We start from the raw sequence: 72,089 nt of genomic DNA on the forward strand, positions 1-72,089 counted from the left end.
ACATTAAATAATGTTACAGAATAGGTCGTTGAAATTGCTAATATTAACATACAGGAGAACAGAAAATAAGCAAAACTTACCCTGGACATCTTTGCTCTCCGGCGGAGTTGCAGCGGCTGAACTTTTCCGAAACTTGTTGAACACGTGATATTCTTGATAGTTAACACCATGTGTCAACAAATGTTTAAACATGTTTGAGGTGTTGCCACCCTTACATGCTATAACAGCGCTGCAAAAATTGCACTTCACACTATTAGCGTCCTTTTTCTCAAAATGAAGCCACGCTTTCGACCGCTTCACTCGCTCTGGTCTCTCCGTCATTGTTTAGGAAAATTTCGCTGCTGTGTTGATGACGAGCATGATTGGTGTGCGGCATATCACGTGACGTGATGTCGACGTAAATTCCAGCCGAGCCTCCGACTGAAGGACCGATAAGGGGATCGTTAAACAAAATGACTGTTAATATCGGTGGATCAAATGATTTCTTATCGGTTCTTGACAGGAACCGGTTCTCGATATCCATCCCTAATCAGGACTGCCACAGTCAGCAAACAAAACAATGCATTTTTTCAGCTCTCGATCAAATCTTTCTAGCTGAGCCAGAGCTGTTAACCACATTCCCAGAGCTAAGAGACATTAAAATGATGTTTAAGCAGGGTAAGGCCCCTTCCTGCATTGAGGATCCCATGGACTTTTTGTTCGAGTCCGAGCTCACCGCCACCTGTTGTGAGGAGCCGCGCGTCATTATGCTTTCAGACACCACCCTCGCTCCACCCTAGTACGACATAACACCAAAGCCGGCCGCTTATCTCATGTCTCCTGTTCCAGAGATGTCACCTCCAAAGCCTGCTCCACGGAGAAATCCAGTGGTGTCCAGAATGTTGCATCCAGATCCCACGGAGCCGCTCGACCCGGTCACTAGCTCCAAAGTGCTTCCGGCACTCGTCACTCCAGTGCTGGTGCCACGAAGATTGCGCATACCATAGCCTGAACCTCAAGTTCCAGCATCAGAGATCACCTCGGCTCTAGCTTTGCCCGAACACTCTTTTGCGATCACTCCTTCAAGATCAGCTGATCACCCACCACTGAGATCGCAAATAGCGCCATCGGGAGAAGTCATGCCATCATGGAGCCCAGAGGAGCCTGTTCCTCATGAGCAAGTCAAGCCACCCACTTCTCCTGTGTGCCCGGCCTCGGTCACAGCATGCACCCCGCCTCCTGATGTCAGTTTCGTCTCAGCTCTCACTGCACCGACAGACATTGGAATCATCACGCTGCGCACCTCGTCAGCAGCGGTGGAATTCGCCACGGCGCGCGCTGCGTCGTCTCATCCATCGATCGATGCTCCCACAGTCGGTCCAGCTTCGCTGCCACCCACAGCCTGCTCAGACTCTGCTTCCGCATATACCGTGGCCACCTCGCTGGTGACATCATGTCCATCTACTGCCTCACCCTCACTTACTGTCATTGTGGCTTCACCGTGCTCCGCCTCCGCTTCACCCTCGCTGGCTGCTGCAGGAATCTCTCCGCACCCGGTGTCTCCACCAGCGGCGACTCCAGAGGGGGGAGCCCATCCACACACAGACAGTGCCGCCATTCCTGATCTTCACCAGCCTGCTCCAATCGCAGACCTGACCACAGCCTCTGTGAACTGCGACCGCGGGACGGTCAGTGACTTTTCTTTTTCCATCTGGTGTATAATTTTGTGTTTACTTGCCTGTGACTGTCAAAAGTCTGTTAAAGATGCCTCATCTGAACCTGAACCAGTTTTCTTATGCATCTTTTGAAAATAAGTTAAAAGCACTACTTCCGAGCTTGAGATGGTTTCCTTGTGAACCTTTTACAAAATTGCTAAGATTTCCATGTCACACACTGAAACTTGCTTCACGCAAGCTTCTCTTGCAGTTGCTGGTTGCCATGTGTGCACTTCTGAGCTGCAGATTTATTTCTGTGTTTGGTTCCTCCCCAGAGAAACTTCATCATTTTGGGATACGCAACTCCACTCATGCAGGTGCTGTGTCCATTTATGGGTTCCCAAATTATTTTTTCAGTCTGGATCATATTATGGATTTATCTGGAAGGATCAGTTATAGTGTGAATTGTTTGAAAGAAAAGATCTACAAAATTGACCTGTTCTGGTGGATTTTCATTGTTTTGGCTGTGTTGCAAGTGGGGACAGGATATTTTGGGTCCTTGGATTTTGCACCTGTGTGCTTCATATGAGCTTGGTTTTTCAGCTTACTGTACAGCATTGTGGAAGTTGATAGAGTCCCATCTGCATAGATTTGTTTTCTGGCACTTGTATTTATTTGAACAGATGGCTGAAATGATCTGGAGTTTTGAGACGGTTTATGGTTTACTTCAGAAATTGTCTTCTTTGAGATTTTTGATTAAACACCTCAGTGCATCTTGTTAACTTGCTTTTTGTGCTCTCTCTAGCGCCACCATTACTTCGATAAGATGACATTTCAGAGCTATGGTTAACTGGTTTTCGTACTCCTATGAGGGGGTTGTGATCTGGGATGGGGGTTTGGAAACAAATGGGGGAATTTCAGGTCATTTGGTTTCCGGGATATTTTGGATTTTGTCATTAGTACTGTTTCTTTGGTTTTCTAGCATGGTGGTCTCTTCCTTTACATGTCTGGTTCTTTCCCTTTGGGGTTCCTGGTGTTTTGCCCCTATGTTGGCTCCCGTTTATGCCCCCAACTCTGGTTCTGGGCCTGCTGGCCCCGTTACCCGTCAATCTGACACTAGGTTGCGTCTAGAGGGGTCTTCTGGTCACCCTCCGGACCCTGTCTTAGGTCGGTCCCCTGAATCAGTAGCGTGTTTTGAGAGGCCTCATGGCCGCCCCTCGGACCCGGTGTTACTCCAGCCTCCTGACTTATGGAGGTGCCAGGCTACGAGGGTAGGCTGAAAAGTTCTAAGGCTCCCCATGAAGGAGTAATGCATTAACTGCATTATAGTGAGCCTTAGAACTTTTCAGCCTACCCTTGTATACATGGTGTCCAGCCACCTCCTGGGGTGTGTTGTCCGGTTTGTCAGCCTAGGGTTCCCTTCCCCGCTTTTGGTCATATGGTCACCCTTGGAATCTCCGGGTTTTGAGGCCTTTTTGTGTTTACCTGGTCTCTTTTTGCCCCCCGTCCTGGGTTCCCCGCCGCCCTCCCAGTGTCGGGTTGTTTTTGTGCGGTCGACCGGGGACGCCTGCGTGGGGGAGGGGTACTGTCATGCCCAGCCCAGTTCCAGGCTTTGATCTTTATTTTCCCTCTTTATTTTGTTCTGCTCCTTCTGCCCCAGCCTTGTTTTATTAATTGTTACCTTCATCATGTGTTCTATTTTTGCTTTGTTACTTTCTTTCTTTGTTACTTTTATACTTCAGTCATGTTTCATTTCCGTTCTGGTTTTGTTCAATCAGTCTGTTTTTATGGTTCTTCATTTAGTTATCATCTGCATATTTTTGCTAACCTGTTATAGGTGGTTCTCTAGTGTCAGGTTTTGTTTTCACAGTCTCTGTTTTATTTGTAAATTTGTTTAGCCACTTTGGTTTCTTAGTCAGTTCCAGTTTAGTTTTGTCTTGGTGATATTTTCTTTTTGTTTTCATGTTCATGTCTGGTTTGTCATTGTATTATATTCTGCCCTTGATTTCCATTTTAGCTCTGTTCTGTTTTTTGCCATTTGTTTCCACTCCACACCCCTGTACCTTCCATCATGTCTTTGTCCCTCACTCATATTTGATTGTGTTCACTGAACCTGTATCGTTACTTTCACTCGCGCTCTTTGCACCTGCATTCCTGTCTTCATCTCTCACAGCCAGTTGATCAAGTTCTCTCTGCACCTGCCATGTGTCCCTGTCTCTCACTTTAACTCTGTCTGCTTTGTGTTTTCATTTAGTCACACTCTTGACACCTGTTCACAAATCTTTGTCTTTTCTTCATTCCACCTTGTGTTGTCCTCCCTCACTGTCTTGCACAGTGTTTGATTTTTGTCTATTAGCCACGCCCCCTTTCTGGAATCTTCCCTCCACACCTGCACCTCGTTACCTAATTAATCTGCACATGCACATGGTTCACAGCACCTGTTACTTAAGCCCTTACAGTCTCACAGCACACCGCCAGATTGTTGTCTTCGTACACTTTCCAGCGCCCATTCACAGTCCTGATTTTTGTCTTGCCGTGTTCTGAACCTTGCTCTGTATTCTTCGACCATGCCTCTTGCTTCATCCCGGATGTCGGTGTTTGCTGGTGCCTCTGACCCCTGCTTGTTTATGACTGCGTCTCAGCCTGATCCCGTTTGTACATCTGCCACACTGACTGACCCCATGTGTACCGAACCTGTGCTAGAAATAAAGACCACATTTTCTCTTATACCTAAGTCAAGTCTGGGAGTCTGTATTGCGGGTCCAGCCGCTCCTGGTGATGGGCTCCCGCCTGTCCTGACACCAAATGCCAATCATTTAAATCAAAACATCTGCCCAACATTTGTTTTTGTAATGCTGATGTCTTACAAATGTAATATTTAATGGGCTAAAGTTTGTCCAGCATAACTATGAGATGTGGACTCCCCAAACTAAGTGGAAATACTTGGTTAAAAGACAAACACATTTGAAGTCCTTCATGCAGACTTTGTTTTGCAATCAAATTTATAACAAAATTACACACAAAAGATAGGTAACAGTAAATGTAAATATCAATGAATCATAGAGAATAGAATCAAAGAGAATAGATTAAAGCATTAGTCCAGTAACCAAAAAGAATTAAAGTGAAAATTCTTTTTGCTTAAGGGGGGTGTAATTAAAATTCTGACCACTTTACTCAGGCTTTCTTTATGACATCATCAGGATTGGCGGGGGTGGACTTAGAATTCTGACTGCTTTATACTTTTTGTACTCAGGCTTTCTTGATGACATCCTCAGGATGTTGGGGGGGGGGGGTGTCTATTTATCTTTTATGGCCCCGGTTGCCCAGTAATTCCATGATTAAAGGTCTATAGATCTATAACCTGAGCAACCAGGGCAGCTTGACCCGGTTGCCCAGTAATTCCAAAAGATAAATTGATAAAGAGAATAGATTAAAGCATTAATTTTTTTGTTACGTTCAACTTTTTAAAAAATGGTACCAGTTTGTTCCCCATGTCATGAGGATTCAGAATATATATAATTTTTAGGGCTACATATTATAGTTTGGGAGTTTATCCCGGACAGACAGACAGAATGAGCCCTTTATGTATATAGATTTGTGACTGTTAACACCTTACTGGTGATTTTTCCTAGTGAAAACCAAAAATAAGAATTTGATTTATTAGTTGGTGTACTGTCCAGCACATGATAACACACGTTACCCATTAATAACATTGTGGTGTCCTAAAGGAAGGAACTAGCAGGGGCCCCAGGCCAATGAAAGGCTGCATCCGCCCCTGTCGTGGAGACGGCGTTGATGAGAGTGAGAGCAGGTGTAAGCCACTGTGCTTTATTTGTAATGAAGTTGTGTTATTTTCCACAACATAGCCTTTATCTTCTGAGTACTCACAGACTTCTGGATACGCAACAAATATTGAATTGAATTACTGGTGAAATACAATCACATTTTCTTAAGATGGCAGGAAACCACCAAAGAGAAATTATGTAATTTTGACACCTTAAACAAATACTTATAAAGATGTATGTAGTCAAATTGTACTGATTTTAGTGACAGAAATGGGCTTTTTAGCAGCTTTTGTTTATTTTAATTTAATTTTACTTATCTGGATCCAAGAGTATTTTTTTTTTGTAACTGACAGTCACGCGTATAAGGTGATTTATTACCTTATTTATTACCATGTCTCCATATCTCTTGGTCCTCAACCTTTGACATCAAGAGACATCTGTGAAGAGTTTATGGAGTCATGAGGTCACTGGACAGAGGTGCTTGGTGATACCATTGCAGGAGAAAAATGTCCAAGTCTTTAGTGTCCTGGTGCTTCCTGTCTTACTGTATTTTTCTGAGACTTGGGTGATATCCAGGAGCCTAAGATGCCGACTGAATGTTGGTGGAACTAGGTCTCTACAGAGGTATCACTGGAATGACTTTGTGTCCACTGACCTGCTTACACAGGAAGATTTAGATCACTTACATTATGCAGGAATGTCAGGTATGATGGCATTTTGTCCATGTGGTGCATTTTCTCTGTGCCTGATCCAGCACACTGGTGCTTTAAGACATGCTTTGTCCCCTGTTTACAATGGGATACTCAGATCAAAGCAGTTTCAGTCTTATGTTCATGGTAATGAATCTTTCACGCCATCAGGAGAGGCGTCACTCCCATCGTTAGGAGGGACAGCTACCCTGTCATTAGGAGAGTGCTAACTAGAGCACAATAGGTGCTAATTAAAGCAATTGTTTAGTCACTAGCCAATAGCAGTCTGCCTCTCGGTAGGAGCCGTCTGGTTAGGTTTAAAACTCCAGCTTTTGTGGCTTCTGTTTGTTCTTCTCAACAAGGGTCAGACAGAAGTCAGAGTACCAGAGCAAGAATTTTAGCTGAGAAAGCTTCTGCGATTTGAAGCGAAACGTCCTCGTGTCAAGCAACCCAGTCCAGTCGAACGAAGATTCAAGCTTCTCTACTATAAACATAAAGCTGTATGTGCATGTTCACAGTGGCTCTTTATATTTACATTTTCTCTTTAACTCACTTCTCATGTGCCAAATTGTTCAGCAAATTATACTTGTCAGTGTTTGTGGGGCTGCATGATGTCTGCGCTCATGACTCATTATGTCTGTGGGCACCGGGGATTCCCAGCAGTGGATGGAAGGAAAAAAAAGGAAGACAATCCCACTCTTCACTCTGCCGCCCCCGGGGATATTCTGTCTTGACAGTGGGCCAGAAGGGTTACTTGTTATGGCTAACAGGCTTGGGGCTGCAGTGACGTGGAACTCGCTGAGCCAAATGTTTAAAATGGGCTGTAGTCACACAAAGGGTCAAAGGTCAATGACTCACATATCAGACGGTGAAGCAAACTTTTCCATGACAATGAAAAGCAAGCAAACAAACAAACAAACAAGCAAACAAAAATTCACAGACATAACAAAAATGCAAACATTTCAAATCTGAAAAGAACAGAATAGAATAGAATCGGAGGCAGAATGATGCATCAGACTGAAGTAGGTCTGGAAAAGAGCAGTCACACAGTGAAGTTACTACTCTGTATGAGCACAGTATTGTGCTGTTGCATGGCAACAGTTTCCACAGAAATCTTTGCTCAGAAACACTCCTCTTTGGTCTTCATACACAACTGCAACAGCAAAGAAATGAGCTGACAGCAAGAATACAAATAGTCTCAAAAACGTTTTCAGGGGATAGAGATTTTTTTCTTCTTCTTTACTTACAGGGTAGCTGGCGTTGAAAATGTACCATTACATGTTCACATATCTGACAGATGCTGCAATAAAACATCACTCAGAGATAATTTATGATTCTCATGCACAGTACAGTGCATGTAAGCATGAATGTTTCATTTGTTGATGATTAGAAAACATTAAATATGACCTGGATGACAAACATTTTTATACTTATGAGAGCAGAAAAAGTGTGTATTTATGCCCAACTGTCATTGCTGTAACAGCAACAGACACATTATGTCAATGCACCAGATTTAGCCAGAAGTGTGATTTGTGAGACAAAGTCCATAGGCAGGTTGATATAAATGTAGAATATATACCACACCCTAAAGAAATATTAAACATAAGAAACTTGAAATATTTGTAGGTTTTGGAAAAATCCTAGGTGTGTATCATGTAACATGCAGTGAATAAATGAACAGATAGAAAATGTGTCCATGCCCTCCAGTTGGTTAATACAACTTGAAAACAACAATGCACACATGTGCACTGAGCATCACCTGCTGGTAATTTGTACCATGACATTCATTTGGTTTACTGTGGGCTTGATTACTTTGGTGGATGTATGAAGAGATATTGAAAGAAGCATGAATTTTGTGTTCTGATACTGTATTTTGGAAATGAAAACAACAAGCTGTGTTGGTGAAATATCCGGGGAAGACCCAGGACTAGGTGGAGAGATTATATCTCCACACTGGCCTAGGAACGCCTCGGTATCCCCCAGTTGGAGGAGGTCAATGTGGCCTGGAAAGGGAAGTCTGGGGTCTCCTGCTGGAGTTGTTGCCCTGGCAACCCGATTCCGGATAAGCAGTTGAAGATGAGTGATGAGTGAGTATTCACAGTGCTTCATTTTTTTCCAAATTCATAACAGCCTTATCCCTATAACGCCAAGTGTATCATATTTGATACAGGATTTTCTGAGATGTCTGCTTCATCAGTGTGATATTTTCTCCCCAAAAAACCCATAGTATATACAGTGAGATACTTGTAGTGCACAGACAAACCACCAGATGTCAGTATCTTATGCATCAGAGGGCTTTCAGATGAGACATTCATAATGGTTGCCTGAAACAAGTGATCCACAGTAATTTCGCTAAGAAAATGCAGCATTTTATAGGTTTGAAATGTTATGTTTGCTCTGGATTTAAAATGGATGTTTTTATGCTAGAACGCCCAGTGTAGCAAATATGATACAAATAAAAACTCATATATGCAAAAAGGTTTTTTTTGTTTTTTTTTTTTTTTTTTTGGTGGGTTTGTTAAAAGGTCCAATAAAGACTCTTGTTTCAAAAAAATTAGAATTTTCTGACAATTATTTCACAAATGTTAAACAGCCCTATTCCAAAATGAAAACCTGCTCCAGAGCGCTCTTGACCTCAGACTGGGGTGACAGTTCATCTTTCAGGCTTCAGGACAACTCTGTGAATATCCTTGAGTGGTCCAGCCAGAGCCCAGACTTGAATCCGACTGACCATCTCTGGAGAGATCTGAAAATGGCTGTGCATCGACGCTCCCCATCTGCATCCCCATCTGTGCTGCAAAGAGGAATGTGCAAAACTGCCCAAAGATAGGTGCACCAAGCTTGTGGCATCATATTCAAGAAGCGTCTAAGCTGTAATTGCTGCCGAAGGTACATCAACAAAGTATTGAGCAAAGGGTGTGAATACTTATGTACATGTGATTTCTTAGGTTTTTTTTAATTTTTTAATTTTTTTTATTTGCAAAAATTTCCAGACGTTTTTTTCATGTTGTCATTATGGGGTGTTGTGAGTAGAATTTTGAGGGAAAAATGAATTTACTCCATTTTGAAATAATTTGTAACATAAAATGTGGAAATGTGTGAAGCACTGAATACTTTCCCGATGCACTGTATGAAGACCAAATACTAATACTTTTTTGCGAATGATTGGTTGGGACAGGTTTGTGAAAAAGAGCCAGTTGATACTTTGGCACTGGTCTCTGGATCTCTGCACTGCTTCTCCAATCAAATCCATTTATTTCCATTTATTTTATTTGCATATCGCCAAATCACAAAGCTGCCACAAGGCACTTCACATGAGTACGGACAAACCTTACCAACTCTCCCGGAGCAAACACACAGGTGACAGTGGTGATAATGAGGAAGAAACCTCAAGCAGACCAGGCCCAGAGGGGTGACCCACTGCTTAGGTCACTCTAACAGTTACAAGGATTTTACAGATTGTTAAGAGTTTCTTAATAACCAGAAGAAATGGAAAACAGAAAAAAACAGAAAAACACCAAAAACAGAGTCCTTAATTGAAACTAAAATAAAGTCCATCTTGGGTCTCTAATTTATAGTTGTTCATGTCCAGCACTGGTAGGCTTCAGAGGTATGACCTCCAGTCATTGCTGCAACAGGCAGGGCATCCTGAGGTCAGTCTGGCACCCTGGGATGCAGAGCCAACATCCATCATTGGTGTCACCAGTGCCCCAGACAGAGAGAAAAAAAAGCAGAATCAGTTGGCTGGAAATAACTGCACCTAATCACAGCCACAGAAGAGTTATATCTTTCAGAGCTGTCTTAGTGGCTTCCTCCACTAATCTGCTTCTTGCACAGTCACCCTGTGGTTGAGAACTGTCTACTCCATACAGATTTGCCATAAAGTGCCATACTGTTATGTGTTTCTTAATGACTGATGTGAATGAAGGGGTGGCACAGTGGGTTAGTGGTTAGCACTGTCGCCCTACAGTAAGATACAGTAAGATATCCAGGGGGAGTAAGATATCCCCCTAGGATATCTTACTCCTCACCCCGATATCTTGCAAAAATGTGCATGCGTACATGGCATTTATAATCATTAATATCTTGAATTTTTTTCTTTGTTTCCAGCTGTCATAATAAAAATAATTATCACTTGAATCAGATTATCCTGAAATCAATTATATGCTATAAAATTATATCAAAATATTTTGTACCATACATATTTTTATCTATATAGTAATAACATTTTATGATTACATTAGTAGTAAATTGATTTTTGCAGGGTAGAGAAGAATCTGTTCCAGGGACGTTGTTCTTTTGAATAGATTTGATTTTCACTTATTGTGGGGTCACTTGCCATGTATTTCAACAGCAGTTGGGACTCTAAGGTTTGGCTCATTCTTCATATTACTAAAACTTGAAACCACTTTGTTGTAATATTTAGTGGATAAAATTATTTGAACACATCTTTATTAATTCTTTCCCCTATCAAGCTGCTCGTCCACATTCTAAGAAATAATTTGAATTTAATTGATAAAGTTAAGGTAACTTTTTCCAGATAACATTGTAAATTAAGTGCAAAACAATATTGTAGTTGAAATTAATTAAATCAAATGAAACATTATTACTTAGATCCCTAAAATTAACAATTGCAAGTATATTGAAAATAATAGTATTAATTACATTTAAAACCCCTGTGTTAGTGAGTATCACACTGTTTCAAAAAATTATATTTGTCAATTTCATGCTACATTTATATTATTCTGTTGATTCCTATCTGCCACTCTTCAAATTTATGACCTAGTTTGTACAAAAGAGATTTGAGAAAGGTGTCAGACATTATAGGCCCCTCATTTTCATTGTTTCTTAAACATATGTTTCTTTGCATACTATTGTGTCTGTGTGTATGTGTTTGTGTGTGCATGCGCACACGCTACTGTGTGTTCTATACATATACTCTGGATATTTTATGCAAAACTAAATTGGAGTATTTTCCATCACGTCACATATTTCCATATACAACCCCTGGCAAAATTATGGAATCACCGGCCTCGGAGGATGTTCATTCAGTTGTTTAATTTTGTAGAAAAAAAGCTGATCACAGACATGACACAAAACTAAAATCGTTTCAAATGGCAACTTTCTGGCTTTAAGAAACACTATAAGAAATCAGGAAAAAAATTGTGGCAGTCAGTAACGGTTACTTTTTTAGACCAAGCAGAGGGAAAAAAATATGGACTCACTCAATTCTGAGGAAAAAATTATGGAATCATGAAAAACAAAAGAACGCTCCAACACATCACTAGTATTTTGTTGCACCACCTCTGGCTTTTATAACAGCTTGCAGTCTCTGAGGCATGGACTTAATGAGTGACAAACAGTACTCTTCATCAATCTGGCTCCAACTTTCTCTGATTGCTGTTGCCAGATCAGCTTTGCAGGTTGGAGCCTTGTCATGGATCATTTTCTTCAACTTCCACCAAAGATTTTCAATTGGATTAAGATCCGGACTATTTGCAGGCCATGACATTTACCCTATGTGTCTTTTTGCAAAGAATGTTTTCACAGTTTTCGCTCTATGGCAAGATGCATTATCATCTTGAAAAATGATTTCATCATCCCCAAACATCCTTTCAATTGATGGGATAAGAAAAGTGTCCAAAATATCAATGTAAACTTGTGCATTTATTGATGATGTAATGACAGCCATCTCCCCAGTGCCTTTACCTTTCATGCAGCCCCATATCATTAATGACTGTGGAAATTTACATGTTCTCTTCAGGCAGTCATCTTTATAAATCTCATTGGAACGGCACCAAACAAAAGTTCCAGCATCATCACCTTGCCCAATGCAGATTCGAGATTCATCACTGAATATGACTTTCATCCAGTCATCCACAGTCCACAACTGCTTTTCCTTAGCCCATTGTAACCTTTTTTGTTGTTGTTGTTGTTTAGGTGTTAATGATGGCTTTCGTTTAGCTTTTCTGTATGTAAATCCCATTTCCTTTAGGCGGTTTCTTACAGTTTGGTCACAGACATTGACTCCAGTTTCCTCCCATTCGTTCCTCATTTGTTTTGTTGTGCATTTTCGATTTTTGAGACATATTGCTTTAAGTTTTCTTTCTTGACACTTTGATGTCTTCCTTGGTCTACCAGTATGTTTGCCTTTAACAATCTTCCCATGTTGTTTGTATTTGGTCCAGAGTTTAGACACAGCTGACTGTGAATAACCAACATCTTTTGCAACATTGCGTGATGATTTACCCTCTTTTAAGAGTTTGATAATCCTCGCCTTTGTTTCAGTTGACATCTCTCATGTTGGAGCCATGATTCATGTCAGTCCACTTGGTGCAACAGCTCTCCAAGGTGTGATCACTCCTTTTTAGATGCAGACTAACGAGCAGATCTGATTTGATGCAGGTGTTAGTTTTGGAGATGAAAATTTACAGGGTGATTCCATAATTTTTTCCTCAGAATTGAGTGATTCCATATTTTTTCCCTCTGCTTGGTCTAAAAAAGTAACCGTTACTGACTGCCACAATTTTTTTTCCTGATTTCTTATAGTGTTTCTTAAAGCCAGAAAGTTGCCATTTGAAATGACTTTAGTTTTGTGTCATGTCTGTGATCTGCTTTTTTTCTACAAAATTAAACAACTGAATGAACATCCTCCAAGGCCGGTGATTCCATAATTATTGTCAGGGGTTGTATTTGTTGAGTATATTTGGAAGGTGGATTTAAAGATACTTCAGAATAGGATATTACTATTGTAGATAGCTATAGATACATACAGAAAGAATACCAATATTGTTCACTGTCAGTTAAACTGCTTCATCTGTGACCATAAAACATCCATGAAATATAGAGTTTAAAGGTTACTCTATTCTGATTGCCCTTATCAAGTTTTGGGTTAATCAGTGCTGCCCTGTAGGATTTTTTTTAACTTTTATTTTACCAGGATAAAACTCACTGAGATTAGAATGTCTTTTTCAAGAGTGTCCTGGCCAAGAGGCAGGGCAGAGTTACATACACAGTTACATTTACATAGAAAACAGACACTTGAACGAGATAATACAATCAGGTAAAACATCTACAGGTCAGAGATTTTGTTTCAAGAGCCATCAAGAATGATTTAAAAGTGTTAAATGGCACTAGCTCTTTCAGTCTAAACTCATTTTGGAATTCATTCCAAGAGTGGAAATATTGGAATGTTGCCTGTCAGGGGTATCTTCCTCCCTGCGGGGGGAAGCTATCCGGGGGGGAAGTTATACTGTTACACCGGGTTCACTTCCAACCTGATCATGCACCCCCTGCTTTTGTGTGCATTCTCTCCATGTGCTCCTCCTTCCTCCCACTTCCAAAGACGTGCAGGTTAGGTGAATTGATGACTCTAACGTAGCCATGAATGAGAGTGTGAATGTGGTGTCTGTTCATATGTGTTTGCCCTGTGATAGACTGGTGGCCTGTCCAGAGTGCATCCTGCTTCTTGCACAATGACTGCTGGAACAGGCTCCAACCAAAAAAACAACAAAAAAAACAACAACAACAACAAAAATGCATGCAGTTAAAGACACACAGTGTGATTTAGAAATGTTCATGTATCCATCCCCTGACTTGGGAAAAGAAACCCTGGTGTGAGGGTATGACTTACTGTGAATTCATCAAAGGGTGTCAATAACCATGTTCAACCTACATTTTACATCTACTTTTTTCACTTCATAAAAGCATTTTCTTTTGTTGTTTATGTGTTGTGTGGGCCGCTGAAGAGGAGGTACAGCTGGCCCACCACCACAAGATGGCGCCCTGCTTGACGTGCGGGCTTCAAGCACGAGAGGGCGTCGGAGCGACCGGGAGTGACAGCTGTCACTCATCATCCGTACCAGCTGTCACTCATCCACTACTCATCACCACCACCATAAAGGCCGGACTGCAACTCCACCTCCCCGCCGAGAAATCAGCTACCATTCAGGTAACTTCTCTGCTGACTTAAAACTGAATAATAGTCTGAACTCTTTTGCAGCCGTTTTCCTGTGGTGCCTTATCTGCGGTAATGGCGTTTGGTGTGGACTGCGACGGCTTCGCCTCACACCCCAAACCAGATAAGTGGTTTCACAGGAGCTGCACGAGTGTGTGATTGGAGGTGGAGGTTTTCCCTCCTAACTGTATACAGACTGTGGGATTACTGAGTGTGCGAACTCACACTCATCAGTACTGTCTCTGTTCTCTGCCAGCAGTACCGGGTCTGACTGCTGAAGACAGCGGCCACCTGGGGCGCAGGGCTTGGCAGCTCCAGTGTTCTTCAGCTCCGTTGGTGGTGGAAGCTGTGTGGGATCCGGCTCTTCTCTCGCCAGGCGTCTTCTATCGTCGAGCCTGCCCACAAGTCACCTGGTGTATAATTGACAGTCCACCATATTGTTATTGTCTGTACGTCGTTGTGCGATTCACAACATTAAATTGTTACTTTTGGCTTATCCATTGTCCGTTCATTAACGCCCCCTGTTGTGGGTCCGTGTCACGACACTTTCACAACATTATGTTCAATAATTTTGGATAAAAAATCAACATACAAAATTTGTTTGTTTGCATGAATTTCTGGTCATATTACATTTTTTTTTACTTAAAATATAGGTGCATATTTAATTCATTGTAGAGATATTCTACTAAGAAAGGTAGAAAATGAAAATTTGTAAAATGGAAATGTGTCCCAGACAAATAGCACAGTGACCTAGAAGTTGGGACAGTTGCTTGTGTTAATTGTAATGTCTTGGGATACAAATTAATAAATGTGTTAGTTACTATATTTTGGGCAGAAATTTTTCTGTCCCAGATTGAATCTGTTATCACATGATGACAAAAGACTTATGCCATTACATGGAGCACCCTGAGTGGTAACATAGCTGTTGTATTGTCTCTGCTGCCCCCACTTTTTGGTCAGATACAGTACAGATCTTCATTCTCTAAGTTTCACACTGGATGCACAATCCTGACACAAGTTCAGTTTTACTGGGAGAAAAAACTTCCTCAGTGGCTGCCCATCCAAGAAATAACCAGGACCCACGCTGCTTACACAGAGTAGCCATTCGGCTGCTCCCTTGTTTGCTCGGGTTGCCATAACAAATCTGAGGTGGAACTGGCACAAATTTCATGCCAGATGCCCTTCCTGACAACTCCACATTATTTGGAGGAACGCAGCAGGGGTGGGGTTTGAACTGGGAACCTTCTACACTGAAACCAATTGCACTAACCACTTGACCACCACCCTGCACACAGAGTAGTCATTGCTGATCAATAATGTATCAGTATCTCATGACTGTGTATTAGCAAATACAAAAAATTCTAATGAGTTCATCTACAACCCCAATTCCAATGAAGTTGGGACGTTGTGTGAAATGTAAATAAAAACAGAATGATTTGCAAATCCTCTTCAACCTATATTCAGTTGAATACACCACAAAGACAAGATATGTAATGTTCAAACTGATCAACTTTATTGTTTTTGTGCAAATAGTTGCTCATTTTGAAATGGATGCCTGCAACAGATTTCAAAAAAGCTGGGACATTCAATTCTATAATTGTTCAAATGTCTCCTTTGAGGACAGAACCTGGTCTGTGGCCTTGAAGAACTCTGCGTGTGAGACTATAGCATGTACTGTTACTTCACACTCATTATCTCATGTGTCACAGCTACTTGCTGGTGTGTGAAAGAGCCACTACTAGTTTGAATGAAAACTCAGCGTGGCAAGTGGTAGCATGAGTTCCTTGTGCCTTTCTAACTACATTACTCAGACATCCTCTAAATCGACTGCGATTGAATCGAGGATCCTCTGGTTAGCCCACTGTTTAACCACTAGACCATCACCTCCCACCGCCCCATCTTAGGTCACCTTCTGATCTCAGTTACATGATGGCCAAGATGGCAGCCATAACAGAATTAACTCAGATGTGGAAGTGACTGATTGCTGACTTTTTTTATTATTATATATGTATATAGTGTTCATTGAAATAAGTGATATAGAAAATGAATGACAGATGAGATCAGACAGGAGTCTCCATGGACTATGATGTTTGCAGATGACATTGTGATCTGTAGTGAGAGTAGAGAGCAGGGTGAGTCTGGCCTGGAAATGAGGAGATATGCTCTGGAGAGAAATGGAATGAAAGTCAGTAAGACCAAGACTGTGTACATGTGTGTGAATGAGATGGAGCCCAGTGGAATTGTGCAGTTACAATGAGTAGAAGTGGTGAAAGAGTTTAAATACTTGGGATCAACCGTCCAAAGTAATGAAGAGTGTGGTAGAGAGATGAAGAAGAGAGTGCAGGCAGGGTGGGTGGAGAAAGGTGGCAGGAGTGATTTGTGACCGAAGAATATCTGCAAGAGTGTATGGGAAAGTCTACAAGACAGTAGTGAGACCAGCTATGTTGTACAGCTTAGAAACTGTGGCATTAACAAGAAGACAGGAGGCAGGGCTGGAGGTGGCAAAGCTGAAGATGTTGCGATTCTCTTGGGGAGTGACAAGAATGTACAAGATTAGGAAAGAACATATCAGAGGGACAGTGCAGGTGGGACAGTTTGGAGACAAAGTCAGAGAGATGAGACTGAGATTGTTTGGACATGTGCATATATTGTACATATAAATGGTTGAGCAGGCTTGCTGTTTATGATTAGTGGCAGGTTTCTTCATCTTTAGAAGTAAAGTCTTTAAGAAATCTGTGTTCAGTTTGAAGTAAATCTGTCAAGAATCCATGTGTAACTTTGTGTTTTTTTTTTTTTGTTTTTTTTTGTGAACACCTTTTCTCAGCCATTTTCTCAATCCCTGTAGCTTGAAAAAGCTTAATGGTACTTTGTCAGGATGGTGGGGTCAAACATTGCTTAAATACATCAGTAACAGGCCGCCTCTCCATTAAGAATAGTCTTCACATTAACTACAGCAAAATGCTACCCCCTGCTGGTGTGGAGTATGATGTGCGACCATCCTCTCTTAAAGGTGATAGAGGTTGAATGGGGCATTAATCCTTGTTCTGTGATGTGATATGTAGCCCAAAAAAAATTGGTTGGGTCTGTAATGGCTCAGAACCTTCCTAAAAGGCTCTCTGAAACAGCTATGTTACTATGCTGGGTTTAGAATGCCTCGTTTGCCTTTAATGGCGTCGTTTTGGAGCTTATTTGGCAACCTCATTATGAAATGCAAGTAGGTGGTGCTGATCGGTTGCCGTTGTTTGATTGGCTGCCCTTGCTCTCACTGAAAAGAAAGCATTATTTATTTATTTTCATTGCTTTTATATTTTCTGTTGTGTTTCTATTCAGGTTTTTTTTTTTGGCCTCTTTCTCTAAAATTGTATATAATAATCATAAGATTATTAATATATAAACAAAAATAAATTTAAGAAATATTACAATTTGAAAACAAATGCACCTGAACGTGATGACAGTTGCAATGCTAACTTTTAACATTGAAAATGCCATAGACATGCTAACGTGTTAGCATCACTCCCGTTTTTAAGTTATAAAATACATCTATCAAATGTTTCAGAAGAACATAACAGGTCGGTTTAACATAGAAAAGGTAAATAATACTCACAGACGTATGCTCTTTAGGGTTTTAGCAGGAGAAAATTAAGCAAAAGAAAGAAAGAATAATCGAAGCATTGCTTCAATCTGCGAAGCACTGCTTCGATTGGTTCAAGGTTCAAAGCAAAGCTGCGCTGCAGAAAAGTTGTTTACGGACCCGCTGCAGGGTCTGTAATCAATACAGAAACGATCATTTTCCTGACAAACACCCCCCAAAACAACGCCCACTCTGAAGGACCGATAACATAATTGTTATAAATCGAGTCATTTCTTAACGATACCCAAAAGGAACCGGTTCTCGATACACATCCCTAGCTGCTAAGGGGTTAGCTCATTCCCTTTAGGAACAAACCAGAGCTAACGTGCCATTCTAATGTGCAATTCTTACAACAGGAATATGGCGCAACACAAATGTAAAACAAAAGAAAATGTGATACTCACAGGCTGTACTGATTGCTGGGGTTGATTTTGTCGCAGAATCGGAACTGACCCTCTACTGAGTATTAAATGCCGACTGAAGCCAGCTCGAAATCGTGCAAGGTTTGTGAAACAGTCCTCCGTGAAATGCGCAGAGCAAAGAAATAGTCGGCGGTTGTATGTACTGGGGATGCGGTTAAAAATGAATAAAAGCCAGTGATCGAGTACATTGCTTTCTGTGGGAAGATTGTAGTCCGCTAAAACAGCCTGGGAAAGCACACCTGTAGCTCGCCATTGCTCCTCTTCGAGTGTTACGAATGGGTGGGTACAACCTTATGAATAATTAATTTCAAAGGGGCGTGTGTGAAAGGGGGTGGGTGTGGGTGTGTGTGTGTGTGGGGGGCTATTGTTGAAAAAGTGACGTAAGTTTTCTCTCAAAAACGGATTGGCCTGTTTTCTAAGGGCAATTCAAAAAAGGAGAAATACTTGAAACAGAGGTTCTCAAACTTGCTGGCACTTCGTGTGTATTCCCCACAGCGGGGAGACTCTGAACTAACACCAAAAACATGAAAAAGATGATTTTGATTCTCTATCCCCTTTAAAACAGCATTAGAAATGAGCTACTATGATTTAGCTGGAGCTGGAGTGGATGTTCTTTAATGATATCTGCAATGTCATTTTGTCTAGTCAAAGTTTTAATTCAAGATTGCAGCATTCAGTGTAAAAGGTATGCCAAATCAACATGCAGATCCATCTTGGGATCTGCTGTGGCGACCTCGAATGAAACAAGGGACAAGCCGAAGGGAGCAGTGATGGGAAATCCAGCTCTTTTCAAAGATTCCACTCCCTTAGAAGAGTCGGCTCTTATGACTTCCAAATGGCTTTTCATCTAGTATCACTCTGAGCCCACATCAGCTTAATAATTCAGTAATTATAAATGGTTTGTGTGTTGGTAAGTTTTTATTCAGAGTATTCACAAAAGCCTTATTTTTATGTTTTTTTTTAATGACAAAAATACATTCACCATTCTTAAACATTTTAAATCAACCTTTAAATGAACACAGAACTACAGCAAACAAATCTAATAAATAAAGGCCACAGTCTTAACATCATGTCACATTAGTCTCCAGTATTACTGAAATGCAGCCAGATGCTGCTTCTTTTCAGTTTTCACTCATTTCTTCACCTTGTCCCAATGTGCTTTCATTTAAATCCAGTGTCACCGACTGAACGGTTGCCCCTAAAAATCAGTCCGCCGTGCCTTCGTCAGCAGCGTCATCAGCGATTCATTGATTATCACCTTGTTTCTGCTTAAAACTGCACTCCAGTCATCATCTGTCTCAGTGACAGATATTTGAAGCTTTTGTACAACAATCATTTCCACATAAATTCAGCATTATGGACTATATGCATGCATTAGTTCCGTGTTCTACGCCTGATGCCACAGGAACTTCTGGTGCGGGGGAGACTATAACGGAGTGCACTGTATCACTTTGTGCTAAGATATTTTTGAAACATTAATTTTAGTCATTCAAACCTTGTATATAACCTGATGTCATCATCGGAGGCAGCAAACAGCTCCAAGCCAAACTTGCAGCTGATGGCCATCTCCTCCATTTGTCTCTGTAGAGCAGCGACTTCTGACCAGAGTGCTTCGCTCCCGTCAAGCGTCAGATCCACTACAGCTGGCTCTGCAGAAGAGCAATAGTCGTGGTCAGGCAAAGTTACCTCCATCGCTGGTTCCTCCAGGGGATCAGCAAGAGGGTTTGGTCACTCTCTTCGCTCCAAAACACCAGGGCGAAGGGCAGGAATAGAATAGTTGTTCCACTCAAAAACAGCAGGGATGACTCCTTTTTTAACAAATGGCGCACCTGTGTGCTTCACGACTGGATCACATCAGCAGGCAGAAAATGCTGAGAACAGACTCTGGTGTTACTCGTTACTACAAAATGATCCCTCCGAATATTTATGACCCATTTCCTTTACTGCTCAGCATCTTTCGGGAAAGAGAAAAAACTCAAAACAGAGTTACACCACGCAGGAACTGTACATTTGGCTAGACAGCAGTGATAGCTCAATGTGCTATCCTCTCTCCTCTGGAAGGAAAACTTGGTCTTCTTTGATGTGACAGCTACACACAACCACAAAAATATGAGCAATGACAAAAAATACTAGAAACATTGTAAATTGATTAAAGTTTTTGGATATCAAACATAATCAAACACTGGCATCCTCCATAACCAGATTTGAACGGAAATACGTCACACCACTCCATGCATATAGTCCATTTCATAATAAAAGACGGGGACCTGATCAGAGCGCAGCAGCAGCACGTCGGGGTCTGATGTGCTGCTGCACCTACATCATTTCAGAGCGCCAGTAAAAACAGTCAGATAGTTCAAAAACAATTGTGAGGATGTAGTCCGTAGCTGATGCCATGCACTGACTTCTCCGTGTACGACTTCTGCTTTTCTCAGGCCAGCGGAAATTCACAACACAAATTTGTGGAGCTCTTCATCCGACAGCGGTTCGACTTTAGCTGGATACATCCCAGCAAATATTGCAGATGCCTTCAGACGGCTTACGGTGTACTGAATTTGTTTTTTTTCTTTTGTGTTAGATGAATCAGCAGCATCAACAAGCTGCTAAGTGCTGTCCCTGCTCGTGTGTGGTGGTCGCATCATGCAATGGTACAAGTCATGTGGAACCAAATTTGCACACTAAATGGACTACAGTGTCAAATGAGATGAATGATCAATATCACGTGACATACAAACCACCAGTCAAATGACAAGGATATATTCAGGCGTTATAAAGCCAGTCCCTTCATGAAGCACACATCACTTGTAGGGAGCCGACTTCTTACAATGAGTCAAGACAATGTTTTGATACTTGTAATGATAATTCTGGAGAGTCAAAGTAAAATAATAAATACCATATATCCAGTTTCAGATAGAAGAGACTTGTTTTTAAAAAGGCAAATAACTGCCTTAAATCAGACAAAAAACAAAGAAGGTTTAAAAAAGTTGCTAAACTTGAGTTAATAACCAAAGCCAGAACAGTACTACACAAACACAAAACTGCTACGGTTCCAAGTTCTAACTTTTATTATCTCCAACAACCGTATGAAAGAATGTAGACTCAACTTCATTACAAACTGTATTTACATCAACTAAATGTCACGTTCATGTCATCTGTAATTCCAACAAGCACAGAAAGTTAATTTGCATTTTCATCATGTCATCTACTGAATCTTGTGATTTATATTCTTTTCACCTTTACCCAGTCACAGCAGTACTAAGGGCCCGGTCCCACTGGGGAGAGGATTAATTGCGCATGAATTGAGTATACAAAGTACGGGCGTTCGTTGTCGTCCGCAACAAAAATGACAAATGTCCCAGTATGAATTACAGATATATTAATAATATATAGTGAATATATGATGAACAATCACAGTTGTATAACGCATGTAGTGAGGAAACGGATCTGACACACTGCGATTATCATGGCAGTATTACGGGTGTATTGTGATGCATCATGCACGTGTTGCGCGTGCACAGCATCTGCATTGTGGTCATAAATGAAGCGCACTCAGGCTGTCGGCATCACTATTCACACCAACAATACAGGCTCTGGAGCAATTGCTGAACTTGGACAAGTTGATTGGAGTAAAGAAGCAGTGAACAGGGCAAGTGGTGACGTCAGCGGAATGCACCAGAGTGCAGCTCGTCTGAATGATTATAACAAGAAGTTAAATCTGTTATAAACATAGGAATGAGTAAAGACTGCAGACAAGAAGGAAAAAACCACACAACTGTTTTATCAAGCCTTGACAATGTAAACAAGTCAAATAATTACCTTTTTAGACGACTCAAAATGCTTTCTGCAGCTGGAGCCAGCCCAGCTGCAGCTTCCTCTGTGATTCAGGAGGTGATTAGAGCCATTTTCAACAGCCAATTTGCAGAATAAAATGACTAATCCACCACAAAATAATTATTTTATATAGGCAGCATCCAGTGCAGAGAGCGTGGCAGCCGGTAGAACAAAGAACAGCGTCCAGCTGTGAACACAGCGCATCTGATTTGCATCCGCCACAAATCAGATGCAAAGCAGATGTAATAAAAACGCTTTATTCGGGGCCAATCTGTATGCAGTCACTACAACATTTTTTAGCTCGTGATGTGGACATGATGGGCACGCTATATATCCGTTTTACACACTGTCCCAGTCCGCTGCCAAGCCGCAAATCCCTGTCAGTTGCGGATATCAGCTGTTGACGGTGAATATAAAGCGCATAGATTGAGTATGTTGGTGTATGTATTGAGTATGTAAGGCGGATGTCATCCGCAGCCAAAATTTTGTGCAGCTCCAAAATCCTGGTAATGGAGAAACGTGCCTCTGCAGATAATTGCGGACGTGTGCGGGTGTCGGCCGACTCATACAAGCGTTTCACGCATATTGCGGATGTTAAGCGAATATGAGCCAATTTTGTGCGCAATCCATACGCAAATCCTCCTAAACGCCAATGGGACCGGGGCCTAAGGTGTGGATGGACACGAATCAGAGCAAGTCAGAAGTAAAAGCAAGAACTCTGCAGACAGAAATAAAGAAGAATTTTTTTTTTTTTCGGATTTTCATTTTTTTTACTCTGTGAATGTGTCATCTTCATATAGGTCCTCCAACTCTCCGTCTCTGCTTCCCTCATTGCTGCATTTGCTGTGGATGACAAACATTCCATCATGATGAAGGTGAGAATGCAGATGAAGAGGGAGATACTGTACTTACAGTGGACAATAAGGGCCACAAACATGTACAAATCAACACAATTAAATCAACACCAGCAATACAGAGAAAACAAACAATACAGGAATACACACAAAAAAATCTATTCAACAGCAGGGAGTTGCATCAAACATATCTTTTAAAAAAAAGAAACTTGCAATACAGAGAACACATATATAAACTGCTACACATGCATCAGTTTAAGTTGATAATGTGTCTGCTGCATTCACACAATTCAGTCAAACACAGAAATGCTTTGCAAATCTTCACAACTCAATGGAAGTAGGAACAACACAAACAGGTTTCTGTCCGGAGGAGTATCTTACAGTTCAGCCTATCAGGGCGCTTCAGTCTTTACCTGGTCACCAAAGCTGAGCAACTTTATTTACTTTTTTGTTGAGTTTACTCTCAAGCCAGCTATATTTTTTACATTTTATTATTTTATTTGAAATGCACAGATGTCGGGGCGGCACGGTGGATTAGTGCAGTGTTGCCTTAAAGCAGGGGTGGCCAAGTTCGGTCCTCGAGAGCCACATTCCTGACACTCTTAGTTGTCTCCCTGCTCCAACACACCTGAATCCAATGAAAGGCTCATTAACGAGCCTTTCATTGGATTCAGGTGTGTTGGAGCAGGGAGACAACTAAGAGTGTCAGGAATGTGGCTCTCGAGGACCGAACTTGGCCACCCCTGCCTTAAAGCAAGAAGGTGATGGATCGATTCCCGCCTGTTCCTTTCTGTGTGGAAATGTTCTCCCCGTGTTTGCGTGGGCTCCCTCCGGGTGCTCCGGCTTCATCTCACATCCAATGACATGCTGATCAAGCGAACTGGACACAAAAAATACTGACTGTCAGTGTGGTTGTGTTTGTTCATCTATATGTGGCCTTGTGTTAGACTGGCATCCTGTCCAGGGTGTACACCACCCCTTGCCCTAAGACTGTTGGGATACGCTCCAGCCCCCACATGACCCTTAACTGGAGTAAGCAGGTATAGAAATTGAATAAATGCACAGAAGTCAGTTAAAGATCTCAGAGCAGAAACTTTTGTTTGTGCTGTGAGTACTTACACTGTGTTGTTAGTAGTATTGTTGTGTAGTGAAACTTTGTATTGTTATGTGAATTATTGTCATTTTTATTGTTGCTGTGGAGGTCGGAGTGGGTGGCCCTGTCTGCCATTTTTGGACCCCCTTCTTGTGAAGTGCCTTGTGGTGACCGGTGTCATGATTTTGTGTTATACAACTAAAACTGAACTGAATCTTTACAAAGTGTTTCTGTGTTTGTTTGGTTTGCCTGAATTTGCAGGAGACATGCTATCAAATTAAATGGTTGTATGTGCTCTAAGTTAAGTTTGTGTTCTTGATGTCTGCAAGCAATTTTCTATTTGTAAGATGTTTTTGATGGAAATATCATTTGCTGAATTGACGTACATGGGTTTTTTTTGTGTGTGTGTGTGTGTGTGTGTGTGTGTGTGTGTGTGTGTGTGTGTGTGTGTGTGTGTGTGTGTGTGTGTGTGTGTGTGTGTGTGTGTGTGTGTGTGTGTGTGTGTGTGTGTGTGTGTGTATAATATCTTCTGCAATTACTAGTGTCTCAATTTGGAGGTGTTATATACTAGGGATGTCACAGATTACAAATCCACAGTTTGGGTCAGGCTCAATTTTTAAGTCACGGGTTGGATAAATTTTACAGTGCATCCAGAAAGTATTCACAGTGCTTCACTTTTTCCACATTTTGTTATTTTAAAGCCTTATACTCCCATCACACATAGCCAGAATCATGCAGAATGGCGTCAGAATGACGTCAGAATGATGAATTGGCACACATGCGAAAAGTGTCCAGTTACAGTTTGAAAACATTTTGTCCACACAGTTGTTCAAAATCGGCTGGTGGCCCTGAGTGTGATGTTCAAAACCCTCCAGGGGCTGCTGAGATGTGACACCTATCCGACAGCGGCCCATGTGCAATCTGAGGACCATCTGACTGCAATTTACATATTGTGACGGCATCAAAACAGCATCTGAAACAATCTTATCGTGGTTGACTGAGCTCTGAGATCGATTGGTCACAGCAAAGCCTGCCAACATGCTGTGCCACGTTTGTCAACCTCCACTGGCCCCGGGCCAGGGAGGGTGAAGGAAATGTTGTTATGTAATAACACATATGTGGCACTGTGTGTGTGTTGTGTGTAGGTGTGTTTATGAACACACATACACGCAGCTGAGCGAACATTTCGGCCACACACTTGCACACTGCTTTGATCACCTGTTCTACGCACGCAGGCACACGCACGTGTAGCGGCTCGTTCAGCCATTGTGAGCGCACGCATGCAGCTGAGTGGCCACACACTTGCATGCTGTTTGGATCACCTGTTCTATCCACGTACACACGTGCACTCCATCAAGTAAGACACACACTCCTACCAGCGCACCCTCCTCCTGATGAGAGGTCAGTTTAGTGCTGGGAATGTGAGGATGAGCAGAGATTTGATTGCGTGGGTGAATGAGTGGGTGAGTGACAGCTCCAATGTCGGTGCCATCTGATATCAGTCTGTGTCATCTGACTGTTGTCTAAAATATGTTTGGGCTGCATCCTGCAGGTGTGCACGACGCAGTCTCTCCAGAGATTTTCAAATGGATTCAGGTCTGGGCTCAAGGACATTCACAGAGTTGTCCTGAAGCTACTCCTTTGATATCTTGACTGTGTTCTTAGGGTCATTGTGCTGCTGAAAGATGAACTGTTGCCCCAGTCTGAGATCAAGCGCGCTCTGGAGCAGGTTTTCATCCAGGATGTCTCTGTACATTGCTGCATTCATCACTCCCTCAATCCTGACTAGTCTCCCAGTTCCCGCTGTTGAAAAACATCCCCTCAACATGATTCTGCCACCACCATGCTTCACTGTAGGGATGGTATTAGCTAGGTGACGAGTGGTGCCTGGTTTCCGCCAAACATAGCACCTACCATTCACACCGAAGTCTTCAATCTTTGTCTCAACAGACTAGATAATTTTGTTTCTCATGGTCTGAGAGTCCCCAGATTTGTGCCTTGAGACAGTCCTGTCTCAAAGGTCTACAGACAATTCCTTTGACTTCATGCTTGATTTGTGCTCTGTCAACTGTGGGACCTTATATGTAGACAGGTGTGTGAACTAAATTCACCCCAGGTGGACTCCAGTTAAGCTGTAGAAATATTTCAAGGATGATCAGTGGAAACAGGATGCACCTGAGCTCAATTTTGACCTTCATGGCAAAGGCTGTGAATACTTATGTACACATGATTTCTTTTTATTATTATTATTATTTTTAATAAATTTGCAAAAATCTCATTAAAAACTTTTTTCACATAGTCATTATGGGGTATTGTGTGTAGAATTTTGAGGGAAAAAAATGAATTTCATCCATTTTGGAATAAGGCTGTAATGTAACAAAATGTGGAAAAAGTCAAGTGATCATTCAAGTATCTTATTTTAAAATGTTATGTGAAACATTGGACAACTACTTTTTTCAGGAACACAAGCAAAACTTACTTGTTTTCATTGCTCATTCAGTTATTTTTAAAAATGGAAAACAATGTTGTACTTGACTTTTTTCCCTTTTTTGGGCTGATCTACAGTATGCTAGTTTAAAAACACAATACTCGTCTTCCACAGGACAGCTCACCAAACCAAGAGGCTACAATTACACAGAAAAACACACAAAGCACAAGTGGCTGAGTGTATCTGTCTGTGGATGAGTTGTTGACAGCTTTGCGTCTTATCTCATTTTTAAAAACTTCTTAAACCTGAACAGCCGATGAGCTGTATTACATGATATATCAGCTCACCCTTGATATTCTGAAAACATTTACCTCAAAGAAGGACGAGGAAGAGGCGAAGACCCAGATAAACACCAAGAACCACTGAAAGAAAAGAAAGACGGCATGTGAGAGGCCACAACATGTACAGACAGAACTCTCTCAACATTTAGGTTGGTAAGAACTTGCTAACACTTGGGAGGCCAGTCTACAGTTTGTCATAAAGAAGCTGAAAGAAAAGTATGTGTAACATGTTCAAAAGAAATTAACTTTGGTGGAACTGAAAACCACAACCTTCTTGTGGTGATTCTGAAACACTGATCCCCAGGGAAAATACCTCACTGAATGTAAACTGAATATATGGTCTGTCTGTGGATATATTTTACTGCTGTCCAGCATAAAGAGGTTCAAAATGGTTCAAAATGCTACTGCTGCTAGAGTTTTGACTAGGACAAGAAAGTTTGATCATATTTCCCCAATTGTAGCCTCCCTCCACTGCTGTCTCATCCCTGTGAGGTCAGATTTTAAGGTTTTGTTATTAATTAATTTCTGAAATATCACACAAATTCACATTTATCTGTTTAAGGCCAGGTGATGCTCTGCACTTAAATAATCCATCTCTCACTGTTCTTTTTTCCTCCTCGTCAAAGACAAAACACAACCAGGCACCACCACTGGATGTGACCGCAGCACTGGCACACCACGATAGTTCTTCCCATCAAAAGTTAAAAACTTTCAACTTTTGCTGGTTACTGGAGTGACAAAGACAATCTGGATGTGGATTTACTTTTAACAAGGAGGACGAACTGATGCAAACTCGCCAGCCAATTTTGTTTATTACCACTGTGTGTTTATCTGTGAAATAAAGGCGCTCTTTCTTCATCGTGTTGGCTGCACTGTCAGTTTACAAAAAACAAAAAAACACAGGACTATTATGGGGAATACTGAATGCTCCGTCCTCTGAGGTTCATATGGTTTTGACATCAAAATTCAAAAAACTCACAGACCAGAATAAAATATACACAGGAGGACGAGGCGGTAGTGTCATCATTCATCGGTATTGTTGAAGGAATAACAGAGAAAGTGATGAGCCATCATGAACGGCCACCCAGTATTTTTATTGATTTATGAATATATATTGTACTATTTATGTCTTGAATGTCAAATAAATCAAATAAATAAACAAACCAAATCAATTGAGTAAAAGTTGAAAGTGGCTATTTACACATTGGTTGTTTTTGTCTTAATTATTGTCTTAATAACACAATTTAATATCATAATTTTATTTAAAATTGGGCATCTTAAAAAATTAAGTTTTGAAGTTGAAACATATCCATGCAGTCATTGGTGCATGTGCCCGACTGTTTTTCCTCCAGAAGATTGTCTTTGGCCTTGGTGAGATTATTCGGCTCCTTTCTTATCTCAACCCACAAAGACAATAAACTGACAGACTTACACATGGACAAAGATTGAAGCATGCTCCATTTTTTTCCCTATACCTCCCTTCCTGCCCCCCCCCATCATACACCCCATCCCGGCCACCACTTACGCACCCCTTTCCACTCCGGGGGCTGCACGGTTTTTAGCTGTGGCAGGTCCCCGTTCCCCCCAAGCTAGCAGCAGTGACTCCAGTTGCAGAGACGTCCACCCACTTTGCCTCAATTCGTTTAGTTTAGTGCACATAAACAATGTCAAATGTATATGTGTTGTCCTTAATTTTGATGTGTGCCATTATTATGGTAAACAAGTAATAATTGTGGATTAATTGCTGTATCCTGAGGTAATTGGAGTATAAACATAATTGCCCTTTTTTGGGATCAATAAAGTTGTCTGAAGTCATTTATTTCTGCAAAATCGCTCTTTTGCATGTGCGTTGCTGTTCTCCATTCCTGGAGAGCCGCCTCTGTGCTCCTTCTCACTGGCTTCCTTTCCATCTGTGGCTTGTTGGCTTTATTTTTTCCCTGGCTTTAAACACAATCATTTTCACACTGTGATCCCACTTTTAACTTTGTGTTCATCCATTTGTTTTTGCTAAATCTCTTTTGCACGGAGTGCCATTCTACATACATGAGGTGGCCACTTTAATTATATACACCTGCTGCCACAACTCATGTGGATCACTTCCAAAAAACAAACAAAAAAAAATTCTTTATTTCTTACGCTGCTTACAAGTCTCCATGATACAACTTTTAACTTTGTGTTATGTCGTCAAAATAGGTCTTTTGCGCGCTCTCCTTCTGTGTTGCTGCACAGCTCTGCTCTGCTTTTTGCAGCTTCACTGGAGTTATTTAATGCAGTCATCCACATTTTAACTTTGTGTTCATCCATTATTGACTGAAAAATCACTCTTTCGTGAGCTGGTGTTCTGCCTAAATGTGCATTTGGAGCTTGATGAGTCACTGCCTCAGTGCGCAGTGCGCACACACAGTGGAGCTCATGTGATCCATTAACAAGATATTAAATCAACCATAGACATACTTTTACAGTTATTAACTGTTTATCAAGCTATAAAAACATTAAAAGTAATTACCTTAAGCTGTTAAAAATACATTCCACGTGAAGCAGGAAAGAGAGGAAAAAAAGCATCCAGATGAAACAGTCCTCTGTGATTCCAGAAGTGATTAGAGGTGTTTTCAGCATCCAAGGTTTGGCAGAAAATGATTAATCCTACAAAATAATTATTTTATATACAGTGTCCAGCGCACAGAGCAGGTGGAATTGTGTGCACAAGGGCAGCCGCTTCAAAAGTAGCCTTTTAGGTCCACTAGCTGCCAGGCACTGGGATAATGGGCTTTTAGCAGACTCGTAAACACCACGCACTGCCTCTAAATCGTCGTAGTAACTCGTACACAAACTGCCCCACGCTGTTGTTGCTAAATTTTGAACATCTCCCTCAGCCCCAACCAGTCCCAGCAGAAGACTGCCCCTCCCTGAGCCTGGTTCTGCTGGAGGTTTCTTCCTGTTAAAGGGAGTTTTTCCTTCCCACTGTAGCCAAGTGCTTGCTCACAGGGGGTCGGTTTGACCGTTGGGGTTTTACATAATTATTGTATGGCCTTGCCTTACAATATAAAGCGCCTTGGGGCAACTGTTTGTTGTGATTTGGCGCTATATAAAAAAATTGATTGATTGATTGAACATCTTGAAATTAGTGCCACGCTCAGAGAGGATCCTTTTTAACTGAAGATAATGCCTCTAAGAGCCTCTCAGAGCCACCATTCTACCACGATAGTTGAAGAAACCCTCTCATAGCAAAGAAAACATGCTGCGTGGCTCATTATTCAGCCTTCATTATTTGGTGGGACCCAGGCTTTAATAACATAAAAGAACCCTTTAGTTAAAAGGGTTATTTTTTATTTTGTAGCACAACTGAGCCTTCGTCATTTGTGTGTACATGTGGTCTGTGGACGTTCTACTTTTGTTCGCAGGGTACAAACAATTTTAGGTAAGAACATATTGATCAATCCCAGATTTATGCATAAAACATGAGAATTTACTGGTTGTGAATGAGGCCCAATGAGGTTAGTGGACAACGTCACTCCTGGTCTCGGGTCTGTAGTGTTGTAAAGTTCTCTTTGAATCCACATTTTCAGATTAAAACCTGCACTGGTGCATGGTATTTAAAAATTTTAATATCTTCAACTTTTACTGCCTGCTGCAGCAACACTCAGGATATTTTAACGAAGAGAAAAGGACAGCAACGCAGAGTCACCTGGATTTAATCAGGTAAATTACTGAATTTGCTGGCGTATAACTCACATGTAGGTCACTCCGGTGCGACTTATATACTGAAAAATCACAGGTTCTTTGTTGATAATCATTTTAATGACTATATAGGACCTTCACAAGAATCAAAACACTAAACAAAATAAACTCCAATAATAAAAGAAGAAATGCCAATAATAAAAAGAACTATATGACACTGCAGAAAACTCCAAATTAAAGAGCTAAAAATACAGAAAAAAGCTTTGACTATAGTGCGACTTATACTCTGGAAAATATGATAATTACTGTAATTTCTGTCCCTTTCGTTTTTCTTGTACTCTTTAACAGGTGATGATAACCTGACTCCTTCCTGAAATTTGTCCTAAACTCAGAACCATTCAAAAAGTGTTTTCACACTGCAAATGCACCAAACCAAATTTTCTTCCTTTGGTCTGGACCATGATAGAGGCAGCTTTCACACATGGTATTTCGGTTTGGAACAAACTGAAAAGTCTGAAGGTCCGGGACAAGCAAGGTTTGTCTTCAAGCGTTTTTTACTATGTTAAACTAGAAATTTCACCGAAATGTAATTGTGGTGGGGGGAAATCTTCAACAGCAAATGCTTTGACCTTTTCAATATTTTGGGACCAATTCTACTGGCCTAGTTGCCCATACACACATGCAGAAGGATCTCATTACAATGCCCTTGTTTCCAGTGCAGGACAAGGGTAAGAACGTCTAATATTTATGGGCCTAACTGCAGCTATCATTCCCTTATTTATACACCATTATGTGCACAAATTTTTAAGTCCTTCACTACAGTTAATTTTTGTCAAAACCACACAAATATTTACGTGACCATGTCCACATGCCCAGTGTCAGATGGACAGCAGCGTACTCTGCACAGTTCACTGTGTGGGAGAGAGTATGACTGCGGTGTTGTAATTGTATTTTGGTAACTGGGCTAGTGTGGGGGAGGATGAGCCCCACCTCCACATCTCCTCACATGCACGGAAGCATAATTAGCCATGCATGTGCACTCCAACAGAGGATCGGCTTGTTCATAGAAAATGAAGACCAGCCAGTCATTAGTGCCGCTGCAGCAGCTTCCATGTAGTTTATCAAGAGAGCACACATGCCTTTATCTGCAGGGATGTGCTCTTAGAACCAACAGAATACGAATGCAGTTCTAATACTCGCATTAATGGCATCGATATGATGACAGATTATGTTCTGAGTGCAGCTCTCATTAGTCACAGAACAACATAGTGTGCATTACTATTTATATCACATCATCTGCTCGCTGCTTTGTTTTGTTGGAGGCCTAATCGCATGGCGGACTGCTTGGCAGATTGGAGCAGCTAAGATTTACAGAGTAGGCTACTTACGTAAGAAGGCCTCCGGGGGCGGACATGGACCTTTTGGCCCTTCTGGCCTGACACTCATAAGGATTACTGAAAGAGCGCTTCCTCAGCATTGACTTCACCAAAATCTGCAAGGACCACACAGAATGTGAATACAGCTACAATCAAATCTAAATTAATTCATATTCCATTGGCTAATTCACTGGATACAATACAATTCTAATCACATGTTTTAATAATTTGTCATGTCATATAAAAGGAACTCTTTAATGGAGGCATATGTAATACAAAACACATCCCATGTAGCACCCTGCAACAAAAATACTGTGATCCACTTTATGCTTTCCTGAGTTTGCACGAAGCCAAAGACCATAAACCATTTTTCAAAGGAGGATTCACCCTCACTCCCAAGGTATGTTGAATGTCAACATAGATGCATGCACTAATGTTTCAAGGGGTGAGGGAGGAGGTGGCTGGGGGGTGGGGGGGTGTTATGATTTTTGATGGTGAGGGGGGACTTTGTCTCCCCCTCCATGATGCTTTGTGATGTCTTAAAGGGTACAAAGGACTCATGTCTTTCTATTTCTATTACAACAATCAGATCTGATCTTTTCTGAGTGGAAACAGTATAAATATCTTTTATTGATGTTGTACGATCTTGGGCCACCTACACAGTAGAATCACCAGTGTTAAATTGGCACTGACAGTGAACATATGGTCCCACTCTGACCAGGGTGGGACCATATGTGCAATGGCAGTGTTGATTTAACACTGTCAGTGTTGGTTTTACACTGGTGATTTTACTGTGTACATATGTGGACTTAGATCTGATTTAAAGTAGTCACATCTGGTGAGAAGATTCTGATCAGATCCAGGTTCAGGTCGCTGCTGCTGACAGGTTAGATTCCAATAAAACTGGTCATTTTTCTTTTTCATTTTTAACAGAGCCCCGTGAAGTGAAGAGAAAAGAGAACAGGAAGAACATTAAGGAGCAGACAGCTGCAGCTGTAACGCTTCCTAAAATCCTGAAGACAAAAGTTTTAGGAAGGGTTGAGTGGTTCAGTGAGAAAGAAGACTACAGGTTCATCAAGAGGAGAGACACAGCAGAGAACATTTTCTTCCACTACAGTGCCATCATAAGACATGATGATGAACAGCCTTTCTGCAAAGTTGAAGGGAGTCAAAAAGTGCAGTTTGACATTGTGGAAGGAATGAGGGGGCCACAGGCAACAAATATCACCAGCCCAGGAGGTGTCCTTATCCAATGCAAGCCTTATGAAGTGAAGAGAAAAGAGAAGAGGGTGACTGAACACAGACACAAAGAAGAGGTGAAGAAAGAATATCTGCCCACAAAACTCCTGCAAGCCAAAACTGAGCTCACCAAAGTCAGCACAGCCACAATAATGACCGAAGACCTATCACAGGACCCTTTGGATGAGTTCCTCCAGATGACAGAGGAGCGAGAACGTCTAAAACTGGAAACTGAAGCTCTGAAGTTCACTATGGAGAAAGAACTGGCAGCTAAGACAGCAGAGGTTGAGAAGGACCTGCAGACTAAGAAGGAACAGTATCAGAAGAACCTGGAAGTGCATGAGAGAAAAGTAGTGATAGAGAAGCAAAAGCATCTACAGGAGGAGCTGGATGCTCAGAAGAACATTATGGAGAAAGAACTAACAGCTGTGAAGTTACAGTTTGATGAAGAACTGAAAGCCAAGCGGGAAAACTACCAGAAACAACTGGAAGCCCACAAGAGAGAGTGCCAAAAAGAAGTGAAAGAGAAGCAAGAACATCTACAAGAGGAGCTGGAAGCTCAGCAGAAAACCATGGAGAAAGAACGGGCAGCATTGAAGGCAAAGTTTGACAAAGAACTGAAAGCCAAACAGAAAAAATACCAGAAACAACTGGATGCCCACAAGACAGAGTACAGACAAGAAATGAAGAGAAGCAAAAACATCTACAGGATGAGCTGGAAGCTCAGAAGAAGATTTTGGAGAAAGAACTGGCAGCTGTGAAAGCACAGTTTGACAAAGAACTGAAAGCAAAGGAGCAAAAATACTAGAAACAACTGAAACTCCACAAGTCTGAGTGCAGGAAAGAAATGAAATAGGAAGAAGCCAGACACCAAGAAGAACTGGAGGCACAGGAGTCCAGATTCAAAAAGAAGATTGAATTTAAGACGGACAAATCCTGGGTGTACATTTTTAGTGGTGTTTGTCTTGTTGCTGGGTTCTTGTCAGCAAAGTTTCTGACAAATTAAGTCCCAGATGTGACTGACTGAGGAAACATCTGCCTAAAACTGAATTTCCTGTTGACCGTTTGATGAATAAAATCATTATTACTATTAATTAAATTTATTTTATGAAAAAAAATGTAATCCCAAGCACGGAATTTTAATCTACATTATCTTTGGGTTTTATATTAACTGTAGAAGTTCGAAAGTCTTATCAAATGTTCTTTTGTTGTTTTCATATTATGGTCATAGTGTTTTGTATCAAAAGTACTTATTTTACAACAAGACTCTGTTATTATGGAACCTGGTTGGTTTTAAGCAGGAATTTAGGATTGGTACAAATGATTTATTGTCACTTCTACAAAGAAACGCAGTCAAAGACTACGCTATCCAGAATTTTGGGGGGGCGGAGTTCAAGACGCTTTAAAAGTGAACGTCTCTTTGGGAGACAGGGCTTTTGCTCTTATGACTCCTTTCCTCTGTACTGTTTTTGGGATGTTTAGTTGTCTCGTTTTATTGCCTTTTCTTTGTCTGACCACATGCTCCTGGATTTTTATTTCTTTGCCTGTACGTGCAACAAGTAGTCCGGTTGTTAAGTGTGATGTAACGCATCATGTGAGTTTCAACTTCTGGGTCCAGACAAAAAAGGCACGCTGTCATTAACATTGAGAACTGCACTGAGACGCTCTGATCAGGCTGCACTTAAACCGTTGCACATGGACAACAGCATTAATATTGCAACATAAAACTCTTTGTGTATTGTGCCTAAAACTCTCCTGGATATATTAACTGGGTTTTTAGATGTTGTTATTGCATTTGTTTTATGTAAAAATGCCAGAAGCTCAGGTCATTTCTCCATTATTTTCAGTGGGAGTTGCTGTGAGCTGCGGTTGCTTCCTGTTCATGCCATTCGGGGGGGAAAGTGAAGTTTGCATTTAAACGTCCTTTTTCTTATCCTTTACAACACTGTTTGTCCTCTTTGTTCCAGAGTAATATGCATATGTCGTGAATATGAACGAGCGAAGCTTGTCAGCATCTCACCATGTAATTTAGGTCCTTCAGACTTTGAGTAAATGCTTCAGGGGAGCATTAGCATGGCAAAAACCTTTCAGCTTCTGACGGTGCGGAGCCCCCCCCCCCCCCGACGGTGCGGAGCCCCCCCCCCCCCGACCCCTGGCCTTTTTAAGCATTTTTCTTTATTTCCCTCTCACATGCCTGGAAAAGCTCCTCACTATCTAACCATGTCCTTTAGGTCCTTCAGAATTTTTTCAGTAAAATGGTTCTTGGGAGCATAAGCATGACCAAAACCTTTCAGCTTTATTAAATTCCACGCAGGTTAAATGTAGCAGACACGGATCATTGGTAATATTTGTTTGAGCAAGTTTTCAGGGTCTCATGGATGCAGTCTCTTATAACGTGATGAAAAGCATAAAAAAAATTATATTTTAGTAGTACAGTGGAACCTTGATTTACGAGTTTAATTTGTTCCATGACAAAGCTCGTAAGCCAATCTGCTCATATTTCAAACAAATTTATATTATACTATATTTATTGTTTATTTGAACATTATTTACAGAACAGCCTCAAAATTGAGATTCAAATCAATGATTTTGATCACATAAGTAAGAGAACTGTTTACAGAACAAGTTTTGTATGAACTCAGAACATGTATATTCTTAAGTGTATGAATGAATATTTACAGAGCAGCCTCAGAATTGCCATTCAATGTTTTTGATCACAATAGTAAAGGAACTATTTATAGAACAGCCTCAAAAATGAGATTCAAATCAATTATTTTGATCACAAAAGTAAGAGAACTGTTTACAGAACAAGTTTTTTTTATGAACTCAGAGCATGATTATTCTTAAGTGTATGAATTCGTATTTACAGAACAGCCTCAGAACTGACATTCAATGTTTTTGATCACAATAGTAAAGTGACTGTTTTACAGAACAAGTTTTTTTTTTTTTTATCAACTCAGAACATGAATATTCTTAAGGGTATGAATGAGCAACAGAACATCCTCAGAATTGACATTCAATATAGTAGGAAATTCTGAACTTCTAAGGCTGCATGAACAAGACTCATACTCAACACAACTTTCTTTTTATTATTATTTTTTGGAATTTTATGATCAAACTGTCATTTTTCCCAATTATTTATTTATTTTTATGACCTAATGTTCTTGTCATTTTGATTAAGGTTTCTGTGTGTGTGTGTGTGTGTGTGTGTGTGTGTGTGTGTGTGTGTGTGTGTGTGTGTGTGTGTGTGTGTGTGTGTGTGTGTGACTGAGTGAGAGGGAGAGAGAGGTTGTTCTCAGACTGTTTATTTTTTAATGATGTGAACTTGGTGATTCATGCAAACATCCAGTGATGGCAAACAGGGAAATGATATGTCAGCCTTGTTCACTGTATTCTTCTCAAAAGCACCACGTTCAGTTTGAGCAAAGTTTTCCAACTGAATTTATATCATCAGCCAGCAAACAAACAGTTAAAAAAAACCCAACCGGAGTGGAGGCAGTGACCGACACAACACGAGCTGTTTTCAGCTGTCTTATCAAATGCACCGCATATGCGACGAAAGAAGTTCACCAAGTAACTTTAAATACCATACAAACCAAATCAGAGGCAAATTGAAGAAAAATTAAGGAGTACTGACACAGCAACATGAGCAAGAATCAGCCAAGCACAGAGAGATCAGATCAGTCCGTGTGTGCGAGAAGCTGCAGAGACGTATCTGTGTAGGGAGGGGCGGGCACTGTGTGTGACTGGCCAATCACAGAACGTGAAGACAGTCAGTTCGCCAATCAGGATTTCCCTTCAGCACGAGCACAGATATTGACGAGTTTTACTCGGATCATGCTCGTGCTTGTGAAAATACTTTATCCGTATCGGATACTCGTTTCAGACGAGTATCCTGTGTATGCCAACCCTAGTTGGCATACACAAGCTAAATCATCAAGGTGTGACAGGGCCTTAAGTACCAGTCCAGTGGGTCACAGATTGGGCCTGGTCCTGTTATGTTCAATAGCTCATAGAATCATTTGATTTAAAATGTAAGAGTTTGTGTTTGTTCAAAACAGCCCTGCATAATGAATGTACTAAAACCTAGTTTATTTTATCTGAGCAGTTTGTGCAAATACCATATTTATTGACAGGGGTGCACATAACTGGTACTCATGGTGCTTGTGCGTGCTAAAAATAAAAGATGCATAGCAGAAAACACAAGGGAAGCGCTTCATAAGAGGAAAGCAATGACAGATTGTAGGAAAAGTGTTTCCCTCTGCTGTGCATCAACGATGCTGAGCACACACAAGCACAATGAGTGCCAGTTATGTGCACTCCTGTTTATTGAGTCATAAAGAAGTGGTTTGTGACTCACCACAGTGGAAAGTCTTGGGATGAGTTTGACACTGTTCTGCACCTCTTCCTCAGTGACCTCCAGAGCAGCGCAGTGCTCCTCCTCTAGTGGAAGAGGGTTGGAGTCGTTCTCCGTTACCCATGGATGGAGCTGCAGGGACACACTTTACCATGAAGAACTCACAAAGGTGAAAAGTAAATACCCGTCTGTCGTTTTTTTTTTTTTTTTTTACCCCCAGTCACCTTAATTTCAGGGATGGTGATTCTTGTTTCGGGTTTTTTGTCAAGCATCCGTTCAATGATCTCCTTTAGTTCTGTACTTATGAATGGCCTGTGGAGGGAAATAACCCACACCATAAATAAGTTTTTATTTGCTTCATGAATTTTCCATCTGCAGCCTTCCTGTTCTTTACTTACATTTCTGGATACTCTACAGGTTTGTTCTTGATCATGTTGTGCAGGGAAACAATGTATTCATCATAGAATGGGCACTGCAGTGGGAGAAACAAGTTAGTACGCATTGTGGATGTACAATACACATTTTGATGAAAACTGGCTTACCATCCCAAATACAAAACAGTACAGTGTGACTCCCATTGCCCACACGTCTAATGCCTGATTAAAAAAACAACACAGGAATAAGTAGATGTGTAATTCCAGTGGGTGCTCAGACATAATATATGAAAATGTGCACAATTAAACACTCTGACAATGAAAAATATTTAGATTCATCAACACTGACAGTCAAACAAAAGACATGTGGCTCACTTTTCCACTGAAGCTCTGCTCGTGTTCGGCCATGGTCTCCGGGGCCATGAAAGCCGGCGTCCCCACCGTGCTTGATAGGAGGGCGTCTGACCCTTCAAACTCATTGCTCACACCAAAGTCTGCAATCTTGACGTGCCCATCATCCCCCAGCAGGAGGTTAGAAGGTTTGATGTCTCTATGGATGATCTTGTGGTAGTGCACTGGGGCAGAGATGAGAAACAAGAATGATGATTTCCCATAACTTTTTTCTTTGTATACAACCCCTGGCAAAAATTATGGAATCACCGGCCTCGGAGGATGTTCATTCAGTTGTTTAATTTTGTAGAAAAAAATCAGATCACAGACATGACACAAAACTAAAGTCATTTCAAATGGCAACTTTCTGGCTTTAAGAAACACTATAAGAAATCAGGAAAAAAAAATTGCAGCAGTCAGTAACGGTTACTTTTTTAGACCAAGCAGAGGGAAAAAAATATGGACTCACTCAATTCTGAGGAAAAAATTATGGAATCATGAAAAACAAAAGAACGCTCCAACACATCACTAGTATTTTGTTGCACCACCTCTGGCTTTTATAACAGCTTGCAGTCCCTGAGGCATGGACTTAATGAGTGACAAACAGTACTCTTCATCAATCTGGCTCCAACTTTCTCTGATTGCTGTTGCCAGATCAGCTTTGCAGGTTGGAGCCTTGTCATGGACCATTTTCTTCAACTTCCACCAAAGATTTTCAATTGGATTAAGATCCAGACTATTTGCAGGCCATGACATTGACCCTATGTGTCTTTTTGCAAGGAATGTTTTCACAGTTTTTGCTCTATGGCAAGATGCATTATCATCTTGAAAAATTATTTCATCATCCCCAAACATCCTTTCAATTGATGGGATAAGAAAAGCGTCCAAAATGTCAATGTAAACTTATGCATTTATTGATGATGTAATGACAGCCATCTCCCCAGTGCCTTTACCTGACATGCAGCCCCATATCATCAATGACTGTGGAAATTTACATGTTCTCTTCAGGCAGTCATCTTTATAAATCTCATTGGAACGGCACCAAACAAAAGTTCCAGCATCATCACCTTGCCCAATGCAGATTCGAGATTCATCACTGAATATGACTTTCATACAGTCATCCACAGTCCACGATTGCTTTTCCTTAGCCCATTGTAACCTTGTTTTTTCTGTTTAGGTGTTAATGATGGCTTTCATTTCGCTTTTCTGTATGTAAATCCCATTTCCTTTAGGTGGTTTCTTACAGTTCGGTCACAGATGTTGACTCCAGTTTCCTCCCATTCGTTCCTCTTTTGTTTTGTTGTGCATTTTCGATTTTTGAGACATATTGCTTTAAGTTTTCTGTCTTGACGCTTTGATGTCTTCCTTGGTCTACCAGTATGTTTGCCTTTAACAAACTTCCCATGTTGTTTGTATTTGGTCCAGAGTTTAGACACAGCTGACTGTGAACAACAAACATCTTTTGCAACATTGCGTGATGATTTACCCTCTTTTAAGCATTTGGTAATCCTCTCCTTTGTTTCAATTGACATCTCTCGTGTTGGAGCCATGATTTATGTCAGTCCACTTGGTGCAACAGCTCTCCAAGGTGTGATCACTCCTTTTTAGATGCAGACTAACGAGCAGATCTGATTTGATGCAGGTGTTAGTTTTGGGGATGAAAATTTACAGGGTGATTCCATAATTTATTCCTCAGAATTGAGTGAGTCCATATTTTTTTCCCTCTGCTTGGTCTAAAAAAGTAACTGTTAGTGACTGCCACAATTTTTTTCCTGATTTCTTATAGTGTTTCTTAAAGCCAGAAAGTTGCCATTTGAAATGACTTTAGTTTTGTGTCATGTCTGTGATCTGCTTTTTTTCTACAAAATTAAACAACTGAATGAACATCCTCTGAGGCCGGTGATTCCATAATTTTTGCCAGGGGTTGTATTTGTTTATTTGTTGTGTATGACAGCTGTTTATGTCTGTATGTGTCCATGTTGTTGTGCTGCCTTTTTGGAGAGGTCAGAGATTTTTAATCTCAATGAGGCTTTTACTTGATTAAATAAAGGATATATATATATATATATATATATATATATATATATATATATATATATATATATATATATATATATATATATATATATATATATATATATATAAAACCTTTATTTAACCAGGTTAGTCCCATTGAGATTGAGATCTCTTTTACAAGGGAGACCTGGACAATTATAAAGTTTCCAATACACCTAACCTGCACGTCTTTGGATAATATGGTACATACTAACCGTAATGAAATGTTTTTCTTTACCCAAGAACTTTACTGTATACTGTAAACCTGAACAAGTTGGTAGAACAAAAAAAGAAAAAAAAATTACTGATTATGTTTACGGCATGTACTCAGAAATTGTTATATATACAGTGGTAACACAAAAGTAATTACACTCTTGAGCTATTACATGTCTGAATATTGGAATGTCATCAAATTAAAAATTATATAATTCAGTCATCTCTCTATATAAAAAAATCTAAAATGATGCCCTTTAAACTCACAGTAAAAGCTGGTCTTTTCAACATGACATAAATAAAAATATAAAAGCTAAAATCATGGGTCGCAGAAGTAAGTGCACCATTTATATCAAGTAAATCATCACTTCTACAGCCAAGTTTTTTTTCAGACAAGTCAGAGTTTGGCTACATCAACTTTTCCATGTCATTGAATATGTCTTGGACTTAATTTATATCAATTATTAAGAAATACAAACAGTATGGCACTCTGTCTGTCTGGAGGAGACTAGTGAGGAAAACCACCAGAGCACAAAGTTATAGGCTGCTATTGGTGAAATTGTGCATAGTGCAAGTTTTGAATGTTGCACACTCCTCACAGCTTCATAGTGAGATTGAGCAGAGATGGATTTTCATACAACAAAACAGAAGAAATCTAGACTTGCTTCTCCCATATGCCTTCTGGCAAACTGTAACTGAACTTTCAAGTCTTCTATTTCAGAAAATCTTCCTCTATCCAACTTCATCATGAAGGTGTATACCTGGTGATGATGATGCAAAGTGCAGAACTTCTTCTGTGCACTGTTTCTCCAATCGCAGCCACCAAAGCTGATGGCTTCTTCTAGGATTGACTGGCTGTCCTGGTGGCTTTCACTACGAGTCTGCTTCTTGCATGGTCACTCAGTTTTTCTGCGCCACACAGGTTTACTGTTTGCATTTTGTAATTGATGTAAATGATGTCCAAGATATATTCAGTGACTTGGAAATGTTCGTGTCTCCATCCCATGACTTGTCTGAAAAACAAAACTAACTGTAAAAGTGATTATTTACTTGTCTTACAAGAAAGTGTGAAATTACGTATGCACACCATCATTTTGGCTTTTACGAGGTCTGACCATAAAGTATCATACCTTTTTATTTTTTTCAAAAAATAGATGGCTTTGATTCATATGTTTTTACATCAGACAAGCTTGAACCCTCGTGCGCGTGCGTGAGTTTTTCCACGCCTGTCGGTGACGTCATTCACCTGTGAGCACGCCTTGTGGAAGGAGTGGTCCCGCCCCCTCGTCGGATTTCCATTGTCAGGAAATGGCGGAATGATTTGGGTTTTTTTCCATCAGAATTTTTTCACAAACTGTTAGAGACATGGAGCTGGAAACCATTTGAAAAATTTATCTGGCTTTCGGTGAAATTTTTACGGGCTTCACAGAGAATAAGGACTGTCACTACAGCTTTAAGGACGGCCCACAATGGCGCTCGGCGCGCCGCGCTCCGTGCCACCATCGAGAGGCAGAAACCACCGGATCATTTCTAAGCTGATGGCTCTGTGGATACGAGATCGTCGTGTGCACTTTCTCTGGTTATCACAAGAGCTGGACATCAGCCATTTTCCTGCAGATTTCACTTTTAACAAGAGATCATGGAGAGCTGCGCGGAGGCTTTGTGTGTCACGACGGATTCGCTGATCGACCGAGACAAAGAACGCCTCCGTTTCGGCGTGTCAGAAGACAAGTTGGGACATGCCCAGCTCTCCACAATTTCTCTGATACTTACTGGACTGGTAAGCATTGAAAGCCGAGATAGACATGTCCCAACTTGTCCTCTGACACGCCGAAATGGAGGCGTTCTTTGTCTCGGTCGATCAGCGACTCTGTCGTGACGCACAGAGCCTCCGCGTGGCTCTCCATGACAAAATCTCTTGTTAAAAGTGAAATCTGCCGGAAAATGGCTGATGTCCAGCTCTTGTGATAACCAGAGAAAATGCACACGATGGTCTCGTATCCGCAGAGCCATCCGTTTAGAAATGATCCGGTGGTTTCTGCCTCTCAATGGCGGCACGGAGCGCAGCGCGCCGAGCGCCATTGTGGGCAGTCCTTAAAGCTGTAGTGACAGTCCTTATTCTCTGTGAAGCCCGTAAAAATTTCACCAAAAGCCAGATAAATTTTTCAAATGGTTTCCAGCTCCATGTCTCTAACAGTTTGTGAAAAAATTCTGATGGAAAAAAAACCCAAATCATTCCGCCATTTCCTGACAATGGAAATCCGACGAGGGGGCGGGACCACTCCTTCCACAAGGCGTGCTCACAGGCGAATGACGTCACCGACAGGCGTGGAAAAACTCACGCATGCGCACGAGGGTTCAAGCTTGTCTGACGTAAAAACATATGAATCAAATCCATATATTTTTTGAAAAAAATAAAAAGGTATGATACTTTATGGACAGACCTCGTATATTTTTATTTAATTGATGTTATGTTGTACAAATGAGTTTTCCATATGAGTTTAGAGGGCATCACTTTTGAAATTTTTATATACAAAAGCCTGAATTTTTTTTTTATCTGATGTCACTCCAACATTCAGACATGTAATTTCAGTTATTTCATCTTACAGTATCCAAGCTAAAAGAACATAATTTATATTAGCATAAATACCCCACAATATTCAAATCACACTCAACAAAAATTGCAGATTCAATAAAGAGTACACTATTATGGATATGAGCACGCTGGAGTTTAGGGACTTCTTCAAGGATACTTTGACATAGTAAAGCCATATCTGTGCCTGTGGCTCAATTGTTTGAAAATCATGTTCCATATCAAAGGATCCTCAGCTCACTTTTGTGTGGGCCGCCAGAAGAGGAGGTACTGCTGGCCCACCACCAGAAGGCGCACTGCCTGAAGTGCGGGCTTCAGGCACGAGAGGGCGCTGCCGCCTCAGGAACAAGCCGTGGTGACAGCTGTCACCCATCATCTGTGACAGCTGTCACTAATCTATACATCTGGTATAAAAGCAGGAAGACACCTCCACCAAACTGCAGAGATATCATCTTCATCTGGAGGTACTACTCTCAGCCTTTTTTTTGTGAGATTTATAAATCTGTGATTGTGAGTGTTTGCAGGAGAACCGGTCGTTTTTGTGGAGGCTGTGCATGACGGCGCTCCTTTTCATCTGAGACCACTGCAACGTGTTGAGTGAGAGGTGGAGGTGGCATTCCCACCTTTGTTACTGGGTGTTCACACACCCACCCTTTGACTGTCTTTTGCTTTCTGCCAGCAGTACCAGATCCGACACGCCGGAGAGGTGGCCACCTGGGGACTCCGGGACTTGGCGGCTCCAGTGTTCCTCGGGTTCAGGTGGCGGTGGAAATCGTGTGGTTCCGGTTCGTTTCCTGACGGGCGTCTCCTATCGTCGAGCCTGCCCACACGACACCTTTATTAATTGACTGTTGCACATTCTGATTCTGCTGTGTTTGGTTGTGACATTCACACCAGTAAAGTGTTATAATTTGACTTCTTCCATTGTCCGTTCATTTACGCCCCCTGTTGTGGGTCCGTGTCACTACACTTTCCCAACAGGATATCTTGGCCAGCGTCATGGACTCCGAGGGGTGTCACCAGGCTGTTAGAACAACCAATGGGAGAGCAGGAAGTGCAGGCATCTGCAGGAGGCGTGATTGGTGAGCTACAGCATATTCTCACCGCCTTTACGGCTCGAATGGATCAAATAGCCGAGCAAAACATCCTCCTGAACCGCAGGGTGGAGGCTCTCTCCGCGCAAGTGGCGGCGAGCGCTCAGGGCGCTGCTGCAGCTCCTCCTCCTGTCGATCCTGTGCTAGATATTAACGTTCCAGTGGTGGTCCAACAACCCCTCCCACCATCCCCTGAAGCATACATAAGCCCTCCTGAGCCGTACGGAGGTTGTGTGGAGACGTGCGCGGACTTTCTTATGCAGTGTTCGCTCGTCTTCGCACAACGTCCCGTCATGTACGCGTCAGACGTAAGCAAAATAGCTTATGTGATCACTCTGCTTCGGGGAGAGGCACGCGCTTGGGCTACGGCGCTTTGGGAGCAAAATTCACGGCTCCTTCACACATACACTGGGTTTGTGAGGGAGTTCAGAACTGTGTTTGATCACCCTAACAGGGGAGAGACCGCTTCAACCGTGCTGCTGTCGATGAGACAGGGACGCCGGAGCGCAGCCGCTTATGCAGTTGACTTCCGCATCGCGGCTGCGAGGTCCGGCTGGAATAACGCTGCGCTCCGCGCCGCCTTTGTAAACGGACTGTCGTCAGTCCTAAAGGAGCACCTAGTGGCCAAGGATGAACCACGGGAATTAGATGGGCTTATTGATCTCGTTATACAGTTAGACAATCGGTTGGAGGAACGCCGTCGGGAACGAGACGAAGGACGTGGCCGGGCGTGCGCCATCCCTCTTCCTTCCAGGTTCGAGAAAGGTCCGCCCTTCCCACGCTCCCTGGCATCTACGTCCCGTGGGGCGACAGCTCCCCCTGCTGACGAAGCTATGGATACGAGCAGGGCCACATTTAGACCACCTAATAGACAGAGGAGGTTTCCACGCGGGGCGTGTTTTGTGTGTGGCTCAATGGAGCATCAATTGAGCTATTGCCCCGAACGGTTAAACACCAACGCCCGCCCCTAGAGACTGGGCTTAGGGTGGGCCAAAAAATTCACGTGGGACACACACATATTGCCGCACGACTCCCAGTTACAATCCTTAGTGGGGATTTAACCCTTCAGGCCCCAGCACTGGTAGACACAGGGTCAGAAGGGAATCTGTTAGACAGCAGATGGGCCAGGGAGGTAGGGCTCCCTCTGGTGGCGCTACCTACACCATTGCAGGTGCAAGCACTAGATGGCACCCTACTCCCTTTACTCACACACAAAACACCACCAGTAACTCTGGTAGTGTCAGGGAATCATAGGGAGGAGATTGAGTTTTTTGTGACTCCTTCTACCTCCCGTGTGATTCTGGGGTTCCCCTGGATGTTGAAACACAATCCCTGGATTGATTGGCCATCCGGGGTGGTGGTACAGTGGCGCGAAACCTGCCATCGGAGGTGTTTGGGATCCTCGGTTCCTCCCGGTTCCCATGCTAAGGAGCAGGTCCAAGTACCCCCCAATCTGTCGGCGGTGCCGGTTGAGTACCGCGATCGTGCTGACATTTTTAGCAAGGATCGGGCACTCACTCTTCCCCCGCACCGTCCATATGATTGTGCCATCGATTTGTTGCCAGGCGTGGAGTTCCCGTCCAGCAGGCTGTACAACCTCTCCCGACCTGAGCGCGAATCGATGGAGACCTACATCCGGGACTCCTTAGCTGCCGGGCTGATCCGTAACTCCATCTCTCCGATGGGAGCGGGTTTCTTTTTTGTGGGAAAAAAAGATGGCGGTCTTCGTCCATGCATTGATTATCGGGGGCTGAACGAGATCACGGTTCGCAACCGATACCCGTTGCCTTTGTTGGATTCAGTGTTCACCCCCCTGCATGGAGCCAAAATATTCACAAAGTTGGATCTTAGGAACGCATACCACCTAGTTCGGATCCGGAAGGGAGACGAATGGAAGACGGCATTTAACACCCCGTTAGGTCATTTTGAGTACCTGGTCATGCCGTTCGGCCTCACTAACGCCCCCGCGACGTTCCAAGCTTTGGTTAATGACGTCTTGCGGGACTTCCTGCACCGATTCGTCTTCGTATATCTGGATGATATACTCATCTTTTCTCCGGACCCTGAGACCCATGTACGGCATGTACGTCAGGTCCTGCAGCGGTTGTTGGAGAACCGGTTGTTTGTGAAGGGCGAGAAGTGTGAGTTTCACCGCACTTCTTTGTCCTTCCTGGGGTTTATCATCTCCTCCAACTCCGTCGCCCCGGATCCGGCCAAGGTCGCAGCGGTGAGAGACTGGCCCCAACCTACAAGCCGTAGGAAGCTGCAACAGCTCCTTAGCTTCGCAAATTTCTACAGGAGGTTCATTAAGGGGTTTAGTCAGGTTGTTAGCCCCCTGACGGCCCTGACCTCACCAAGAGTTCCCTTCACCTGGTCGGATCGGTGCGAAGCCGCGTTTAGGGAGTTGAAACGCCGGTTCTCGACTGCACCGGTCTTGGTGCAGCCCGATCCTGGTCGCCAGTTTGTGGTTGAAGTGGACGCCTCTGACTCAGGGATAGGAGCCGTGCTATCCCAGAGCGGAGAAACCGATAAGGTTCTTCACCCGTGTGCCTATTTTTCCCGCAGGTTGACCCCAGCAGAGCGGAACTATGACGTGGGCAATCGAGAGCTCCTTGCGGTGAAAGAGGCCCTTGAGGAGTGGAGACACCTGCTGGAGGGAGCGTCGGTGCCTTTCACGGTTTTCACTGACCACCGGAACCTGGAGTATATCAGGACCGCCAAGCGACTGAACCCCAGGCAAGCCCGCTGGTCACTGTTTTTCGGCCGTTTTGACTTCCGGATCTCCTACCGCCCCGGGACCAAAAACCAAAGATCGGATGCCCTGTCCCGGGTGCATGAACAGGAAGTCAAGACCGAGCTGTCGGATCCACCGGAACCCATTCTCCCGGAGTCCACTATCATGGCTGCTCTGACCTGGGACGTGGAGAAGACCGTCCGGGAGGCCCTGGCACGGAGCCCGGATCCCGGAACAGGACCGAAGAACAGACTATACGTCCCACCAGAGGCCAGGGCTGCCGTCCTGGACTTCTGTCACGGGTCCAAACTCTCCTGCCACCCAGGGGTGCGTAGGACCGTGGCAGTAGTCCGGCAGCGCTTCTGGTGGGCATCCCTGGAGACTGATGTCCGGGCTTACATCCAGGCCTGCACCACCTGCGCCAGGGGCAAGGCTGACCACCAGAAGGCACAGGGACTTCTACAGCCACTTCCTGTGCCTCACCGCCCCTGGTCCCACATCGGTCTGGATTTTGTCACGGGCCTCCCGCCGTCCCGGGGACACACCACCATACTCACGATAGTGGACCGTTTCTCCAAGGCGGCCCACTTCGTGGCCCTCCTGAAGCTCCCGTCGGCCCAGGAGACGGCGGATCTCCTCGTCCACCATGTTGTCCGGCTGCATGGGATACCAACAGACATCGTTTCGGATCGCGGGCCACTGTAAGCCTCTCGTCTGGGTATCACCCGCAGACTAACGGACAGGTCGAACGGGCCAACCAGGAGTTGGAGCAGGCCCTCAGGTGCACGACCTCCGCACACCCGACAGCTTGGAGTGAACATCTGGCCTGGATCGAGTACGCTCATAACAGCCAGGTGTCCTCTGCCACTGGCCTCTCCCCGTTTGAGGTGTGTCTGGGGTACCAGCCCCCTTTGTTTCCTTTGGTAGAGGGAGAGGTCGGTGTGCCCTCGGTCCAGGCCCACCTGCGGAGATGCCGTCGGGTGTGGCGCACCGCCCGTTCGGCCTTGTTGAGGGCCCGGACGAGGGCTAAAGCCCATGCAGACCATCGACGGTCCCCGGCCCCTACTTACCAGCCCGGGCAGGAGGTGTGGCTTTCCACCAAGGACATTCCTCTCCAGGTCGAGTCCCCCAAATTGAAGGACCGTTTCATTGGACCCTTCCCCATCCTCAAGGTCCTCAGTCCTACCGCAGTGAGGCTCCAACTCCCGGCCTCACTGCGGATCCATCCGGTCTTTCATGTCTCCAGGATAAAACCGCATCACACCTCGCCCCTCTGTGCACCCGGTCCAGTGCCGCCTCCTGCCCGTATTATCGACGGGGAGCCGGCTTGGACAGTTCGCCGGCTCTTGGACGTCCGACGCATGGGCCGGGGTTTCCAGTATTTGGTGGACTGGGAGGGGTATGGGCCCGAAGAACGCTCCTGGGTGAAGAGGAGCTTCATCCTGGACCCGGCCCTCCTGGCCGATTTCTATCGTCGCCACCCAGACAAGCCTGGTCGGGCGCCAGGAGGTGCCCGTTGAGGGGGGGGTCCTGTTGTGTGGGCCGCCAGAAGAGGAGGTACTGCTGGCCCACCACCAGAAGGCGCCCTGCCTGAAGTGCAGGCTTCAGGCACGAGAGGGCGCTGCCACCTCAGGAACAAGCCGTGGTGACAGCTGTCACCCATCATCTGTGACAGCTGTCACTAATCTATACATCTGGTATAAAAGCAGGAAGACACCTCCACCAAACTGCCGAGATATCATCTTCATCTGGAGGTACTACTCTCAGCCTTTTTTTTGTGAGATTTATAAATCTGTGATTGTGAGTGTTTGCAGGAGAACCGGTCGTTTTTGTGGAGGCTGTGCATGACGGCGCTCCTTTTCCTCTGAGACCACTGCAACGTGTTGAGTGAGAGGTGGAGGTGGCATTCCCACCATTGTTACTGGGTGTTCACACACCCACCCTTTGACTGTCTTTTGCTTTCTGCCAGCAGTACCAGATCCGACACGCCGGAGAGGTGGCCACCTGCGGACTCCGGGACTTGGCGGCTCCAGTATTCCTCGGGTTCAGGTGGCGGTGGAAATCGTGTGGTTCCGGTTCGTTTCCTGACGGGCGTCTCCTATCGTCGAGCCTGCCCACACGACACCTTTATTAATTGACTGTTGCACATTCTGATTCTGCAGTGTTTGGTTGTGACATTCACACCAGTGAAGTGTTATAATTTGACTTCTTCCATTGTCCGTTCATTTACGCCCCCTGTTGTGGGTCCGTGTCACTACACTTTCCCAACACTCACTACCTTATTGCTTCCTTGTGTCATAGTGCAATGTGTTTATAATTTTTGAAAATTTATTACTTGTTGGCCTGTCTTGGTATCTACTCTGCTCCTTCACCCTTCCCGTTCCTTCAGGCGCCGTGTCACGGAGTTGATTCATCACACTGTCTACAATCACCTGCACCTGTATTTAAACCCTGATTATTCCACTTCACAGACACCAGAAACGCAGCTCCATATGAACTATTCCTTGTCTCTGTACTTTGATCCCTGGTTAACTCCGTTTTCTTTGTGGTCTCCGCATTCTTCTCTGCAGTTAGCTCCATCGCGGCTGTTTCTGGTTCACTCATTCTTCACCATCTGGCTTGGGAACTCACTCCATCCACCATTTGGGTCAAAATGTTTCTGTGTAGGCTCTCAGTTGTCCAGGTGGTTTCCATAGTAGTGGAAGTAGTGGAAGTAGTCTCTACTTGAAAGGACCAAACTCACACCAGACCACATCTGCCAACTCTTGGAGATCTGTCTTAACACCACGTATTTCCTGTTTAGGGGGAATTACTACAGGCAGATTCATGGTTGTGTGATGGGGTCTCCGGTATCCCCCATTGTGGCCAATCTGTACATGGAGCGAGTGGAGAAGACAGCCTTGACGTCTTTCACGGGCATCTCTCCCAGTCACTGGTTCAGATATGTTGATGACACATGGGTTAAAATCAAGCAACAGGAAGTTGAGGACTTTACAGAACACATCAACTCGGTGGACTCCAATATCAAGTTCACACGTGAGGATGCCAGAAACAACCATTTAGCCTTCTTGGACTGTGATGTTACGATTGGAGAGAACAGGCAGCTCCAGACAGGGGTTTACAGAAAACCAACTCACACTGACCAATATCTGCTCTTTGGCTCAAACCACCCCCTTGAACACAAGCTCGGGGTGATCAGGACACTTCAACACAGAGCCCTACAGGTGCCCACAACTGCAGAGGGATGGGCTAAAGAACAACAACTTGTCCGGAAAGCCCTCACAGTATGTAGGTACCCACGATGGTCCCTGGACAAAGTGCAGAAGTCCCAGAGAACAAAGAGACCAGATAGACAGGAGACGGAGACAAGAAGAAGAGGAGTGTCTCTCCCTTATTTAGCAGGAGTAGGGGAAAAACTACAGAAGATCTTCAGACAGCACAAAATCCCAGTTTACTTTAAACTAGTTAACACCTTGAGACAGAAATTAGTTCACCCTAAGGACAGGATCCCTAGTTACAAACAGAGCAATGTAGTGTATTCTATCAGATGTCAGGAAAACTGTAACGAACACTACATAGGTGAGACTAAGCAACCTTTACACAAAAGGCTATACCAGCACCGCAGAGAGGGCGCCAGTGGACCTCAGTCTGCAGTTCATCTCCACCTTAAAGACACTATCCACACGTTTGAGGACAAGGAAGTTAAAATATTAGCCAGAGAGAAGAAATGGTTTGAGAGAGGGGTCAAGGAGGCATTCTTTGTGAAACGTTTGAAACCCAGCCTTAACCGGGGAGGGGGTCTGAGACACGCTTTATCCCGTTTACAATGGGGTACTCGGGTCAAAGCAGTTTCAGTCTTTTGTTCATGGTAATGAGTCATTCACATCATCAGCAGAGTCGTCAAGGGAGCCATCAGGAGAGGGTCCGTCCCATCATTAGGAGGGACAGCTGCCCTGTCATTAGGAGGGTGCTAACTAGAGCACAATAGGTGCTAATTAGAGCTATTGTTTAGTCACTAGCCTATAGCAGTCGGCCTCTCGGTAGGAGGGGTCTGGTTAGGTTTAAAACTCCAGCTTTTGTGACTTCTGATTATTCTTCTCTACAAGAGTCAAGACAGAAGTCAGACCACCAGAGCAAGAATTTTACCTGAGAAAGCTTCTGCTATTTGAAGCAAAACATCCTCACGTCAAGCAACCCAGTCCAGTCGAAGATTCAAGCTTCTCTACATTTGGGTCAAGTCGGCCTCTCCCTGCATCAGTGTCAACCTGTCCAGCTTTGTACATTTTCTATTTAAGCTTTGTTTGCACAATAAATTTCTTATTCATTGTGGCTCCCTGCATTTGGGTGTGTGTAACACACACTCTCATCTTTTACCACCTATCAAAGGTCGGGGGGGCTGGAGCCCAGCAGTCATAGGGTGTGACACAGGGTACACCCTGGACAGGATGTCAGTCTGTCACGGGGCCACATATAGACAAACAGACATTCACAACTGCACACACACCTATGGAATTTCAATTCAATTTAATCAGCTTATAAAGTGCCAAATCACAAAAGCCGTCTCAAGGCGCCTCACACAGAACATCCATCCATCCATCCATCCATTTTCTTCCGCTTTATCCGGAGTCGGGTCGCGGGGGCAGCAGCTCAAGCAAAGCTGCCCAGACCTCCCGATCCACACACACCTCCCCCAGCTCCTCCGGGGGAACCCCAAGGCGTTCCCAAGTCAGCCGAGAGATGTCGTCCCTCCAGAACAATTCAACATAAAAAATTAAAATAAATAAAATGTAAAAAATTCAAATACATAATTTAAAACAAAAGTAAACAAATAAAACAGATAAAAAAAAAAATAAAAACTATTCATAAGAAAGAGAATAAAAATAGGTTTTAAGTCTTGACTTAAAAATGTTCATGCACTCAGACTGCCTCACGGTCGTAAGAAGACTGTTCCACAGAGCGGGTGCACGATAAGAAAAGGCTCTTTGACCCGCTGACTTGACTGACCATAGACAATTTAAAGTTTCCAATCCACCTAACCTGCGTGTCTTTGGATGTGGGAGGCAGCTGGAGCACCCGGACGGAACCCATGCAAACACGGGGAGAACACGCAAACTCCACACAGAAAGGCCACAGGTGTGAATTGATCCCACGACCTTCTCGCTGTGAGGCAACAGTGCTAACCACTAATCCACCGTGCTGCCCAGATATGTGTTACACTAATGTAAAAATAGTCATTTCTAATAATTTCTTATTTTTGATTATATTAAGTTAAAGACACTGAGGTAATCATCAATTATTTTGGGATTTGTCAACTTGTTCCTGTTTCCAGTGTACGTTTTGAATATAAGTTAAATATAACAGAAAGAAAGTAAAAGGACATATCAGTAAATAGTGCATTAAAGGCTAAAATAACCACAATATAGAAAACAAATCTTTTTCTCAAGAGCTTTTCAAAGGTATGAGTTGTGTCTTAATAAATCACATTTTTATACTCACAGTATTCTATTCCCAAGATGACGTCTCTGAAGTAAAAACGAGCCTGCTCCTCTGTGAAAGGGCTGTCTGTTGGCACCTCCATCACTGGGCTGAAACAGTCCATCAGGTAGAAAATAAATAAATCATTCATGTACATATTACATCAGCTAGAAACATCTTTTTAAATGTACAACACATCTCAAAATGAGGAGCACATGTACGTACAAAAACATACCCTTTTGTCATCAATTCGAAAGCTATGAGGATAAATAATAAAAACATACTGACTCCTGTAGGTGCACTTTCTGAGTTAAAACAATTATTGAGGAAAATCCTGAATAAATATTTACCCATGTGAAGCCCATCTTCATCAGGATCATCAAGCACCTGCAAAACATGTTCATGCATCTGTCTCATACTCTGCCTCATTCAACACAAACACTTAAATTACACTCATCAACAGATATATCCACTTCAATGTGAAGATGGTTTTCCAGTTGGTGACAACAACCCAGCTACAAATAAATTTGGGCATCACAGCTTAAATACTCAAAATGTCATTCAGCATAATGTTCTGACAGGATAGCCAGAACTGTTGGGTTCACAACATGAGGCACGTGTAACCACATGGTTTAAAGCGGGAGCTTTAATAAATAACCTACTTATGTTGGGAACACTTCCTCACAGGTAGATGTGATGTAAATGATTTCATTTTGGAAAGATTATCAGTGTTCGTGCATTGAACCAGATGTGTTTAAGGGAGTAGGAGAAAGGTTATCTCAACATAAGTACATACGCTAACTCTGACGTGGACCCAGTGATAATTATGGAAACAGGAACATGACAGATTAAGAAAATTTTGTCTTGTCATACAGTTACACATTCCTGTTGGCACCTCTCAGCTCTACTCTGTACTGTGTTTCTGTTCCAAACATGCATGCACACGCACACACACACACACACACACACACACACACACACACACACACACACACACACACACACACACACACACACACACACACACACACACACACACACACACACACACACACACACACACACACATGATACCATGAACTCATAAAGAACTTTACATTAATTACAAAGTTAACTGGATGAGACACTTGTGTTGACTTTTGTTATATTCTGTAAACAGAATGAGACAGAACAGTACAAGGCAGTCCAGGTCTGCAAAAATATTCTTACAGTATTTTTGGAATTTGATTAATGCTGCAGTCACATTACAGACTGACAAAAGTCTACTGAAAGGGGAGGGAAAAGATAAAATTCTGACATCAGCTGATTGCGGCAGCCACATGTGACCAGAACCTCACAGGATCACCAGTGTCACTGACAATTTAACAGTTGCTACTAATGTTATTATTACTACTTAGATAATACAGTCCTCAATCAGCAACATTGATTGACTGATTTCGCACATAATTAATCAATGTGAATCATGGTCAGCACGTAAAGCCACAAAATACTTCCTCTTTGGCCTCAATGGAAATCTTATCATGCATATGGTATGAACACAGATAAATCCTATATCACACAATTTGTTCAAGCTGGATAGGTTTAGAAGGGGAGATTAGTGAAATCCTCAATAAACTGCAGCATCCAAATGGGGAATGCATGCATCCATGCAGGTGTGCCTTTTACTTTCTGTAAACGATTCCACAAAAAATTTCCTCAGGTTATATGAATCTTGCGTGAACACAAATATACAAATTTGTACAAACGTACAAATGGTTTATGGATTAATGTGGCACTTTTGAAAAAAAGTGCATTTTCGGCACATTTGTGCATGCAAAACAGTCTACATAAAAACATCCAAACACGTTTTTGTCAGAAATACTGGCATACAAGCCATGCTCGACACATGGAATCTGGTCAACAGTGACATATTTTATCACATTGTAGATGACCTTTATCACACGGATTTATCAAAAATGTTTTCCACACCCCAGCCTTACTGACCTCGACTAGTTTAACAACATTATTGTGGTCCAGTTTCTTCAGGATGGCAATCTCCCTGTACACTCTCTCCAGAGGCAACATCGCTTTAGGAAAGGGATCTGTCTGTGTATTTTGGCTTTGAGGAGACAGGCGGCCTGAAACCACACAAAACACACTTTAAGTATCACACAGCAAAACCACAGAGTTGTAAAGTTGCATTGTAACGCACGTAAAAATCCACACTGTCTCATCAGCTTCTTCTTTGAAACAACTTTCATGGCCTGGAATGAGATGAAGCAAAAAGTGGAGATGAAAAAAATTATGGGTAAAACACTGATCACAAATCACCTTTGAGCTGTGACTTACGTAGTACTCTTCAGAGTCCTCATTATAAGCCAGCTTCACAACTCCATATGATCCCTGGTATATGAAAAGGCCAAAGGTGAAGAACTTTATTCAGTTTTTGATCATCTTTCACATTGTGTTCATCAGATGACTACATATTTATGAATCACCTTCCCAATCGCTTCCTTCAGCTTATACTGGTTGAGCTGAACACAGTCCTGCAAAAATTAAAGTAAGAATTCAGAACTAATCTTCATATTTAGCATTATTTTGTGCAATATGATTCCTCACATCCACGCCTGTGATGGATACGCGCTTAGTCTCAATGGTGGGTTGCCGGGCCACACGAACTCCTCGTTCCTGGAGTGACATCTTCCTGTCTGTGTGGCATAATCTTTGAGTGCCAGTGGTACGTGGGCCACTAGACCTGTAGCCATTTGGCGGGGTCATACGGTTGGCATTTTCAGTCATGGCTGACACCAAATCTGCCAACTCGGTGTGGTGCTCTGAGTCACGTTCTGTACTGGATGCAGCATTAGCACTCATGGCAATAAAAGATCCACTTTACTGATTTCACCACAGCCAGCTTAGTAACAGCACAGAGGGATGCATCGTGCAGCTGCAAAGTGTGAAAGGAGAAATAACATGAGAAAAGATCAAATTTGATCATCAGCTGTGGACCTAAATTTTTAAACCTCTTCCAAGAACATTATGCTTCCACTTGCTTGTCTGTTGGTTGCTTGTTTGTTTTGGTGTTTCATTACTCAAAAACAGTATGAACCAATTTTCATAAATGTTGGTACATAGGCCAAAAACAACCCAGTCTCATGAGATTTTTTTTTTTTTTTTTTGTGCTCCCGTCACAAAATGAGTAAAATTTTTATGACAGGTTCTTTTTTTATCTTACTATTACCAACCCTAACCCTAACCATAACCATAACCTAACCCTACCTTCCCCTAACCCTAACCATAAACCCCAAGTCGCTTTTAAATTTAAATTTGTGCAGCTGTCACAGAATGTATTAGAATAAATTTGTGCTCCCGTTACGAAAATTTTGCACTTTTCTTGACAATATCACAAACCAATAGATTAGTGTATGTTTCGTGATGCTGAATCATGACAAGGCGTGAGATATCGTAGGCCAAAAATGAACCTATTTCATTTTGCTGTGGATCCAAATCCAGTGGTGATCCAAGGAAACTGTAATCTGTCAAGATTGTAAGATAGGACCTCAAAAAAAAAGCAGATTTTACAAATGTTAATAATAAATAGTAATAAAAATTGTAGAGTATAAATCAGTTATCAGTTATTCTAATTCAGTTATGCTACTGTCCTGCCAATTCTTCCTTGCAGTTGTGTTGAAGAAAACAGGAGAAATAGTCACCAAATAGAAAGATTTCATAATGTCCTTTTCAGAACATTCATACATGCATCTGTGCTGTTCTCACAAAATACAGTTTCCTAATCAACTGATTTGAACAACAACCTGCTAACGATGCCTCATTGTTTCAACACTTTAAACCTTTTTCTTTATTTGGTTTATTTTTCCTTCATCACTGGATTAATAAAAAAAAACATTTAATTATGTACGGTAAGGACATAATAAAATCATTGGCATTTTTTTATTTGTCTGTCTGTTAGCAGGAGTACGTCAAAACTACTACACAGATTTTGATTCAATTTTCACCACAGATAGGTATTAGGCCATAGAAGAACCAATTCAATTTTGGAGCTGATCCGGATCTGAATCTGGATTCTGGATCAAGATTCAATTTATATAGGCTTTGAAGGATTTACGTCAAAACTACCTCACAGATCTTCACGGACGTTTGCACCACAGAGCGACATTAGGGCATGGAAGACTCCACTGAATTTTGAAGGTGATCCAGATCTGGATCTGGATTCTGATCAAGATTTCCCTTTATATACGCTTTGAAAGATTATTTCAAAACTACTTCACAGATGGTCACCAAATTTGCACCACATATAGATATTAGGACATGAAGACTCCACTGAATTTTGGAGGTGATCTGGATCTAGATTGGTGGACGTCAGAAGTTTCCAATTGCTCTTGTTTTAAATATTCCTATTTTTAATTTATTTTTTTAAGTATTTTTTCTTTCTTCCATAACAGAAATTAATCAAATGCCAACTTACAAACCTAAGTTTCAATAAAACAAACATGAGCACCAATATTATTTCTTTGCACACATAGTGATAAAAAAAACAGTACAGACTATTGCTGATGACTGCCTGACATCAAAATGTGAAAAATTGTGATAAACAGTAATTTACAATTTAAAAATGTTATTGAATGAGAAAGCTATGGTTACAAAAAATAAAATCATGTTTTATTCATTCTCGCCTCATTTTGTACAGTGACGTTCTGGCAGCCACAGCTACCAGGATTTTACCAGAAATTGTACAAACCTTTCTTGGCAGTGTACTTGTCTGTTAGTCATTCAATGGACCTAAAACACATCAACATATTTGTAGATTTTTGAAGTACAATATTGTCTGCCTGAACAGCAGTGTTGGGCACAGTTCAGTTACTCAGTTTACAGCTAATTAGCATGATTAACTTTTTTTTGTGGTTTATACCCATAGACTCTCTATATATTGGACAAAGCCTGCGAGACGTCATCCATTGGTTTTCTATAAAGACCCGGAAAAGCCGATACGACCCAGTTTTCTGGGGTGTTCCCATGTTGAGAGCCCCGCCCACACTAATTCACGGTGAGCTCATTAATGCATAAAGGGGCGGAGCGTGGGTGGCTCCGTGTGTGACAGAAAAAGCCTGAACGTACCCCTCCTCCCGCTAACCTTGGTTTGGGTCTTCATTAATTCATATTTTTGGGGACTACGCGGTGGTTCTCCTAATGGTTTACTTGTGTGTGGACAGTAAAAGTTATCTGCTGTGTATTTCCTCAGTAATTGTGCATTAAGTGGACATACTGACAGCTGCTAAAAGTGCTAACACCATTAGCATACAATACTAAATAAGAGGAGAGTTTCACTCAGCATGAATATTGCAACAGAGACGTCTTAGATGATCCGTTAACGATGTTTCACCGCAGAACAAGGCATGTTATTCCAGGTTTTTGTAATAAAATATTCCAAACAAACACAAAAGCGAGTGGCTCAGTTCTGGTCAGAGACTATGAGAGGACGAGTCAATGGACACCTGTAGCCTGACAACCGGCCTGAATTAGGCCGGACACCTATCTCTCTCTCCTAGCCTGTGATTGGTTGATGGCCGAGACGCTGACGTCAGAGTTGGTCAGCCTCATTTTTTTCAAGTTTTGGGGTGTGGCGCAAGTGCTGCGCTCCTATTGGTCGTTTAGGAGTGGGAATTCCTACTCCTAAATGGCGTCCAGTATCCGACCGAATTCAGGACTGTTGTCGGGCTACATCCCCTGTTACTGAAAGCAATCACGCCCACAACTATACAGAATTTTATTAATTATACTGAGAAAATTAAACTAAGAAGTTAGAAAAAAATTCACACCTGTACAGTTGTCATGGAGGAGGAAATTATCTGTAGAGATCAGAACCATTTTTTTGTTCCAGGCTGTAAACATGTTTATTTGTGCTTTAAAGTTGGACATTTTAAAATGGGCTTCTGTGGGAATGTGCTCTGTTTTGGAGCCAATCTCAAGCAGCCAGTCAAGGAATTGCACTTCCTGGTTGGGGTCAAAATGCGAGCAAAATGTGTTGCTGCTTGTTTATACCTTTTCAGCTAACTTTTAAAATCATTAGCAGAACAAGCGCTGTACTCATGGCACACACTATCTGTCAATCAAAACAACCCCACCTGTAATTATTAATCATTCATAGCTTAAGTTATGTTAAATTGATGAGCTATTTAAAAAAAAGAATCACTCCTCTACAGTTGTCATAGAGGGAAAACTAGCTATAGAGACCAAAACTGTTTATTGTACCAATTCTTAAACATGTTCATTTCCACTGTAAAGTTGGACATTTTAACATGGGCTTTTGTGGGAAGTACCTCTCTTGTGAAGCCAAACTCAAGCACCATTTAGGGCCGCTTCACACATAACACGATTTAAGTCAATTAGCGCATGGAGTTATTGCATGCCAACTGTGAAAAATCGGAGCTGCCGCTAACATGTTGTACACGTGCTGCTACAACTCTTTGCACACACCAGCAGCTGAAAGACAGAGTGTGCCCTGTGAGAGCCCATTCGATCCCACTCGCGGCAGGTGTGGGCCAAATTCCAGGTGACACACGTGAACATCTAACACTGCTTGCTTGGCAAAATGTGTGGCCATTCGCACCATTAGCACGAAAACAGTCAGCAGACAATCACTTTCGAGCTTAATGTGAAGTAGCCAAGTACACATGTGGCATGCCAGAGTGTTGGTTTCGTGCACTCCCCCCCGCTCTCCCAAACACACAATAAAATATTCTCAGGTAACAATGTAATATTTTGCGTAGGTGTGTACAAATTCTATTGATTAATTTGCTGATGATATCACTTAATTTTATTTTAAAAAGAAGTCACTGTGTTGTTAGAATAGAATAAATTTTATTGTCATTGTGAAACATTACCAGGCAATATCAGACTATGAAAGGCAGTTTAGCAGCTCTCCTGGTGGCGATGTATAAAAGAAAACACAGGATAATAACAATAAGATATATACAGAATAGAATAAATAAGCAGAAACAAATGGATGAGTGACTAAACTGACCAGGATTGGTATGTTACAGTAGTTGCACGCATCAAACCTGGGGGTTATTGCATTTCGTGGGTGAGGTGGGGTGGGGGCATCAGTCTGGGGTAGGACAGGGGGTAGTGGCGTGATACATTTGATGGCCTCGCTACAATTTACCTCACATTTGTGTGAGATTGTGGGGTTAATATGCTCCAAAGTCAAGCAGTATGAGTATTGCTCAAGGACACATCAACACTCAGCTGCAGCAGGGATGAAGCCATTAACCCCTGAGTTAGCAGAAAATGAACAGTTCAAACTGCAGCCTGAACAATTTGTTTTTAATTAAGCATTTTATATGTGCAGTATCTTTGACAAAGTACATCAGAGAAGAGTTAATGGGTGACAGCAGTGATAAAACTGTGCTCCTAAAGGACAGAATGTTAGACTGAAAGCTTCCTATGTAACAAGGAACAAGGCTTGAGCATGCAAAATGAACTGAACTTATTCCCTCAAACACCTGTATATGCACAACATCAAAAAGTAGAATTTTGAAATAAATCCAACTGCCACAACTTGAATCTTGTAAACGGTATACAACAGTCTTCAACACAAAGGCAGTGCTGTCCAGACAAAAAATCTTTTCACACATTTCATTTTCAATTCAACATCTATTTTCTGTCACAAATATATTTTTGATAAGAATAGGCCAAAATAACCCACATTTTAATAATGATTTGTTTTACTTACACATGAGCGGGTTCCTCTGATGATGACTCCCGTAGTTAATCTGCATGTTATCCTGCTGTTGTACTTTGTGTCTCAGTGCAGTACTTTCACAGATGAGCTGGCAGAGACGACTGAAGCACCCGTTTTAGGGATTAAGACCGGCTACATATAGCTGAGTTATTCTGAGGGAGGATGTCAGTGGACACTTGTAGACTGTACTGACAGACTCCACTGTGCACTGCGATGAAACATGCACAACAGTCCACATCTGGAGTCGTACATGGTCAAACGTAACTTGGGGAGGTGCCTTTAACACTGAGAAGAAAGAAATTGACTTTAGCTCACTGGGTAAATTTGGGAGGTCATGAGAAGTGTCATCGTATGCAGAGTGCTGAAGTCAGGCTGAGAGCAGATCGTCTTTCAGCTGCCCTCGTTTTATGTACAGTTAAAAAGGGATGGAAATTTGGATGGAAGAATAAGAACCTGGGTCGAGAAGGGCTTAGACATAAAAGCAGGTGACCAACACCAGATAGTGACCATAGCACCAGGCAGCAGGAGATAGCGGTACAAGGTGCATCCAAAAGGTATCCAACCTTACTTTATCCCACAGAAACAGATGCAGCATGTGATGTATCATTTGGTGGAGAGGTGAAGGGAACCTTCTTGCACATGCCAGTTGCGAGCACCAGGCGATAGAGTGCAGACATGTACTGTGCCTCCGTCGGATTTTAACACAAGGGAATGGCTTGAGGCCATCCACAGGCCCAAAGGACCAAGTGATTGACAAAATACTGACTTTGGTCTTGGATGACCATTGTGTCACTATTCAAGACCTTGCGGAGGATGTGGGGATAAGCACAGGTTCTATTTTAACAGAGGATTTGGGCATGTGGAGAATATCAGTGAAATTCGTGCTGAAGCAGCTGACGGCAGAGGAGAAGAAACTGTCAGGACGTCCCACAGCTGCTCATTCTGCTCAGCTGATTCAGGCTTTTCTGGCCAAACACTCACTCCTGTGATTCCTCAGACTCCCTACTGTAACACATACACTTCTCCCAGCGGTTCTGTCATTGATGGAAGCATTTCTGGAAATGGTGTCTAGCTGGCTGTTGCGTTCCGCATGAAGTCTTCTCACAACTCAAGTCATATCCCTTTTAGTGTCATTTTGAACAGGCACAAATCAGAGGAAGTCTGCACGAATTACAGGAGTGCGTTAGGCCGCATGGCCAAATCTTCTGTCAAACGTACCCCCTCAAGTCTTTCAGTCATGTTAAAATCCGACAGAGTACATGTCTGTATTCTTTGGCTTGGTGATTGCGACTGGCATGGCAGACTATGCAGAAGTTTTAAAAGTCTTACACTCAATTAAGTCATACAGAATCGACATGTTGGTTGAAGTGTTTATAAATTTAAGAATAAGATCAACTTTATTTATCCTGAAGGAAATTATTTTGCCAGAGTACCGAAACAGTAGGGAACAATGTTTTTTAAAGATATTTGCACAAGATATTCAATATTGCACATAACTCTGAGTAACTGAATAACTCTGAATAAATCTGTTCTTTATATATTCATCCTGCAGAGGGGGGAGGAATTATACGGTCTGATTTCTACAGGTAGGAAGGAGGTCCTATGGCCTTCTGTGGTGCACCTTGGTGGTCTCAGACTGTGGCTGAAGGTACTCTGACAGGACGTCAGTGTGGCATGCACGAGGTGGGAGGTGTTATAGAGAATGCAGAAATTAGGGATTAAAGTGAAATTTGTTTGGTTCCAGCACATGTTGGGGGTTGAGGAAATGAGAGAGCAGATTGACTGAAAAAACAAACAAACAAACAAACAAACAACAAAACATTAAATACACTCCTTAGTAGCACACACTTCAGGGTATGAAAAGGCTATAACGTATACAGCTTTCAACAGAAGAACCAGTTCAGCGTGTACTGCTTGAATGCCCCGGGTATAGCGGCGAGACAAGCGGAGGAAGGAGATAAGGACAGAGGGTTCTCCTGGGCAGTGTTGTGGGCTTGCTCTGTTAGTCCTGGTTTGAGTTTTGCCTGTACGTCTTGTCTTCGTCATGCATGTTGATCCTGTCTGTCTCTGGTTTGGCATTCTCTCCTGGCATGTGGGTGTGTCTTCTGTTTCCTGACAGTTTGTGGTCTGAGTGTTATGCACGCCCCCTCCTGCTGTCAGTCGTGTGTCTACATGTGTGTGTGCACCAGTCTTCCTGCTTCCTGTGTGTGTGTGTCGTGCACATTGCCTCCGCCCATCGTCCGTGTCTGGTGTATCTGATGTCTGCTTTGTGTCCGAGTGCTGTATCAGTTGTCCTGTGTGTTGATTATGTCTGTCCCCCGTGTTCCACCCCTGCGTCCTCACTTATCAGTCTTGTTGTATCTTCCTGTTGCACTTGATTACCCTTGAGTTTGATGTTGGTTTGTGGTTTTATGATTTCTCCCCTTCTTCAGTTATGGTCCTGACATTCCCCCCGTCTCATGTTCGTCACCTCTTGTATTTCCATTTGTGCAACTTTATTATGTATTTTGTTTATTTCCTAATGTTTTTTTTCATTATTATTATGTTGAGAGTGTTGCAGTTATCTCTTTGGGTTTGTATTTATTACTTAATGAAGAGTGGCAGGGCTTTGACACCTAACCACAATTAAATGAGACAGTTTAATCTCATCAACGCTGCTCTGAAATTTTTTCTTTGGCTAGCATTATGAAATTATTGCTGTATTTCATTTTATTTTTGGTCCCATACGCCCAGAGAACTTAAGACAGAAACATGGGGAAATTAGCATGATCTCACCTGCTGCCGATAAACGCTCAAAAACATCAAGCTGTGAGGAATATGAACTTTGGTGACATCATCTCAGCCATAGGTGTCAAACTGATTCGAAAGGGCCAAGAGGGTGCAGGTTTTCTTTGTAACCATCCACTGCACCAGGTGATTTCACTGATTAGAATCAGTTAATCAGTGAAATCGCCTGGTGCAGTGGGTGGTTACGTATAAAGAAAACCTGCACCCTCTTAGACCTTTCTGGAATCAGTTTGACACCTAGGCCATGCTATCAATACGTTCTATTGAAATAAATGGGTAAAAATAAAATTTTTTATAGTGTGAAAGCAGTTTTTTGTGGACTTTGACGGTAAATACATCAAAATGGTAAAAAAAAAAGTGTATTTTGCGAGGATGTAGTTACATGACTAGTGTTACTTATTAGGTGGACAGATTTTTCAAAGATATTATTTTGAGGAGGAAAGTAAGAGGTAGAGGTGGGCGATACCGGGAATTTTGGTATTGATCCAATACCAAGTAAATACAGGCCCAGTATCGCCAATTTCGATACCGATTTTGATACTTTTTCGTATGTAAGCTTCATTTATCCAAAGGATCCAAAAGACCTAAGATAGAATTTCGCCAAACATTGTACGTGACAACAAAATACTTTATTATCACAATCAACATTTTTGTTTAAAAAAATCACTCAACACAGCTTAAAACAAAATTTCCCAAGGTAGAGGGCTGACAAACCACAATACAAGGGTGCGCTGCTCCATGTTGTGTGACACAGCGCAGCGCTGCTCTTACAGAGAGTAGACTTTGATGAATCTGCGTGCGCAGCAGTCAGTGCGTGCGGGAGAGGAAAAAACCTTGAGTATCGATCTTTTTACATGAGGATCGTTCAATATCAATACCAGCGTTGGTATCGATATTATTGATATTAGGATCGATCCGAACACCTCTGGTAAGAGGTTTATTTATAGTGCCTCTCATACAAACAGCACAAGTGGAGCCCAGCACAGCCTGAGAATAGTCTTCAAAACATGGATCTAACCAAAAATAATTAAATAATAATAATAAAAAACACGTGACCATTAGGAAATTTAAACAAGCTGGCTCCATCTGCAGAGTGTTCAAACAAAAGCCTGCAACATATTGGGCCAGGATAACTCCAGAAATGAAGTGCTTACACACAGAAATACATCCGATCACGAACAAAACAAATGAGACTGTTAAGATAATGGTTCTCCCGCTGACGTCACTTTCTCCTTCTCCAATTTAGTGACTCACCTGGAAATTCCGGGTTTTTGGTGGTGCAGTTCAAAATCCAGATATTTATCTCTTCAGTAACCACACACTGAGAAAGCATCAATTTCAAATTGTTGTTTAATTTTAGTCTTAAACACTCAATAAATAATAAATAAATAAATAAAACAATAAAAAAATACGTGTACACTTGGCAACTCAACGGCCTCACATCGCCCTCTGCTGGACTTTTACAAGCATTTAAATATTACTTTGTTAACTTATTTTTAGTAACATTTTAAAGTATGTTTGATTTAGTTACTGTGCACATTTTTGAAGTATTTTTGTTGTGTGTTGGGGGGTGTGGCTGGACATTTTGGTGTTCTTTTCTTTTCTTTGCTCTCCAGGTGGTATGAAAACTGATTTGTCTGTGGAGAAGGTGCTGGCTGAAGAATCCTTCACCCTCATCAACAGTATGTGCAGCACCTGTGGATGGTGCTCACATGCAACCTTAAAGACTTTCAGCTGAAGCAGATAATTAGATGGCGTTCTGCATTTAAGCCATGTGTGATTCAAGCAGAATTGCCAGGAACTCGACCTTGTGGTGTTCATTTGTGAGACGCTGTGGCCACACATCAGAGGTGATTCATTATTTGACTAATTGTTGATAGTAACTTGGTATTTTGTTACGCAGTATATTTGAATTGTGATGAGAATTGTGCAGCTCGCTTCTCACTGCCGTGGCGTGCGGACCGGTGATCCTCCACCTGTTGTGAGAAGCTGCTCATTTGCATAAAGCTTAAAATACAGACCTGAATGTGTTGCTGATGGTGTGTGTCCTTTGAAGGATATTGGTTGTAACTGCTGACTTACCTCACCTCTTCTATCCTTCGCAGAGAGTCGGTTTGTCGTGTCCACCTGGGGGGTGTTTGGCGGTAACAGTGAGTCCAGAAGCGCCGGGCTTCGATCCTTTTGGGCGCTGGAGAGCGTGCCAGCCTTCACTCTACCAGAATGACGCTGTTTTAGTTTCTACACTTTATTATGCACCAGAGGGTGAAAAAATAAATTGTTTTTGTTATTGGAACCGCTTTCTGGTTATTTTAGCACTGGGTTCCGTCGGACGCAGGTCCGCTCCTCAACCCGCGTCGACACATAACAATTTTGGATTTGTAGTTACTACACAAATTATTAGGTTATTATGGGATGGTGGTGGGTTTTTTGCAAATATTCAAATGCACTGTCAAATAAATCTCTTATTGATATAAAGTGTGAGTTTAAATGGTATGCCTATGCTGTAGTTCGTGTAGGCTTTGGACAGACGGGGTGGTGTGGTGAAGCGAGGCGTAGGGGGGCCTTCAAGTCCATTTTGCATGGGGCCCCCAAATGCCTTGAAACGGCCCTGTGAACACACACTGTTTAAACTCCTCCCTCTGGTCTACATTATAGAGCTCTGTATGTCAAAACAAGGAGACACAGGAACAGTTTCTTTCCACAGGCCATCACACTGATGAACAGTTTAAGCTGCCAAAACACTCACTAATTCATATATCTCCTGTACAACTTCAATCTGTTTATTTGCACATTTTTACTGTGAATTATTCAGTGTTTAGTCTATATTTATACACGCTCTTACAGAGAGAGCACAGTTCAAATCGAATTGAATTCCTTGTACGAAGTCTATTAGAAAAGAAACCGACCTTTTTATTTTTTTTAAAAACTATATGGATTTGAATCACGTGTGATTGTGTCAGACAAGCTTGAACCCTCGTGCGCATGCGTGTTTTTTCACGCCTGTCAGTTGCGTCATTCGCCTGTGGGCAGGCTTTGAGTGAGCACTGGTCCACCCCCCTCGTCGGAATTCCTTTGTCTGACTTCTTCCTGAGCGAATGGCGCTTTGTTTGATCAAAATTTTTCTGAAACTGTAAGGCACATCCAAGTGGACACCATTCGAGAAATTCAGACGGTTTTCGGTGAAAATTTTAACGGCTGATGAGAGGTTATAGAGTGTTACTGTCGCTTTAAGGACAGCCCACGGAGCCGGACAGCGCGCCGTGCCCCGAGCCGCTGTCGTCAGCCTGTTTCGAGCTGAAAACTTCCAAATTTAAGCCTCTGTTGACCCAGGACGTCATGAGAGAACAGAGAAGTTTCAGAAGAGCTCGGGATCAGCAGTTTATCCGGACATTCCACTGTTAAAGGAGATTTTGTAATGGAAGACGTGCGGACGGATTCGCGCGTCACCACCCAGCCGCTCATGGCGCGGCACCACAGCAAAACACCTCCGTGTTGATAACCATTCGTAAGATTCAGGCGGTTTTCGATGGCTTTCAGTCGAGTGAGTATCCGAGAAATTGTTTAACAGCTGGGCATATTCAAACTTGTCCTGTAATGCTTCCAACTGAGGTGTTTTGCTGTGGCGCCACGCGATGAGCGGCTTTTCCACCTACTCTTCTTGCTCTCTTCTTCAATGAACTTTCCAGTTCCTCATCGTAGCCCATTCTCAAGTAAGGAACATAGTCTGGGTTGGTTGGATCATCACTCGATACCCATACATGGATGAAAAAGATTTGGATTTGTTTACTGAGTTGATCAACAATAAATCCAAAATACTCATCAGTGCATCTGGAAAGTATTCACAGTGCTTCACTTTGTCCACATTTTTCAAAAAAAAAAAAAAAAAAAATTAATCTATTTTGGAATAAGGGTGTAACATAACAAAATGTGGAAAAAGTAAAATGCTGTGAGTACTTTCCAGATGCTATGTATATATGACTGAGCTCACATATATGAAAACAGTAACCAGTGTCTAATGTATGCAATGTTGTACATGATAATGCAAGTTGACATACAGACAAATTATTTACACAGTTTCAAAGTTTCCAGTGATCTGTTGATTTTGTTAACAGCATTATTGATATTAACATCAAATGTAAGATCTTGGTCAACAGTAACCCTGAGGTATTACATAGTGATTACATAGAGATAAGCTGAGTGAAGATTGGGGAAAATGTCATCTTTTCTGCTTTGTACATAGCAACATACCAGACATTTCAGATTCAGATTTATTGTACCCTTGGGTAAATTTGGTTTACAGTGAGTGAGTCATCTCATTTTGTAAACACACAGGACAACACAAAACAAGACAAAGTGACGACAGTGCTAAGGCTAAAAGAACAACAAAAGATGACCCCATTTTTGCCAATATGTAAGCTTATTTTGTTTGCATCGAACCATTTCCTGACATTACATAAATCAATTTGAAGCATCTGACCTATTCGAGTTATGTTGGCCATGAGTATCAAACTCTGTATAGGTCAATAATGTAACAGAGGCCCAGGAACGGACCCTTGTGTGACTCCTATTTCAAAATATACAGATTCTGATGCAACACCACTGATATGAGAGATGTGAGTCCATCCATCCATCCATCCATCCATCCATTTTCTTCCGCTTTATCCGGAGTTGGGTCGCGGGGGCAGCAGCTCAAGCAAAGCCGCCCAGACCTCCCGATCCACGCACACCTCCCCCATGTGAGTCCTTTCAGGAAAATATGATTTAAACCAATTCTCAGCGATTCTATAGTGTGAGTGTAGGGATGTTGAATAGTCCCTGATTATGTTTTGCTGGATCTGAATTGTTAGAACCCTTAACAGGCAATCAGTAAGAATCACTTGGATTTCTTTATTCAGATCATTTATTGTAGCTGTCTGGCAATGCATGGTGTGGTTCTATGAATCAAACATAAATGAACACAAAGAGATGTAATCCTTAAATTAAATGCAGGAATGGTGTATATACGTAACAGATGACACTAAGAAATATGGAAAACCTATGACAGCAAAAATGACAAAATGGATAAACAGTCTTAGACACATTTCTGGGTTCCTGCAGCCATTTCCAAACCAACACTGCCATCTACTGGCCATTGAACGCACTGGCAGTTGAAACCATGAGAGGAACCATATTAATGCTACTGGCTGCTAACTTGCAATTAACAAACAACATCAAAGACATGAGAATCAATGAATTCAAAGGGATTCTCTCTCATTCAGTTGCACTGTGTGCACTAAATGGACTGCATTTATATAGCGCTTTTCCATCTGCATCAGATGCTCAAAGCGCTTTACAACTAATGCCTCACATTCACCCCGATGTGAGGGTGCTGCCATACAAGGCACCCACTACACACCGGGAGCAATAGAGGATTAAAGGCCTGAGAGAATTTTACCAAACAAGGCAGTGAGAGCCTTGTTTGGTAAAATTCATATAACTAAAATTTCCAGGGGCTGTGACTTCAACACTATTCGAAACACAGATCCAATATCCCGTGTTTCTACACATCAGTGGTACAGAAGCACCTGTAAATATTCCCAGAACAATCTGAGAGGGTGACCTAGGACCTGCCAGGTGATTTGAGATGTTCCAACCCAAATGAAGGTGTAGTAGGGATTACCACAGTCTCTTCAGTACCTAAAGATAGGTAGGTGTCACATTATACAGCTGAGTAAAATTCAACTTCACCCAAAACATGTATCAAAACCTTGAGTTCTTCCCATGATTACAGGTTTAGTTGATTTCTATATTGTCTTTCAGGCTTCAGAATCACTCAGAGAAAATACCACTTGTTCACCTCTTGAGGCACAGTAAATGCAGTACCAAACGCAGGGGCCGACTGGACCACCTCTCTGGCTTCTTCAGTGCTGCATTTGAAAGGGCTCTCGCAAACGGAGATGTTTTTGCATTCAATCTGGGTCTTATTCTGCTTCTCCACTAGTGCCCTCCAGTGCTCATGGGTGGAGTTTATGATCGCAACTGCAAAATCCTTGTCTTGGAATTCTTCATTGAATCCAAACTGGTTTTCTGGCTTTCCATCTGGCACCTTATATTTCCTAAACCATTCCACAGTGGCCTCTAAGTGACCAGGCTGACTCTTGTAGACATCATCTGTATTGTTTATAAATTTGGCATCTGGATCCTCAGCATTGATGGCAATGACTTTCCAATCCATTTCTCCTTCATCTATCATGGCTAAAATGCTGAGTATTTTCACCTGAATGACCTGACCAGAAGAGCACACCTGGGTGCCAGTGTCACAGACATCAAGTGGGTCACTGTCACCACAGCACTTCATCTCTTCGCCTGTATGGCTTGGATCCTCCCATGTCTGTGGAAGAGCACCATAATTCCAAATGTAGCCTTTGTGAGGAAATGTGTTGGCAACATATACTCAACAAAAATATAAACGCAACACTTTTGGTTTTGCTCCCATTTTGTATGAGATGAACTCAAAGATGTAAAACTTTTTCCACATACACAATATCACCATTTCCCTCAAATATTGTTCACAAACCAGTCTAAATCTGTGATAGTGAGCACTTCTCCTTTGCTGAGATAATCCATCCCACCTCACAGGTGAGCCATATCAAGATCAATCAATCAATCAATCAATTTTTTTTGATATAGCACCAAATCACAACAAACAGTTGCCCTAAGGCGCTTTATATTGTAAGGCAAGGCCATACAATAATTATGTAAAACCCCAACGGTCAAAACGACCCCCTGTGAGCAAGCACTTGGCTACAGTGGGAAGGAAAAACTCCCTTTTAACAGGAAGAAACCTCCAGCAGAACCAGGCTCAGGGAGGGGCAGTCTTCTGCTGGGACTGGTTGGGGCTGAGGGAGAGAACCAGGAAAAAGACATGCTGTGGAGGGGAGCAGAGATTGATCACTAATGATTAAATGCAGAGTGGTGCATACAGAGCAAAAAGAGAAAGAAACAGTGCATCATGGGAACCCCCCAGCAGTCTACGTCTATAGCAGCATAACTAAGGGATGGTTCAGGGTCACCTGATCCAGCCCTAACTATAAGCTTTAGCAAAAAGGAAAGTTTTAAGCCTAATCTTAAAAGTAGAGAGGGTGTCTGTCTCCCTGATCTGAATTGGGAGCTGGTTCCACAGGAGAGGAGCCTGAAAGCTGAAGGCTCTGCCTCCCATTCTACTCTTACAAACCCTAGGAACTACAAGTAAGCCTGCAGTCTGAGAGCGAAGCGCTCTATTGGGGTGATATGGTACTACGAGGTCCCTAAGATAAGATGGGACCTGATTATTCAAAACCTTATAAGTAAGAAGAAGAATTTTAAATTCTATTCTAGAATTAACAGGAAGCCAATGAAGAGAGGCCAATATGGGTGAGATATGCTCTCTCCTTCTAGTCCTCGTCAGTACTCTAGCTGCAGCATTTTGAATTAACTGAAGGCTTTTTAGGGAACTTTTAGGACAACCTGATAATAATGAATTACAATAGTCCAGCCTAGAGGAAATAAATGCATGAATTAGTTTTTCAGCATCACTCTGAGACAAGACCTTTCTGATTTTAGAGATATTGCATAAATGCAAAAAAGCAGTCCTACATATTTGTTTAATATGCGCTTTGAATGACATATCCTGATCAAAAATGACTCCAAGATTTCTCACAGTATTACTAGAGGTCAGGGTAATGCCATCCAGAGTAAGGATCTGGTCAGACACCATGTTCCTAAGATTTGTGGGGCCAAGTACAATAACTTCAGTTTTATCTGAGTTTAAAAGCAGGAAATTAGAGGTCATCCATGTCTTTATGTCTGTAAGACAATCCTGCAGTTTAGCTAATTGGTGTGTGTCCTCTGGCTTCATGGATAGATAAAGCTGGGTATCATCTGCGTAACAATGAAAATTTAAGCAATACCGTCTAATAATACTGCCTAAGGGAAGCATGTATAAAGTGAATAAAATTGGTCCTAGCACAGAACCTTGTGGAACTCCATAATTAACTTTAGTCTGTGAAGAAGATTCCCCATTTACATGATCAAATTGTAATCTATTAGACAAATATGATTCAAACCACCGCAGCGCAGTGCCTTTAATACCTATGGCATGCTCTAATCTCTGTAATAAAATTTTATGGTCAGCAGTATCAAAAGCAGCACTGAGGTCTAACAGAACAAGCACAGAGATGAGTCCACTGTCCGAGGCCATAAGAAGATCATTTGTAACCTTCACTAATGCTGTTTCTGTACTATGATGAATTCTAAAACCTGACTGAAACTCTTCAAATAGACCATTCCTCTGCAGATGATCAGTTAGCTGTTTTACAACTACCCTTTCAAGAATTTCTGAGAGAAAAGGAAGGTTGGAGATTGGCCTATAATTAGCTAAGATAGCTGGGTCAAGTGATGGCTTTTTAAGTAATGGTTTAATTACTGCCACCTTAAAAGCCTGTGGTACATAGCCAACTAACAAAGATAGATTGATCATATTTAAGATCGAAGCATTAAATAATGGTAGGGCTTCCTTGAGCAGCCTGGTAGGAATGGGGTCTAATAAACATGTTGATGGTTTGGATGAAGTAACTAATGAAAATAACTCAGACAGAACAATCGGAGAGAAAGAGTCTAACCAAATACCGGCATCACTGAAAGCAGCCAAAGATAACGATACGTCTTTGGGATGGTTATGAGTAATTTTTTCTCTAATAGTTAAAATTTTGTTAGCAAAGAAAGTCATGAAGTCATTACTAGTTAAAGTTAATGGAATACTCAGCTCAATAGAGCTCTGACTCTTTGTCAGCCTGGCTACAGTGCTGAAAAGAAACCTGGGGTTGTTCTTATTTTCTTCAATTAGTGATGAGTAGAAAGATGTCCTAGCTTTACGGAGGGCTTTTTTTTATAGAGCAACAGACTCTTTTTCCAAGCTAAGTGAAGATCTTCTAAATTAGTGAGACGCCATTTCCTCTCCAACTTACGGGTTATCTGCTTTAAGCTACGAGTTTGTGAGTTATACCACGGAGTCAGGCACTTCTGATTTAAAGCTCTCTTTTTTAGAGGAGCTACAGCATCCAAAGTTGTCTTCAATGAGGATGTAAAACTATTGACGAGATACTGTATCTCACTTACAGAGTTTAGGTAGCTACTCTGCACTGTGTTGGTATATGGCATTAGAGAACATAAAGAAGGAATCATATCCTTAAACCTAGTTACAGCGCTTTCTGAAAGACTTCTAGTGTAATGAAACTTATTCCCCACTGCTGGGTAGTCCATCAGAGTAAATGTAAATGTTATTAAGAAATGATCAGACAG

General features: G+C 42.3%; 2 protein-coding genes and 1 long non-coding RNA gene across 4 annotated transcripts; 1 reads left to right on the forward strand and 2 right to left on the reverse strand.

Moving 5' to 3' along the window:
- The first annotated feature begins 8,531 nt into the window (after positions 1–8,531).
- Positions 8,532–33,643, forward strand: LOC117508562. Its single transcript, XR_004560127.1, has 3 exons — positions 8,532–8,543; positions 16,256–16,268; positions 33,303–33,643. It is a non-coding gene; the product is annotated as an uncharacterized LOC117508562 (long non-coding RNA).
- Positions 22,621–60,247, reverse strand: camkk1b (calcium/calmodulin-dependent protein kinase kinase 1, alpha b). Of its 2 annotated transcripts, XM_034168344.1 has the most exons (17): positions 59,976–60,247; positions 54,842–55,169; positions 54,721–54,768; positions 54,572–54,625; positions 54,435–54,486; positions 54,227–54,360; positions 52,594–52,630; positions 52,479–52,500; positions 52,265–52,353; positions 38,065–38,264; positions 37,858–37,911; positions 37,714–37,787; positions 37,540–37,627; positions 37,319–37,447; positions 31,732–31,835; positions 26,696–26,746; positions 22,621–22,792 (listed from the first exon to the last, which is right to left on the reverse strand). In XM_034168344.1, exons 2-17 carry the CDS (start codon positions 55,094–55,096, stop codon positions 22,720–22,722), a joined length of 1,464 nt encoding a protein of 487 aa, XP_034024235.1. In that variant the 5' UTR covers positions 55,097–55,169; positions 59,976–60,247; the 3' UTR covers positions 22,621–22,719. The 2 variants fall into 2 exon arrangements, with proteins under 2 accessions (XP_034024235.1, XP_034024236.1); XM_034168345.1 differs by lacking the exon at positions 37,858–37,911.
- Positions 60,248–68,360: 8,113 nt separating this feature from the next.
- On the reverse strand, positions 68,361–69,195 carry LOC117509240 (inorganic pyrophosphatase-like). Its single transcript, XM_034168956.1, has one exon. The coding sequence runs from the start codon at positions 69,106–69,108 to the stop codon at positions 68,584–68,586; it is 525 nt and encodes a 174-aa protein (XP_034024847.1). The 5' UTR covers positions 69,109–69,195; the 3' UTR covers positions 68,361–68,583.
- Between the last annotated feature and the right edge of the window lie 2,894 nt (positions 69,196–72,089).

Source organism: Thalassophryne amazonica, chromosome 4 (genome assembly GCF_902500255.1).
Source record: "Thalassophryne amazonica chromosome 4, fThaAma1.1, whole genome shotgun sequence".
NCBI lineage: Eukaryota > Metazoa > Chordata > Actinopteri > Batrachoidiformes > Batrachoididae > Thalassophryne > Thalassophryne amazonica.

What these genes read in the sequence shown, in the direction of transcription:
- camkk1b (XM_034168344.1), bottom strand. Translation starts at nt 55,096, where the DNA reads ATGAGTGCTAATGCTGCATCCAGTACAGAACGTGACTCAGAGCACCAC. An exon ending in CATCTTGGGAATAGAATACT is followed by an intron (nt 38,265 to 52,264) that starts GTGAGTATAAAA and finishes TCTCTGCCCCAG; the next exon opens with TGCACTACCACAAGATCATC. An exon ending in GCCCCCGGAGGCCTTCTTAC is followed by an intron (nt 26,747 to 31,731) that starts GTAAGTAGCCTA and finishes CTTTTCTTTCAG; the next exon opens with TGGTTCTTGGTGTTTATCTG.
- LOC117509240 (XM_034168956.1), bottom strand. Translation starts at nt 69,108, where the DNA reads ATGAAGTGCTGTGGTGACAGTGACCCACTTGATGTCTGTGACACTGGC.